The sequence below is a fragment of the Juglans microcarpa x Juglans regia genome, chromosome 1S (assembly GCF_004785595.1).
Source record: "Juglans microcarpa x Juglans regia isolate MS1-56 chromosome 1S, Jm3101_v1.0, whole genome shotgun sequence".
NCBI classification, from domain to species: domain Eukaryota; kingdom Viridiplantae; phylum Streptophyta; class Magnoliopsida; order Fagales; family Juglandaceae; genus Juglans; species Juglans microcarpa x Juglans regia.
In genome coordinates this window covers 5,700,919-5,773,007 of record NC_054595.1, presented here as the reverse complement: position 1 = coordinate 5,773,007, position 72,089 = coordinate 5,700,919, and the positions used below count along the sequence as shown (strand labels likewise).

At 36.5% G+C, this 72,089-nt stretch overlaps 5 protein-coding genes across 14 annotated transcripts; 1 reads left to right on the top strand and 4 right to left on the bottom strand.

The window, feature by feature from the left end:
* Positions 1–5,608: 5,608 nt before the first annotated feature.
* LOC121247624 (NDR1/HIN1-like protein 6) lies at positions 5,609–7,592 on the bottom strand. The gene is made up of 3 exons (XM_041146010.1): positions 7,350–7,592; positions 6,305–7,058; positions 5,609–5,963 (listed from the first exon to the last, which is right to left on the bottom strand). The coding sequence occupies exons 2-3, from the start codon at positions 7,018–7,020 to the stop codon at positions 5,948–5,950; spliced, it is 732 nt and encodes a 243-aa protein (XP_041001944.1). The 5' UTR covers positions 7,021–7,058; positions 7,350–7,592; the 3' UTR covers positions 5,609–5,947.
* Positions 7,593–18,941: 11,349 nt separating this feature from the next.
* On the bottom strand, positions 18,942–24,210 carry LOC121247623 (putative glucose-6-phosphate 1-epimerase). 4 transcript variants are annotated; one of them, XM_041146008.1, is made up of 8 exons: positions 23,017–24,210; positions 22,774–22,843; positions 21,860–21,916; positions 21,617–21,780; positions 20,918–21,052; positions 20,481–20,583; positions 19,692–19,791; positions 18,942–19,417 (listed from the first exon to the last, which is right to left on the bottom strand). In XM_041146008.1, exons 1-8 carry the CDS (start codon positions 23,064–23,066, stop codon positions 19,212–19,214), a joined length of 885 nt encoding a protein of 294 aa, XP_041001942.1. In that variant the 5' UTR covers positions 23,067–24,210; the 3' UTR covers positions 18,942–19,211. The 4 variants fall into 4 exon arrangements, with proteins under 4 accessions (XP_041001942.1, XP_041001939.1, XP_041001941.1 ...); XM_041146005.1 differs by having other exon boundaries at positions 22,774–22,848; positions 23,017–24,209; XM_041146007.1 differs by lacking the exon at positions 21,860–21,916 and having other exon boundaries at positions 22,774–22,848.
* A 2,331-nt stretch (positions 24,211–26,541) lies between these two features.
* On the bottom strand, positions 26,542–39,256 carry LOC121247621 (common plant regulatory factor 1-like). Of its 7 annotated transcripts, none has more exons than XM_041146002.1 (14): positions 39,028–39,256; positions 38,528–38,644; positions 38,323–38,440; positions 30,802–30,883; positions 30,523–30,576; positions 30,285–30,377; positions 30,075–30,155; positions 29,328–29,485; positions 29,122–29,161; positions 28,929–28,983; positions 27,862–28,058; positions 27,591–27,668; positions 27,355–27,480; positions 26,542–27,243 (listed from the first exon to the last, which is right to left on the bottom strand). In XM_041146002.1, the coding sequence occupies exons 4-14, from the start codon at positions 30,862–30,864 to the stop codon at positions 27,001–27,003; spliced, it is 1,188 nt and encodes a 395-aa protein (XP_041001936.1). In that variant the 5' UTR covers positions 30,865–30,883; positions 38,323–38,440; positions 38,528–38,644; positions 39,028–39,256; the 3' UTR covers positions 26,542–27,000. The 7 variants fall into 7 exon arrangements, with proteins under 7 accessions (XP_041001936.1, XP_041001934.1, XP_041001937.1 ...); XM_041146000.1 differs by having other exon boundaries at positions 30,802–30,942; positions 38,326–38,440; XM_041146003.1 differs by lacking the exon at positions 38,528–38,644 and having other exon boundaries at positions 30,523–30,615.
* Positions 39,257–58,409: 19,153 nt separating this feature from the next.
* On the bottom strand, positions 58,410–59,203 carry LOC121247254. The gene is made up of 2 exons (XM_041145630.1): positions 58,987–59,203; positions 58,410–58,732 (listed from the first exon to the last, which is right to left on the bottom strand). The coding sequence occupies exons 1-2, from the start codon at positions 59,201–59,203 to the stop codon at positions 58,410–58,412; spliced, it is 540 nt and encodes a 179-aa protein (XP_041001564.1).
* Positions 59,204–69,013: 9,810 nt separating this feature from the next.
* On the top strand, positions 69,014–71,582 carry LOC121247620 (protein CURVATURE THYLAKOID 1A, chloroplastic-like). Its single transcript, XM_041145997.1, has 5 exons — positions 69,014–69,283; positions 70,109–70,203; positions 70,348–70,455; positions 70,630–70,701; positions 71,364–71,582. Exons 1-5 carry the CDS (start codon positions 69,124–69,126, stop codon positions 71,427–71,429), a joined length of 501 nt encoding a protein of 166 aa, XP_041001931.1. The 5' UTR covers positions 69,014–69,123; the 3' UTR covers positions 71,430–71,582.
* Positions 71,583–72,089: the final 507 nt, after the last annotated feature.

Here is a 72,089-nt window from a genome sequence, read left to right as displayed (position 1 = left end):
AAGTAGTGGCAAAAACACGAGGAAAATGAGCTAGTCTTGACATGACATGATTTGCAACATATAAAGGTCATCATATTTCTTAACCATGCCAATCGCTTTCTAGCAAATTAGGTCTTGAAAATCCAATGATTGGAATAAACTAAAGAAAAGCATAAGAAAGATTAGATGTAATTTTACTCACAAAAATTATATTAAAGCTGAAGTCTAGAATGCAAAGAACATTATTGCAGACAATCTAATTAATAAGATGTATGATCCCTATGTGTGAAACAGAAGAAATCATGTCATTAGGCAAATGAACGTAAGTATTTGTGATTGAAATTATGGATGAAAAAATAAAAAGTAGATGAAAAATATGATTTGTGGCCTCAGTATCAAAAATCCAAGAACCAAATGATACAGATTGTGATCAAGAAATAATAAGTTAAAATGAGTTTTACCTAAAAGAGTTTGAGAAATGTCAGGATTTAGCAGTGATTGAAGTGTCAGGACATGCAACGCTGGGTTACATGCCCCTCGGTTTAGAAATTTAACATGCATTACACCTAGCATGTTTCTAGCAGTATGAATAAATCGCAACAAAAAAAATAACAAGGTCTTGAGCAATACAACATAGTACCAAAATATAATCTATTAATCTCAAAATAGCATGTTTTAACATCCTTACAAAAGTAGGATCCCAAAACATTAACCCTTCATGATCACCAAAATATTGTCTTGAGATACATAGTTAAAAACATTATCTATCATCTTCTTCCTCTAGGATCTCCTTAAGGTCCTCTAATACCCACATAATGATTTCCATATAGAAACCAATCTCCTCAAAATGAGCTTGGATGGTATATTTGTTTTCTATCAAATCAGGTCTGAAATCCATTATGCTTGCTTTCTTCTAAAGTTGTCACAACTTCTACCATTCTGGAGTGAATGATAGTGAAACTATTATGGTGAGATTTCTTGAAATCTTAACAAGTTATACCATAATATACACAGAGATAATATAAACATATATAAAGTAAACATGAACTTGGATGCATGAATATGAACGTGCAATTCTTCTAAATTGTATTTTTCAATCATTCAGACCTCTTTTTAAAAACATTTGAATTTGTAACAATATAACCATTTGCACAAACTTACCATTTGTTATTTAAATCACATGTTCTTATTCAATATGAAGAATTATGGATACCTTACCATTTCCTCAAGAACCGTGTGCACCAGCTAGTTACTGCACCACATCACAGGCCTTTTGACCAATTATGAATATGTCATAAGAGAGATATTCAAGCAAATTGACACGCCTTCTTATAAACTCTTGGCAGATTGACATGTCTTGACCAAAATTTCACTATTAATACAACATTTCGTAACATCTTCATCATATTTACCACATTTTGCACCCACTAGTGTTAGACGCTACGACTTTGCTCCGAAAACCTTATGGTCTCATTTGAAACTTGTCGACTGTACTTCATCAATCAAGGAGTTATAACTCAATCTTTAGTCACTCCAGAGTAGACATGAGAGTTTCATTAGAATATTCCCACATCCTAGTCTTAGGGCCGTATCAAAACATATTTTAATGCACAACCCATGAAACCTTGCATGAACATGAGATAATGACATGTGATCATATTATGGCATGTGAAATGCATGTAACATCGCAACATAACGATGAGAACGTAGCATATAAGCATGTCTGTTACATATGGGCATACGATATAGGCACAACTTATAATGATCCAACATATTACTTGAACATGATTTGCAATAATCAAACATGTAACATAAGTATGATTCCAAATATTCCCAAGGTTCGAACATAGCATGACAAACCGAGTACACACATGATTCAACATGACAAACATATGAGAATGTGATATAGCATAATAAGAATTCAAATATTTATAGATAAACTCAATAGGTACATATGCAACGTTTACACGAAAACATGAACACATTATCTAAGAGTAAGTTAGGGGCTAATTTACAAATTTTTTGCTAGAGTACTGAATGAGTGAGCTGGAAAATAAAATTCTAAGTGTTAGCATCATCTCATAAAACTCTCAAATTGATCCAACTAATCTGTATATGTGGACTTAGTGGTTCTTGGAAATAATTCCCCTAACTAGTTCAAGACCTACTCGGCCAACACAAGCCTCCAGATCACAATTTCATACTTGGTTACTCAAATGCAAGCAAAAAAAAAAAAAAAAACCCTAGTGATGGTCGACCAACAACTTGCTCAACCAAGGTGGTTTTCCTTGGTCACTTTTCCTCCTAAAACCCTATTTTGAAAACTCTAAAGACATGTATGACACCTAAACCCAATTTAAACAAGGTTTATATCCTTAATGCCGAGACTCACAAAATACATGGACATGCTTTTTTTCTTTTCCTTCTTGCTTCTTAGGTCCATATCACAATTACACAGAAACACTCTTTATATATGTGAACCAAAAATCTTAGATTTACCCTTTCCCTTGGTGTTTTCATGACAAGAACTAGAAAAGAAAATGAGTAGGGTTAGGGATTTCTCACCGAGCTAAAGTCTCTTTGAGTGCTATCCGAATCCTTCACTGGGTTGTGCGTGAATAGTGTTTGGATTGAAGGAAAATGACTGGAGTTTTCTTGGAGGTGTGAATGAAAGGGAGGAGGAGCAGAGAAAATCAAAAAAATGAACATTGACCCTTCAGTTCCCCCTTTGAGGTATGTACTTCTCGTGGCCATTAATGCAAGCCCTTAAATACCTCATTCAATTTCCTTCTTTTTCTCTCTCCCATCATTATTCTACATTAGGAATTCAATAGATTGCTCATGCATGGGCATCATGTGGCGACCTAGGGTTGCTATTCCTGAGCATGGACGCCAAGTGGCACTTCTTGAGCTCCTCTATCTATCCTTCAGTGTTGGCTTTTCCAAAAATCAAAACGACTCTTCACACATAGATGCCAAGTGGCTTATTCTTGCCAAGGTCAAGAATGTCTTTCTCTCCCTCATCATTGTCTCTCTAGAAAATTTAAGAGTCTCTTCACGCATAGATGCCAAGTGGCCTCTTCTTGCCAAGGCCAAGCACCCCTTCTCTCCCTTATCATTGTCTTTCTCTCTTGGGAGCTTAAGGGACACATATTCTCAAGGCATGCGTGCCAAGTGGCCATGCAGAGCTCCTTTTTCTTTCCCACTCCCCATCATTGTCTCCCTTGGAAATCTAAGGGGCATACAGATTCCCATTGCATGTGTGCTAAGTAGCTAAGCCAAGTGAGTGGAGTGTTCTTCTTAGAGTGATTGACATGTCTCTTCCCTTTCCCAATTGTTGGTTTCAAATGGACCAATTGGAAGGATTCTGTCACGAATGATTACACTAACCAAATCTTGAATCTGATTAGCTTCTAGATGCACACAAATTCTTTGCTTGGCCTTACAGTTTCCTAATGGGTCTCTTAATGGCTTCTTACTTAAGCACTAAGCATGTGCACCATGGATAATGGGCGGCAACCACAAGTGGTTTTCGCTCCACCTTTTTTCAATTTCCTACAAAAGAATCACAAGTGATCCCATCCTCTAGCCGATCAACCTTTACCAACTGAAATAAGAAATAAAATAAAATAAATAATCAAAGAAACCCTAATAGCTTGGGTGACTACCTCTTCTAGATTCCATGGAACACAATTGGAAAGATTCTAAAAGTAATTATTTCACTTGCCACGTGTCAAAATGCTTGCTACAAAAATGGAGACTCCTATTTTAGAGCAACTAATAACCTTGGTTCATACAACCCTAATCGATCAACAATAATGGATCAAACGACCTCTGCCTCAAATTGAGTTGTTAAATGGGCTAACTCGTGCTACCTTAGGCCTAGGGTCTATTATTTTGCAAAAAAACAAATTGAGTCCAAAGTTTGCGACTGTGACCTCAACCCTTGTTTTTATTTGGGTGTCACAAAGGGTTAGAAATTACAATGACGATTTGAGGTGTAGAGAAAGGTAGATCAGAAATAGTTTTGGAATTAAGGAGAGCCAAGAGTTTATTGCATTAGTCATAGGAGTGTGGCAAGTCAAGTAAGGCATCATATCATGAAGACAGATTAGCAGTTGGAAATGACACATGGGTTGAAACTGCAACCTTGTGCTTGGTACAAAAAGCTTGGAGGTAAACCATGCAATTTGTAGCACCTGTCAACATCTCTGAGAATAGCACAATGAGAACAAAGAGGGCAATCCTTTTAAGCATAATCTTGGGTGGAACGAGTAGTATCAACCTTGCTAGGAGAACAAGAGAAAAAAAATATTGTTTTATGGAAGGCAGTGGATCCATTAGAAGGATTTGACCAAGGGCATGATCATATAAATGTCATTAAATCCCATGAGGAATTGAAGAACACACTACTATTGTTGGTAAGATATTAAAGTGCCTAAAGTATCACAAGTGCAATTTTGGAATAGACAATAATTCTTAAGTTCATCCCTCAAAATTTTTCAAACGAGTGTGGTAAGCACTCAAAGAGAGCTGATCTTGAAACAAGGAAAAAATTGCATTTTGCAAATGAAAGATTCAAGAACATTATGTTTGCTAAAGCACTCTTTCAAATCATGCCACGTTTCATGTGCAGAGCTAGTGTAGACCACACTAGAAGCAATTTATTTAGAACTGGAGTTCAAGATCTAAGAAATAATCATACTATCACAGCGATTCTAGGTAGGGAACATATATAGGATTCTTGATGCTAAAAGGCTGCAGAATAGTGCCATTGATGAAGCCAAATTTGTTCTTGGTAGTGAGTGCCATGAGCATTGAGCAACTCTAGGTGTGGTACTTTGTCACTAATTAAAGCCTGAGTGATAGGATCAATCTAGGATTGTCGCCATGATGAAGGTAATAAGAACTAGAGAGGTTCTCGATCACAATAGCGCCACCAAGGATGGTGGTTTAAGGAGGAGAAGTATTGGAGGGTGGTGGCAGCCATGAGAGGTTAACCTAATAACATTTGAAAGGAGAATTGTACTGAATTCAAATTAATTAATTAAGTTACAAGAAGCTTTGTTTTTATATAGAGAAGTAGAGCGCAAAACAAATAGAGAGAAATTGCATTTGTCTAATAAACTATGCCAAGTCAGATGATGATAAATTACTCATCAAAAGAGAGGATCTCACTTCACTAAAATTATGAATAGAATCTTTTATAAAACATTCATAAAAGGTCGTTTGAGTAAGACGCAAATCCCTCCTCCAAATCACAACCCTTGCACAATACTCAAAAGAAAATAGAACTTCTCAAATGTAAGCCGTGTTGAGATATCATACAGCAGATATCACATTCATCGGTCACGACCCGAGTCTCGACAAGCTGATTTCAATTTTCGACATTGAGATGGCTCACCAAAAACCAAAGGATCGAATGATATGTTGCATGCACCTTATTCTCCATAAAAGATAGACTAACCATGCAAACAAAAAGGATGTTATAAGAGTATACCTTATTTCGCTTTCACGTTTAATTTTATGCATCCGTTTTTTGCAAAGAAATGGCGCCAACCTGACAGTTCCATCAGGAAGCCAAGACCCGAAGCTAGTTTCAACCCCACAACAGCCAAAATATCTCTAATTTATTCACGAAAGAACAAATTACTATAAATGAATCTAATATTATGTGCATCCCAAAATACGTACATTCACGCGGATCCAAAGGTTGGGCAGGCGCATGCTGCATTCACGAGGATCCAATCACTCTTTTTCTTTTTCCCAAGTAAAGAATATATATCGTATATATCGTATATATTAGATTATACTTTTTAGAATATAGATTGAAAAAGAAAAAGAAAAAGAACAACAATGATCAAACTTGCTTCAACCCTTTGAACGTAGGTTGCAGTCAAAATGACATATCGCGTCATGATCTTCTACCATCAACAAATAACAATCTTCAAACACGACAACCCTAGTATCAATGTACGTTTATCCTGCGTTCAAAACAACAATCTCAATGATCAGAAATGATTTATCACTTCTTTTGTCAAAGCATGCATGTTTATAATCAAAGCTCATGTCAAATGGCTATGATCTGATTGACATAAACTCTCAATCTCTAAAATGAAGATTTTGGATTCGAAACCCATCTCCAAATGTATATAAAATAAATAAATAATCAAATAACATGATTTTAACATGGAATCAAATATTTAATAAATAAATAAAAACAATAATAAATAATTTTCTAATCATTTAGCATGTCATATAAAAAAAAAAAAAAAAAAACAAATAATGATTAAGTTCGGATGCATATATATATTCAATTGCTCACCATTTGAGAGTGTCAAGGGTACATTTGTGAATGGCACCAGCCTCAAGCGCCATCAAGCTCACACCATCGCACAAAACCTTCATCTCCAGGGGCCCTATCCGCAGCGCATCCAGTAGAAATCCCACCGCAATCCGTACCTCTATCTTCACCATCAATTCCTTGCTCTGGAACCCAGCCTTTAGCCTATTTCCTTCCTCACCATCCACCCGCTGGTTCGTTACCCCGGTCTTCACCTTCAATCTCGCCGTACTGCTCTTCTTCTGAGTGAACTCCGGCAACTCCTCCGACCCAACCTTCGTTTCGTCCTCCCCCAATGTCACCGCGACGTTGCTCTGCTCATAGAACAGCGAGAGCTTCCGGTTGGGGTTATTCACCACGAAAGTCGAGACCGTTTGCGCGTCTAGGTACGTGCCATCGGTCTTGGCTTCGACGTCGAGCAGTGGGATCTGGAATGACTGCAGGTGGAAAACTGGGACGCTAGGCTGAAACCAGAGGTAGAAGACGGTGAGGGCGAGCGCGACGAGGAGGAGGAGGAGAACGAGGAAGCAGCAGATTACACGACAACAGCTCCTGCGCCTCCTCTGCGGCTTGAAACTAGGCGGGAGGACGGGCATGCGTGGCGGCGGTCTCCTGCCTGGTTGTTGAACCGGGTGACCCGGGTCCCGGTATCCTGGCGGTTTCTGGAGCAGTACCGGATGGTGTGGTCGTCCGGCCATTTCGGAACTCCGAATTCGCTGTTATGGTTTTCAGAGAGCTGAAAAGAAAATGTATATTTCAAATATAAAAATGGCACCTTCAGAAGAGAATCAAACCAAAACTGAAATTGCATGAATTATTTTTTAAAACAATTTAAAAATGGGATGGAAGTTAATAAAATTTGTGGATGAGAAGCGATCAAGACGATGCAGGCAGATTTTACGTTGTTTCTTCAAATTCCAGGAAACTCCATTTATTTAAAAGAATGAACGAACAATTCTCAAGTATATATGTAATTTGTGAGATGAAAAAAAACCAATGAGAATTCAGGATCGATATAAGACCGAACCTGTGTGAGAGAGAGAGAGGGAGAAATGCTGATCAGGGTGCATTAATGGGAGAAAATCAAATTACAGGTAGCTGTTGGGTTGGAAATTAATTACTTTAAACGAAGAGAGGGAAGAGATCTAAATTCTGAAATTACGAGGAGGAAAGAAACCAAAATAGTGCGAATCAGATCCAAAGGTCAAAGTCTCGCTGATCAGGTATATATATAAATAGAGAGAGAGAGAGAGAGAGAGAGAGGTCGGAGCTACCTGTCATGGAAGGCTTTGGGAGGCAGTGGTTGAAAACTTGAATCAGAAATTTGATTCACGTGATTATCCGTCTATATATCTTTTCTATATATATATCCTTTCATTAAAAAAAATATTTTCGTGGAATGAGTATGCATTGCATAATTTTTTTAAAAAAGTAAATAAATATAAAGTTCAGATCACAAAAAATAATTTTTTAATAATAAATTTTATATTTTTTAAAATAATTATACGATACTTATACATTTTATAACTGTAACTAACATTATTGATCTATATATAACAGCGCCTTTCATCATGTGTATAGTATATTTTGTTTGACGCAGAGAATTACGTTTTGGGCCTTTATCCTTTGGTTGTAGGGCAGCGTTAGGATTTTTTTACGGTTTTTGTTTGGTCTCTTTCCAGTCGGCCTCCTTTATTTTTACAATTTTTTTTAATTAATTTCATTTCATATCATATTATCTAATTATTATAATTATTTTAAATTTTCACACAAAATAAAATAAACAATTCAATTTTTTTAAATCTCAAAATAAAAATAATATTAAAAAAATATATTCTAATAATATTTTATTTAACTTTTAATTTTAATATCAATTCATCTCATCTCATTTCATCTCATCTCATCTGTAAAAACAAACGAGCCTTATTAGACTTACACGACTTGATGTAGAGGATCTCTTTTAAATATTGAAGTAGTGATACAATTATGATCAGTTGTCGATATATTATGAAGTTGATATATATTAAATGCTTTTTGGCATGTCTCGTATTTGGGGGTTGAAATCCACAAAATATAAAACTTTAATACTATAATCCTCTAAAATCAAATATTTCAAAAATTGTTTCAAAAAAATTTAACTCAACATTATTAAATATTCTCTAAAATCTCACCAATCCATTTATTAGGGGTGAAAATCAACGCTATATCTACTCTGGCGATTCTCGATCCCCTTAGCGGTGAGGTTCGTCTATGAGAATAGAGAGATAGAGTGTTGCAGAGGAGAGAGAGAATGAGAGAAACTGAAAATCAGAGAAGAAAAAGGGAGGGGAAGAAGATTATCTCAAATCAAAACGACGCCGTTTGGTTTAAAATCAAATGACGTCGTTTCACTCATATTTTTTATTTAATATGTTATGTATAAAACGATACCGTTTCACTTAAATTTAAGTGGAACAACTTTGTTTTAACTACGGCATATGATATAGTGCATAAGAGTATACTCTTAATGCTACTTTTTCCTTGTCTATGTACTATTACATAAGTATAATTGGGACATTAACTTTTTAATGATATTTTTCTAATTTGAGTACTAGTTTACAAAGTGTCCAATCCTAATTGATTTTTTTAATGATTTTATTGTAGAAATGAAGCTAAAAATAATAAAGGACAAGGCCTAGAAGATAGAACTCAACTCTAGTTGGCTTGAAGCAAACCAGTTGAAAGCATTGTGGGTTTAACGTAATCCTAAATTGGAAGCATCTCTGCACAGTCTAACTATTCTCACTATATCTCTCGTCCGACATCATATTGAGCTGATTCAAGAGGCGTTGAAAAGCTAACTCAACGAGCTACAATTGTTCCTGAAATAGAATTATTGTAATTCTCATGTTCTCCAAGCAAAAAATGGCCAATAATCTTTTTAATTTGGTTGACTACTAGGAATGTCATTACATGATTTGTGGTATGTTGGTTTGATTATACTTAGGAAATGATAAAAGTCAATTTAGGATGCACTTTGAGTCTTTCAAGCCGACCCATGTTTTATCCAATTGAAGCCACTTTGAGCTAAAATCTCAGCCATTCCTTTGTTAATCCATTTAATTCCTCACTCACTCCACATTGGAAGTTGAGCCTATGTTGAACATCTCCTTTACCTTCAAATCTCAAGTGAAATACGGTATGGGGAATACGTTGTTGATAATGAAAAGGAATGAAAAACCTCTTAAATGAATGAAGAAAAGGTACAAGAAATCATTTGAAGCGAGGTGTGTTATTGTAAACTTCAAAAACTAAAAAAAGAGAGAGGAGAAGAAGAAAACAAAAAGGAAAAAGAAAAGAAGTGTTTTGAACTGATGAGAAGTACGAAAAGAATAACGTAAAGTTGTGGGAATTAAGCCATGTTAAGAGTGTGTTTGAATGTTGAAGTGAGTTGAGTTGAGTTGATAAAATATTGTTGGAATATTATTTTTTAATATTATTTTATTTTGGAATTTAAAAAAATTGAATTGTTTATTATATTTTGTATTGGAATTTGAAAAAGTTGTAATGATGAGTTGAGATGAGTTGAGAGTACTTAAGGAACCAAACGAAGCCTGTGTACAATCTGGTGATGACCTTATATACTTGAGAGTTGAGATTCTTTTTCAATCCTATGTCCCGTTTGGATTTAGAGATAAGTTGAAATGAGTTGAGATGATTTTAGATAAATTAAATAAAATATTATTATAATATTATTTTTAATATTATTATTTTTTTGAATTTGAAAAAATTGAATTATTTATAATATTTTGTATGAAAATTTAAAAAAATTGTAATAATAAGATGAAATAAATTGACGTGAGTTTCGAATCTAAACGGGGCCTTATCGTTCCTTTCAATTTGACCTCAACCCCATTTATTGACCTTGAAGGTTGTACGACATTACTTAGTGACGGGGGTACAAGTAGTGGTGAACTTGGAGGCTACGCTGAGGGCATCAAGGGCAAGCCAAGCATTTGGGGCAAGACGTAAGGACGTGCCTATTGCTCTTAACCCTTGTGATTTCTCTAACACCAACGCTCGAACCCGTACTCTCTTCAAGGCTACCGTTGTTGCCAAACCTGCTATACCTCCTCCCACTATCGCCACGTCTTGTTCTCTCATCTCTTTCTCTCTATCTCTCTCTGAAGTATGCATGTGGACTTGGATGTCTGGATGCTGGTCTATATATAGATATATGTATTCAATACCAACCCAAAAGTATAATCTAGGCTTTCTTTCTCTATTGCTCATCAATATAGGGAAGGAAATATGGTAGCTGATTTTTTGGCTAGGCGTGGTGAGGAAGGTTGTAATGGTTTGGTTGATAATTATGAGTTGCTTCAGAAAGAATTGAAAGGCCTGTTGCACTTGGAGAAATTGGGTTTGCCTTATATTCGTTGGTAATTTGTGGAGGGCTATTTTTTTTTCCTTTTATTTTGTTGAGTTTGGCGGTTTTTTCTATTTTTTGGTTTTTTGATTGTTTTGTTTTTCTACGATATTTCTTCGTCATAAGTGAGAGTTTTATTTTAATAAAGTTTGGAGGTATCGTCCTTTGGCCTTCACTGATAACCAAAAAAAAAAAAAACCCTAAAGTGTAAGAAGATCATGCAAAAAATATGGTTTTGTTTTTCGTGAAAACTTGTGAACAAATTTCATTTTTATCTGATTCTTGTTATTGACTTCTGATCTCGGTCTAAATATTTTGACTAGTACATCGTACTATATAGTGAAAAATTTAAAAAAAAAAAAAAAAAAAACGTACGGAAATCGGAAATGCATTCTAAATATTTTGAATTCGTAGTAATTATTTAAATTGAAACATTTTTTTTTTATCTGTTTGAATAATCCATTGAATTAAGAGAAAGTTAAAAAATAAACGCTGATTTAATAAAACTTGAACGATATAAATATTATTCGAGTTAGCTTTGGGTCCAAAGAATTTTAAGAAATATTAATCCACAAATACCAGCTTATATAAAAATGAAAATTCATGATTGAATGCACCAAATCGAGTGCAGAAGCAAATTAAGCAATTATACATATATTTTGATACACCGTGCCTTTACAATTAATATTTCCATCTAAATATGAATTTTTGTGGTAATCCTCGTTACGTACATGAAGCAAGTCTTTTCTCCTTGAAATTTTATAAAATTAAAATTTACCATAGCTAGGATGGTCTTCATCATGTAGATCAGCCATGCAGTTCATGATGATCTCAGCCACCACTGAGCCGTCGATCGGGAGGTGGGAGGGGCCGGAGACGTCACCACGACTAGGGATGATGTCGATCGCACAACCAGTACCTTTGTGTTAATTTCTTTTCTTATTTTTGGCTTCTTACTTTCTAATTTTAACCATATATAGTTTGTCTTTATGGTTAATTCTCAGTTTTATATTTTTTATGTTAAAACATTATAAATTTTTCGTTGATTGGATTTTTAAGTTTTTGCATTTTTTTTTTGTATTATATATTTTTTTCTAGTTTTTGTCTCTTTCTAAAACTCTACATTTTTTCTAAAATAGAAAAAAATAAAAGTGATTTGTCAACCCCCGACATTAGGGTTCATGTGGCGTTGTTTCTAATGGTTTACTGATGAAAGTTTGGCGGATGGACTAATTGGCTCCCTCTAAAAAACATGATAGGGTGTAAAAGGGTTAATTAAAAAGCACAATAACAAATTAACTTTGAACAAACCACAGTAACTAGTTTTGTATTTGACTCTTATTTTCACAAGATGATAAAGCGCATATTGAATTCACAGATTGAAGCTTTTGATCTCTTCGTTGACCTTTTGGTGCTCATCCTAGAGATCTCACAAGTTATGATTATCAACAGCACACTCCTTGGGTGGGTGGTGTTGGGGTTTAATTTCAACAGTTGCCTTACAAAGTGGACTTTGCTTGTTTGTAGTGCACGATTTATTTTAGCCTGTTTCTTTCTACCCAATGGATAGATATACAAGAGCATTTATGTCTACATAGAACCCTATGCAGCAATAATGCAGGTTATATTCTCAGCTGCTTCTATTAAAGTGAAGTTTCCAGGGCGTATTCTACGTCTTCTGCAACTTCTTTTATCTACAGCTATGGTCTCCTCGAAGGTGACTATGAGATGCAACACTAGGACTACTCATTCCTTCTAGGAAATAGATGGATGAAGTTTCATGTATTACTAATTTACTCATAAACAAGGAAAAAATGAAGTATGAGAATACGATGTTTCTATGTTAATTTGTAAGCTTGATCGATCTCTTGCTTATAGCCAAAAGTGTGGTTGCACCAACGAACTGATCATCACTTAAAATAATATGCTCGTTCATTTTTATGTTATTAGGGTGATGGCCAGTTCTAGGGCTGGTCTTCGACTCCGAGAGACTTAAAACCCAAACTCTGAACTTTGACTATCAATACCATCAGAGCCCAAATCTAACTCGACTCTTACATTTCTCAATAGAATGGTTGTGCAGAAAATCAACATCGCTATATTTTAGACATAGTTCATTCTCTTCTCTTCTCTGCTCTCTCCTTGAACATTTTTGGGGTGAAGCAGCTCTTACTGCTGTCTATACCATCAATCGGATTCCTTCATCCACCATTCACAACAAAACGAACCAAATTTGGTTGTGGATGCTTTGTTATTCTTCCTAACATTAACAAACCAAATTAGAGCCTTGTTCTCGATTATGTTACTTTATTAGTTATGACATTGAACAAAAGGGATATAGATGCTATGATCCCATTACCAAAAATCTTGACTCCCTCGTTATGTGGTCTTTTGGGAATACAAGTCCTTTGCTAGTCTTTCACCTTTTTTTCTCTACCACTTCCCAACATTTTTTGTCTTTACTAACCATTCTATTGATTTGGGTCATGAGTCATTGGACACTATTGCATGTAATACAAACTCTACAAATGATCCATCTTCAATTACTTCCAGGCTTGTTATACATCTGTTAATCATCCTGCTCCATCACTTATCCCTTAGTCCCCTTCGATTTTTTTATCTTTATCATTCTAGTCAAGTAAGGGCACCTTCCACCCACTTATCTTCAAGATTATCACTCTTCATGAACCTCACATTTATTGTGAGGCTAGTACTGATCCTCTTTGGTAAAAAGCCATGTTTGAATAATTATATGCTCTTACAAAAACCCATATTTGGGATATGGTGGATTTACCTCCTCATAAGCCTATTGTTGGAGCAAGTGGGTATGCAAATTAAGACTCAGGCATATAGATCAGTGGAACAATATAAAGCACGTCTAGTTGTAAATAGCTTCACCTAGGAATATAGTATTGATTATGAATAGACTTCTGCTTTAATTGCCAGACTTAGCTCAACTTGTTAATGGACTTTGGTTCAGATAGATGTGAAGAATGCATTTTTTAATGGTGATCTTATAGATGAAGTGTATATGTAACCTCTTCTAGGTTATGTGCACCCTCCACATAAAGTTTGTTGGCTTCATTGAGCCTTATATGGTTTTAAACAAGCTCCTAGAACTTGGTTCTCCAAATTCAGCTCTGTGTTCTCTCAACAAGGTTTTGTAACTAGATCTTACGATTCTGCATTATTTGTTCCCAAAACTATTATAAGTACCATTCTTGTTGTACCAATTATGTGGATGATATGATCATCATTGATTATGATGAATCCAAGCTCTACAATGTTTTCTTAGCCAAAATTTTGAGACAAAGGACTTCGGCAGGCTCAAACTCTTTTTTTGGCAGCCTTGAATTTAGTTTTGGTTCATATGGTTATTATCCCTCTCAGGCAAGCATTTAAGCTTCTATCCAAGACTGGTTTGATTGATAGTAAGATCATCACTACTCTTGAGACCAATATCAAGCTCCTTGCTATGGATGGTACAGAGCCGCTGCTAAGCGGTCCATTTGTTTTTCAAAGAATAACAGCCCTCCACTAAGAGGGCGCCACATTAGAAATTACACCATAATGAGGCTAGACTCGTGCACACAAGATTAAATTGTAGAACACTGAAAAATCGAGAACTTCATCTACGCACGACTTAAAGGAAATCGACAACTAAATCGACAACTAAATCGGCAAGTAAATTTGCTGAGTGCCAAAAAACAATTGCATCGCTAGGCCAGCAGTTGAAGTCTCTTGCGACACTGGAAGACTTCCTGACTGACTCTGAGAAGCCACTGGAACTCATTGGTGAGGGAACTCAGGGTCCCAAAAATGGTAGGGAACCATTGAAATTGCAATTCAGCGAAAGGGGTGATGGTACAAGACTTTTAAAGAGTGGTAGTGAAAGGGAATCATCATTCTCACTTAACCCAACCATTGCTTTCGAAAAGACCCGAAATGGGTTTGGGAAGTTTTTCCCTAGAAGAGAGAGTGTGAGTCGGAATGAAAATCAGTGAGAAAGATACAGGAAATTGTAAGAAAACTAATTACAGGCTTCAATTTTTCATTGTAAAGCGCCCTTTATTTGTTGTTATTACCAACACTTTAGCAAAATGCTTGGGAATCAACTGATTTATTCACTCAGATGGTGCATCTTGGGGAACATAAATTTTTGAAGGAGATATAATAATACATAAGTTCGATATATACACGCAACAAATTAAAGGAGATTAAAGATTAATCTAACTGCAAGAAGCCAGTTCTGGTAGCTTCGACCAGGGAAATATCTTGGATGGGAGAGGAAATATCTTGGATGGGAGAGGTAGACATCCAGATAGTGGAATTCTAGCGGCGAATTTCAAAGCCATTGCCAACATGAATCACGTCATAACTGGGGCACTCGTTGCGGCTACACGATGGTGGAGATATCCCTACGCTTTCACGATTACTAGCACCAGACCAGAGACCCAGATGGTGTGAATTCGATAGGAGGCTCAAGAGAAGTGAAAGCTTGAAGATGCTGAAAATCGATTTCCCTCCATGCCACCGTCTGGGTCGAGCTCCGTCGGGGGCCGAGTTGCCGACAAGATGAGTGTGGGGTCGAGTTCCATCATGGGGTCGAGTTATCTCCGGGATGAGTGGTCGAGATCTTTTGGGAATGGGATGGAGGGGATGGAGGGGAAGACGAAGAAGTGAGGGGCTGTATGGGGTCTCATCGGGTGTAGGCGAACTTAAACTAAGTAAAATAAAATGTATACGTGGCACTCTATTATTGGAGGGCTGTTTATTAAGGAATAACAGCTTGACCGGTCTGCAGGTTTTCCCTTGATGGTAAACCTTTATCCAATTCCACTCTTTAGAAAGATGGTTGGCAGTCTTATCTATCTCACAATATCACAACTGGATATCTACAATGTTGTTCACTTGGTCAACCAATTGATGAACACCCCCTACTCATTATGTTGTTGTTCTTCATATCTTGCGTTATGTTAAGGAAAATTTGTTTCGCATTCTTCAGTTCTCTTCTCAGTCATCCCTTGAATTATATACTTACTCTTACACAGATTGGGCTGGTGATCTCACTGATCGACTGTGATACCCCATAAGATAAGAGGATGAGATAAGAGATCTATGGGATCCCACATTGTTTGGGAATGAGAAGTTCTTGCTCTTTATAATGTTCCAATGAGGTTCCAATTGTAACACTGACTAGTTCTTTTAGTGTATAGGTGTAACGACACGACCCAATAATTCTAAGGTCGAGATATTAATAATTTTTATTGGGCCTAAATTATATTTAATGAGCCATATTAGATAAGTTCACAATGAGGTTGATTAGGAGTTTTAATTAGACTCAATAACTAGATTAAATCTCATTTATTATTTATTGAGAGTCTGACTCCTTTTAGAATTTAAATAACGGCCATTAAAAATTTATTTAACTATAAAATCATCACTGATTGAAGTCCCCTACACAATCTCATTCACTGCTAATCCTACATTAAATGAACTACTATATCATATTTTAAATTCAAACTCTCTTCTTGAATGATCGTGACCAAGTCCAACTCGAACTCAAACTCATTAGCATCCTATTCCAATAGGGGTACAACTCTATAAGTCATCTTCACATTAAAACTCTTTAACCGAGTCCAATTCAAATTGGTCATCACCCTCTCCAAAATGTCTCTATAAATATCTTCATTCCGTGTGTTATTTGAAAAAAAAAATCATAAACCTCCCAATCAAGCACCGTGATCGATTTTGTGTCAGAAATTTTAGAAAGTAATACTACAAGGTAAGTAGCTGCTACTCTTCAAATCTTGAATCTAGAATTGGGGGAAGTTGCACAAGGGACATTGAGTAGCACAAGGGACATACCAGCATCCTCCAGCAACCTAATGACAGGAAACATGACAAATAATTACCAGTATGCAGATATATTAATAGGACATATGTTTTGGTAGCTTGACAAAACTATTAAAACCCTCAGCAACAAGCTAGATACATATACTGCTCATTAAACATAAATACAACAACAAACATAAAGAACATAGTAGCAAATTTCTTGTTGAAAGCAGTTTTTGTTGGTTTTTTGTGTTTCTACTATTACCTTGGTTTGGTGGCGAGTCGCTCACCAAATTCCAAACAAATTTTTGCCTAGAAAATAGGCAATATTAGAGAGACTTTCAAAAAAGAAAAAAAAAAAGAAAGTGACCCATCCCCATTTTTTTTCCTTTTTTTGTTTTCATCTCATTTTTCACAACAAATACAAAGAGAAAGTGTCTTTCATTATGCAGCTGCCATTTCAGCCTTAGAACATGGGCTAACTTTTAATTAAAAGATTAGGTAAAAGATAACACAACAGGAAATGTTATGAAAACCCTTTCAAATTTTATCAATAACGAAGCATCATATTGATATTTTAGACATTGACAAACTTGGGTTAGTTGGTTTTTCTCTTCAACCTTTTGTCAAACATGTTGTGAGCAACTCTGTTTAACTGCAACAACAACATACCTTACATTGTTTTTGGCTCAAATTTAACACACAAACAACCCCACAACATAGAGAGATAAAACAAATGATAGCAACTTCAGAAATTCTTGATGAACGCTTATTTGGGATATGAAGGCAAACAGAAACTTAAAAAAGAAAACAAAAACCCATTTTTGGTTAAATGTCTTCCTTCATTTCCCACAACCAAACAATGAAAAACGAAAATGAGAATCCATCCAGCACTCATCCAAAATAACATCCTGATATTTAATTTTTCTGCTCATCAAGCAAACAATAAAAGAGAGATGACCATACCGATCGAATCTTGCGACATTTAAGAGAGACCGATAGTGTTGCAAACTTGTAGATATACAAACATAAGTTTTTGCTGGAAGATTTAAAAAAAAAAAAAAACCAAAAAACAAATCTTTAAACATAGAAAGTTAGGTCTACAAGCACAAAAACTCAGATCTACAAACACATAAACTTAGATCTAGCCAAAGTGGGAAACATAGGAAATACCCATTAAATCTAACGGCACAAACGAAACCTAGACAATAAATTAGAGGCTCGAGATAAAGAAATAAAATAAGATGGGGAAAAGAAAGGGGAGAAGACAGACTCTTTCTTGTTGTGCTCTAGGACGGCGAAGCATGCAAGGCTGTTGATCTTGGCGCTATTCTGAGAACCCTTGCAGTCGTGAACCCCTCCAAGCTTCATCTTTATGAGTTGGTCGTCGACCATGATGGGTCTGGCTTAGGGTTTTGGTCAGAGAGAGTAAGGGAGAGAGTGAGGATATCACCTGGAGGCTAGGAGTTTGCTCAGTCTGGGACGTTTCAGCTTGACCTAATCATAATTTTGTTTAAATAGTGCGGTCACGGGTAACCGCATGGCCAAACCGGATCCATGTCCGGATCTGGGTGGTTACAAATTTATTTTAACCACATAGTAATAATCCGGGCGGTTAACCACCCAAATCTACCGGATATCCGATTTTTAGACTGGGCCGGATAAAAATCCAGTACGAATGCACAGCCTTAGATTGATCTACCCTTCCACCGTCCAATTTCGTGAAATGTACTTAACGAGGTCCTCATTAGATCAAATCATTGCATTGAAATATTAGTATTGGAGTAATCTAAGATAATGTAATTTATTATTTATTAAAATCTCTTCTAGACAAGCTTCTCTATTCTTGGTTTGGACTTTTTTTTTTTTTTTTTTCCCGCGCTTTTAATTTTGTTCATTTTAATCATTTCTTCACTCTACTATTAGTCTCATTGACGGAGCTCAAGTCAAATCCACACAAATACCACATGAAAACTAATGAATCAAAGATCAACCACTTGAATTAAACTCCCCATACAATGTAAAAACATATGAGTAATGATACACGGACTTTTTTTTACGACCCTTCATATAACCTTGTTTTAAATAGATGATATTTCTCTAAAAAGATATTACTTTTATAAATTACTTTACAAAAATGCCTCTCATTTAAAATAAGATTGTGTAAAGGATTATGAAAATGGCCGTATGTATGCATATAATTTTTCAAAACATAAGTTCGTGAAATTGTAGATGATAAAATTTTAGATGAAAGAACAAAATTCTTGTATTAATTGATACAGTGTATCAGATTTATAAGAGGCCCAACTCCAACATATGGTTGGAAGAGATTCATTAATCAATGATCATTATGCTAACCGGAAATAAACATGCAAGGAAGGAAACCTAGCTCTGCTCAAATCCCTATTTTGGCAATGGGGTTTGAGCAGACACTTAATCATATTATTAGGAAAATGTTACTGATTATGCTGCAATTCTTATCCAAAGTTCCTTTGGCAGCCATTCAATTAAAACATAACTTTTCCTATGAGCATACTCTGAGAAATCACAGTTTTTCTATATTTCCTCTCCTTCAACGTGGAACTTGAGATATTATATTAAACATTAAAGTAACATCCTCGTGCTCTTGAGATTTTGTACCATTCATCAAAACCACTCCTGAAGATTGAGTTGGTCACTACAGAAACTTGATGGCACAACTGAGAGCTGCACTCGCCCTGTCCATTCCTCCCCTGGCTTCAAAATGACAGGTTTATCTATTGTTGCCCCGTCAACACAAAGCATCTGTTTGTATTCCTCGTCGCCAAAATCTACCATTGATCTTGATTTTCTCTCCCAAGGGTTCCACACCACTGTAATAGGAAAAGAAAAGGGTACAAAGAAGGCCAAAAACCATAAAAATCCAGTATCATAATGAGGACCATTAGCCATTCTAGCCATTTACTAGTGGTTTCCCTGGCATGTGAAAATCTATAGACGTAACTCAAGTGTGGTTATGACCACTTCAAGTTAGTCCACTCATATAAAGTACAAGTGTAAATAAAGCAAAACTAATCCTTTTCCTTATAATTACTATGAGGAATTTGTATGTGATGGTTGTTCTTGTTCAAATGTATGGCAGCTTACCAGCATCTGGTAGTCCGTCCTTTCTTATAACATACGTTCTCTTCTTTTCATGATCAAGGACTGCTATTACATTAGGAGAACTAAGATAAACTCGATCCACCTGCCAGGAAAGAATGTGCTTAGTGATTAAATGTAAAATTAATAGGCACAAGAATTGAAGGCACATTGACATGATAAATTACTCTGTTTCCATTTTATGCTTTACAATTTGAACAAGAGGGATCAAGCAATCTACAATTTAAAATAAGATTTCTAGGGAGTTATAACCCATGAATATTTCGATATCAACGCATGTTGGTCCTGAGAAAGAAGCCATCACCCTGTTGTCGGTTGCTGACATCTGACCCTAACGAAACCTTTATTGCTCGCTCAAAGTTTCAATTGAACAAGCTGGATCTAAGCAATCTACAATTTAAAATCAGATTTCCAGGTAGTTTACCCATGAATATTTCAATATCAACAAATGATTTTTCTCATTGCGTTGGTCCTGACAAAAGAAGCCACCCTGTTGTCATTTGCTGACATCTGTCACAAATGAAACCTTTATTGCTCACTCAAAGTTTCAGGGGATAAAAGCATGCGCACATACACACACATTGAGTTGGACTTTGGATAAGAGAAGTCCTGCTTCCATTTAAAACCTTGTGGAAGAAATTAACAACCTCAGATTATCTAGAAAAAAATATCAAACATCTGATTTAGAAATTTCACAACATTCTTTAGGTCAAGAATCTCCAAGCTAAACAACTTATTTAAGTATTAGATTACAAATAAAACTCGAGAGGTTACCTCAGATTCAAAAGTTATGGCATCTCCTTGTTCAGTAAAACGTTCTCTTTGGCAAAGATTGTCTAGGTAGTCAAGTGTCTCCAGCCCTTCTATTCTTACTTCACTGTGGACATAATTTATGTTCATATGAGTGCATATTAAACACCCAGCACAAACAGGTTCGTATTTAATAGAAGAAGAAAACCATATTTGTATTTCTTTATTTGTACATAGGCACTATCCGACCAAAAAGAAAAGAAAAGAACGGAAAAGGAAAAAGATGGACACAATCTTGAAGCACCAAGTTATTCTTTCTAATTGTGATGTACAGGATACATATAGAACAGAAAACATGCTTTTCATTCTTTTAATTTTAAATCTATGCATTTCTGCCTTCGTAATATCTGACTTTTGATTTTTTTAAAAATATTTAAGGTTCAAAAGGTCATACTCCATACCTTATGTCAGAAACTGACAAGTACGTGTGATAGGCAAATGAGAAACTAAATGGCTTGCCATTTACATTCCTAACCCGTGATATCAGCATCAAATCTCCATTTGTTGCAAGAGACACCCTAAGACAAAACTCAAAGCTGGAAAAGAAGGGAAATTAGCATTAAATGATCCCTTGATAAACACATTAAGATATGTCAGCATAGTCTTTCATATGCTCTGCAACAGATCCAATGCAAGTTTTTCAACATATTACCACCACTCAGCTAGACATAAAGGCCTCTAGGAATCAACCATGCAATCCAAAGAGGATTGAGGTTCAAAATAAGAAACTCTACTTCTATTATATTACATGTTCATCTCAACCACTTAGAATTTGCGAACTTTCTATGTACACGGTCCCATAATTTTGACAACAGTAAAAAATCAATGTTCAAAAATCTCAACTCAATTTTTGCTACTATGTTATCTAGTACATTTTGGGATACCAGTAGTGCCTCTTAATTTCAGCAATATTTAAGACCATAGACACCAAAAAAGACCTCATATTTCACCTGCTCTATTTTCTATCTGCAACAAAATTGATGGCGTAAAACATAGTTAATGGAAACATAAGATTTACTACCAACTCTAAAGTGATATACATCATATGTCAATGCCACCACTAGTGGTTCCCATTAATAAAACAGGACTCAAGCATATACCTATAGGGCCAGAACTTTAGGTCTTCTTCCGATTGTTTAAGTAGTAGGTCAACGAAAGATTTCCCATGGGAATCATTAGGGCGCAGAGGAGGAGGGTTATCATCAATTATCCAAATCTTGTTTCTCGCAAATCCATGCTGTTCTAGAGATCCGCCGTTTCCAAACTTCACAAATGATTAAATTAAGAAGCATCAACAACAAAATTTTAAAGTCAAGCATGTACACCAGAATAATTACAAGTACCTGTGGGAAACAAATGGGTATTCCTCCCCGCACTGGTTTTTGGGGCTTGAAAATGGCCTACATTTTGAGGGTATACAAATAAATGAATCATCTTTGTGTCTCTAGTAGGTAAAGTTTGTTTCAATCACTTTTTTCTGGATATGGCAACCAAGTACCGGACACTAACTATAGGCCACTCTTAGTTTACTCGTTTATAGAATAAAATCTTTTGCACTGATTAAAAACAAATTTTGTAAATGTGGATACCTGTCCATGATATCTCTGTGTAGCAGTAAATGCAATTCAATGTCCAAACCAAAAGGGCAGAGTCTTACAACTTTAATTCATCAACCACTGCCTACCAAAGTGAACTATCCTGGGTTCAGATTGTTAATACAACCAAACTGCTTGGTCAATCCATTGTTGGCACAATTGCACCACTTGACAATGCAAACGTTGAAATATATAAACCTGACTATTGTGTTCCATTTAAGCATTTCGAATAGATAACTAAAGTTTCTAGAATAGATGGGGGAGGGGAGGGCAGGGGGGCTGGTTGTTTAAGCTTTTCAACTTTGTTTAACTGTGAGAATTTCAACCTGGAAGCTCCATCGAATAATGGGAATAATGCATGAAAGATCCTGTTCTACGTACTTTCTTAGCAAGTTACATGAATTAACAAAATTATTACCAACATTAATTATGTGTCCAACTTATATTTTCTTCAGTAGCATCTATCTTGACAGAAATCTAGAATATTATGAATCATACTAAATTAGCACATTATATGAATTTTAATTGAAACCCAACACTACTTCCTTTATAGCTCCAAGAATAAGTAAAGACACGAAGCAACCAAAAAGCATGGGTTAAAGAAAAGACTCGAGAATTGAAACAGATGACCACAGAAGTCTGATAGAATTAGGTAATCACACCTTATTACTAGTGAAAAGGAGTTCTTCCCCATGCTCATTTCTCCAAGAAGTTACCTGTCCTCCATGCAAGCTAACCTATATGACCATAAGAAATATCATTCCAAATCTCTAAGCCATAACTTCTACAAAATTATACACAAGCTAATATGTTAAACGGTATATCCAGCTACATATGGGTTTGTAATTAGTTCACTTAATTCCTTGCTAAAACAGAAGCATACAAGAGGCGTAAGGAAATCTTACCCGTGCCGAAGCCCCTTGTGGGTTCCGAAGCACAACCTGATCGATCCCATTCGAGTCCTTTGTGATTTCGACTGCTGCCCTGTAATCCGAGATCGCTGCAGAATGCTCCATTTTGTGCAACTGGAAAAAAAATGCTAATTCTTCCCTCTCCAACAATGATTTGAACGCTCCTAAAGACTTCTAAGCTAAATCTGAAACTCTCTGAACACAAAGAATGCTGGACTATCGAAGAAAAGGAAACGCAAAGTCACACTAGCAGTTCAGCATCTGAACTTACCCAACAGCTATCTTGTGACAAATTTGTAATGTCATGAATTGAAGCATAACCAAAAAAATGGAAGCTCCTTCAGAGATGCTCATTCTAAGAAAATGCCGGTGAAATCTAAAATCCACGAACGGGAACTCTAAAACTGGAACATCTGGCATCTGAATATAAAACTATTTTCATCCAAAAACATAACGGAAACTGTTTAACACCTAAATTTCATAAAGAAGTCCCTCAAAGCTTGTCATAGTTACTCAAAGAAGACAACTTTCATGAATATATTTTCACCTGACAACCGAGTTATTCTACTAAAACAAAACCCAATTCCAAAGAATAGTATTTCGATAGCAAAAACCAATAGTGAGAGAGAAAAAAAAATAGGAACACTAAAAATCTATGAAGAAGTATATTTGTAATGACTCTAACCACCAAACAAGTCTTAAGAGAGAAGAAAACCCCCCAATAGACTCCAAAACTCAAGCAGGCCACTAAAGTTCAGAAACTTTCCAAGACAGACCTCTGCACAACCATCCCTTTGCATTAAAACTCTCAAAAACTGGTATTTGATATATACAATAATCAAATCTGATGGAAAAGTATTGCCCATTCAATAATTAGAAGAAACCCACACAAAAAAAAAAAAAAAAAAAAAAAGTTTAACTACACGGATGGCCAAGCGTTTTGACAAGTTCAAGAAACAAATTCTGCAGAAATATTTGAAAATCTGTGTTCGGTAACTGAAACTAAAACTGAACCCAAACAACAAATTAAAGGGTTAGGACTAGGAGGCAAGATCATTGAAGAATGAGAAGCCACTGAATGAAAAAGAAAGGAAAAATCAAGAGAAGCAACTGAATAGAAAAGCATGGAGATACGAGAGGTGCATGAAAGCTGTACAAACGGTCAATATTTGAAGAAAAATTTTTCAAATCATCATCGCACTGTATGTCACACATAATTTATATATACATAATATATAAATTAAAATTAGAACAAATTAAAAATTAAAATTAAAAATAAATATGAAGTGTGATTTATAGAAATAATAAAATATTTGTATTTGAAATAAAATTTTAGGACAATTCTGTATTTTTGTTTTGAAAAAGAATAGGATATATGTCTCGAAAAGTATATTTTATTTTTTTATTTTTCTATTTTTATTATTATTTTTTTAATTATTATAAATATTTTTAAAAAATAAAAAATTCATAATATCATTAAAAAATATTTTTTAATCACTGATTTAAAAAAAAATTTGGGGTCACACTTTCGGTGCCTTGAGCATTTCTGTCTGTTGAATGGAAATAATGTTGTGAAGAGCCATCCATTTGATTTGACTCACCAACTTCCCCATGCAGACTGTAGGGGAGTGAGAAAATGATGTCAGATGATAAAAGATAAAAAAATAAAATAAAAGGGAAAAACAACATTCACGCCTCACGGTTCACCTCCCAAGACTATTTATAACTACATAATTTTTTATTTTTTGGATTACATATAAGCCTTTTTAAACTAAAAAAAAAAAAAAAAAATAGTATTGGTCTGTCACCCGATAAATTGAAATGCTTAGATTATTTTCCTTATTCACAGGAAAAAGAAAAAGATTATAGGATGCTTGATTTTCAAGGTTTGGATTTTAAAATTGTAATTTTAAGATATGCTATCCAAAGTCGAAGAAAATGTTATAATATAAATTAAATGATTAAACTGATTTTTGTATCAATTTAAGTTTCTGTTTAATTAATAATTTAACATTGTAATTTGTATCAAAAGATTCAAAATAGTAAACTGTATCCTATTTTAAATAGAGTTTAACTCATAAAAAGGGTGTTAAAACATACGTTAAATGATTAGATATTTCAGCATTTTTAGAACTTTTTTTTGGCATTTTTTGTTTAATTGATGTTGAACCATGAGATTTGTACTTTCCAGGCCAACCGCGGCGGGTTGATAGCCTTTTTGTTTGAATCCATATGCCAACAGTTTTGTTTTGCTTTTTGGTTTCTTTTTTAGTAATATTAGGTGACATCTTCTTATCATCATTTTATTATTAAATAATTAAAAATTATTTATTATATTTTATTTAACATATCATATGTATCTTTGTAAATCTATGTATCAAATTATTGCATCTCGGCACCTTTGCATTGATATTGCCGTATTGGATTAGCCAAATGCCAGTATTCGTAAATATTTACACCATTTGACTAAAAAATGTCTGTATTGAATCAACCAAATGCATAATTTTATGATTTTTTAGCGAGATTGATATCCTCTCATATTTTCATGCACATTCTCCGTCTATATGTGAGGCCCAGGCGCCAATATTTTCATGCACATTCAACGTTCTGGTGTACTTGTTCTCAATCAATATAGAAATAGTGGTAGCAAACTCTTTCATTCAAAAGCGTCAAAATAGTCAACTACATCATGCAAATCGTCAAAATAGTCAAGTCTGCATGTCCCTCGCCACCACCTAATAGTCTATCAGTAATGATATTTCCAATGATAAAATACATAAATGCCGCCTACTCTTTTTAAAAAAATTAATAAATATAAGATCTCTATAAAAGAAAATTTATTTTTCAATGATAGATCATATTTTTTTTTTTAAAAAAAAATACGTACTTACACAACTCATAATTATATCTAATCTTGAATGTTTTAAATTTACACATTTTCACCATTGCATAAACCCCATGTGCCAGTACAAAATAGATGAAAATTTTCATGCACCTTCAACAGTCTATCTAGTCTGCCTAAGTCTAGGCTTCTAGCTATCTAAATGTAAACAAGGAGGAGGTAGGATTGGAAGAGGAACTCTCTCATAGAATCATGATCACGATAGTCGACTGATTAAGTGTACTACACTCTCCAACGGTGCATCCAAATGCTGGCCCTCACCACCTACCTACAACTTCAAGCTACAATCCCCAAACAGAAACTCCTTGCCTGGGGGCTAAGGAACATGGATTTATATCTTTTATCTCTTACCATTTTTTCCCCCTACCTTTTTCTCTCATATTATGCTGACTATAATGGGAACAAAATCAGGATCAAAATCTTTGCATATCACCTCAATCCAATAAGAGATAAGAATGTGGTATATAGCATACTTAATCAAAATCAAAAAATTTTAAGAATAAATGTAATGTAGCTTTATAATCTCAGTACTTTAAAACAAAAAGTGCAGGTTTTTGCATTCCTGCCCATGAGCTCAGGATCTTGTTTGGATGCAAGTGAAAAGTGCAAGAAAAATAGCATAAATTATGACATAGTATGAGCTGACACGGAAAATTCACATCAATATAGTTATTCTCTGGGTGGATTTTTGGGTCATTCTCCACCTACATGCAATAAGTACAAGCTTTGAAATCCTCTCATCACATACCACGAGGGGTCCAAATCACTGGTTATTAACAATTTGAACAAGCAGATCATATGAAAGGTTCATATTCCTTCCCCGACTCTATCTCTTAACTCTTCAGTGTACATTACCTTCAGTTGCTTTCCACGCATTTTGACTGCTGATAAAATAACATCAGCTCTGACCTGAAACCGCAACTTACAGGTAAAAATTTGTGTCTGCATTTTCACGGGCACCAATCGCATTTGGCTGTTCGTTTTCATTCTTCTGCTTACTGTTAGCAGTAATTCTGGACTTGTAATATTGCCAAAACCACAAGTTTAAGAAGCGTGGTAATGCTGGTTCTTTTGTGTTAGCCAGCAGCCATGGCATCAACCCTGGGACTCGCATCTAAGAGTTGATGTAGCTTGGCACCTGATTTGGAGCTGTTCTCATACATGTCACTCTTTTCCTCAGTGCTCTGAACAATGGAACCCGAATTATTAACTCTTGACAACAGGTTCTCTGTACTAACAGGTAGGGGCCTCCTCTTGTTGTCAATGCTGTTCAAAATTATCTCTTCTGTCTGTCCTAGTTGAGCATTTTTCAGTTTCTCCTGTACATCAAAACCAATTTACAAGTTGGAGCAAGAGTACGAGACTCTGAGGGGAAAAAAAAAGAATTCATGAAAGCAAGTAGGAATTATAGAGATGGCACATGGATTTACCATTAATGTAACATTTTCTAGCCTCAGTTTCCTGGAGTGTTCTGTCACTCGATCTATCTCAGATCTTATTGATGCATTCTCAGCAGTCAAGGATTCGACTTTTCGTGCAAGTTCTTCTGCCTCAGCCTGGAGAAAGGGTTGCACAGCATTAGCTCAATTAATGAGAACATGCTAAAAGGTGGTTCCAACCCGACAATATGAGACTTCTAAGCATTAAAAAGCTCAGTTTCCCATACCAGCTTCCTCAACCTGGACCTTCTAGCAGATTCTCGATTAGACTGCTTCCTCCTCTCTCGTTTCAGCTCCCTATCATTCTGTACAATATAAAACAACCCATTACCAATTTAGGTAACGAAAGATTTTAGAGGGACGGACTTCCCAAAAATAAAGCACCAATTTTTTTGAAACAATAAAAAGATTCAAATTTTTGAATGGTAAGTATATCCTGGAAAGATATGGGAGGGAAGAAGCTGACAACTTAAAGAACCATGTTCCAGAAGGCAATACCGTGCAGGACAGCAGGACACCAGTAGTTATTGTCATCGAATTCATATTAGTAGTGTTCCTGGGCTCCAATGATGTGGCCATGCCAGGGGAAACAACACTACTAGGAGTGACAATTGCGCACAAGGCCTTGTCTGGAGCTGCATTTACATCCTTAGCAGAAACTGGACTGGCCTGCGTCTCAATCTTGCCATCACAGTCTGTTCATATAGAGATAGAGGAAACCAAAACATCAAAATATGAATTCAGGTGGATTGCTCAATTACTTCTTTACCACAGAAGTTTGCCAACAAGCAGTCATTTAAAACATGTGACAATGTATCACACCGCTACTTAATCAATATGTTCACAAACTAGTAATTCAGTGCCAAATTCTTTTTTAGATTGTAGAATTTACCGTTTCTAACCATATTTAAGCAAGAACAAATTACCATCCACTATGCACAAAGACCAATAAGATATTTCATATGTTTCCTTCAAGAAACTAGAGCCTAGAAATCGAAACAATAAGGTATTGCGAATCACAGTTTCTTCAAATTGAACAATCAGCTACTTGTTATATGGTTTAATTTGAACTTCAAATCCTGAATCTCTACAGATGGGTATGACTAGCTAAGGTGACCAGCTTTTGTGCAGGGGGAACATACTTGTTACCTTCTCCTTGCTTGCCCGAATCAAATCCAATTCAACACAACACTGTATACTTTCTCGTGTGTATATATATATATATATAATATATATATATCATCATGAAGAGCAGATGCTTAAGACACCCAATAGGGCATACTACAACTCTAATGCAGTGTAAGAGGCCAGTTCAGCCATCGCATTAACTGATACACTGTCACCAAGTGCCTTGTAGCCTAGTGTCCTCTCTTCCTAGGGAGAAAGTCTTGTGGGCACAGGATTTTGGGGAATAAGAGATCCTTTAAGGGTGAAACTTTAAAGAAGAAAAAGGAGAGAAATGGTTCATGCCATGTATGCAGTGATGGGTAATTCTACGCTGCTGAATACTAGGCCAACTCTATTATTTCTCAAGATTTGATATTTCGTGAAGATCAGAATGATACCAGTGGTGGGTGTTCCCTCACGGCTTCTTTTCCTCCTGGCTTGATTTGCCTCAACCTAAAGACGGGTGAAGACCACAATCAAAATTTGCAATTGTGTCCATCAATATGTATCTAAATATAAGAACCAGATCAAAAGATACAAGTGCAAAGGGATAGTAAGAAAATGCTTATAAGAAAAGTACGAAATCATCACCACAGTAGCATTCCCATCACTGGAACCTTCGGTCTCCAAACTGTTCATGTGGCCAAAGAAACAAATTAGCCTAGCCATGCGAGCTGAGAAAGTGACATCTAAACAGTACAGGATGGAGGAGAGGAGTGCTAGTCTACCATAGCAAATTGAATTGCACAAATATAAAGATTATCACAAGGCAGAAGCAAGAAAAAGGTTCAACAAACCTCTGTGACCGTCTATGTTCAGCCCCACCCTCAGAGCTCTCAGCAGTACTATTGCCTATTGACATTGCAAGCCCATCAAACTCTTTCAACTTCTTCATTAAACCTCGATCTGTATTTCCAGACTTTGTAGGCATTTCTATGCTCAAAGGAGATACAGCCTGCTCCATCACACCATAATGTTCTTAAATTAATTAACAGCCACCTAACATGCCTCTTTTTGTCCTCAATCACTGATATATCAGTAATCATATATTGCTTCATTAACAGTAGCAAGCAATAGAACTACAAGAATTCAAAAGAAAATTGAGCCATAGCTTCAATTATAGTGAGCGACAATGGAACCCCTAGACCATGTGAATTTGATCTGTAAATTAAAATAAATAAATACATAATTACATGAGAAAACATTGCTCGCTTCTTTGCAATACCTTCTAGGTTGTATTATACAGGAACAATGGTAGTGTGGCCAGGACAAACCAGGATGTCTACCAAATAAAAGTTATTATTTTCATTACACTGAGATTACCAGGAAGGATAGATAACCAGCCAGTGAGTTTTTTCAAATAGAAGCTTCTTATTGCAAGCCACCCCCAAGGAAGACTATAACAGTCTACAAACCAAGATCTTGGACACAAGAATCAAAAACAAAAACAAAAGAAGTTATTCTAAGATGCAAAGGCAAACAGAATCCATACTGATTATTAAGATAGTAGGCTCCAAGCAAAAATAGTTAGAACATAGACTTACAAGAGGAACAGCAGGATGTGCATAAACCCCTCCATGTGGGTAGATTGCTGCATAAGATGCCCCATAAGGTGGCATCACTGGCTGGAAGAATTAATAAGTTAATAAACCATGCTTGAAGAATGTTTATAATTTGTTCCTCGCTACACAATATTTAGGAATGATTATTGAAAACCGCAAAGAAACTTCAACTGCCTTGATGCCGGTCAATACCTGAGGTGTGCCCCACATATATGGGTGAGCATGCCCCGAAGTCACAGTGGGGTTGTAATATGGTGGAAGAGTGACTCGGGGGCCATAATATGCCTGAATATGTAATGAATTAGTTTGAATTACTATTCATATTCCTATTTCTTAGGATAAATAACATAGCAATCATTCTATTAAATAAACATGCTCCAACAATTGTTTTGCAAAACAAGAGATTAAGTGCAGGCATATAATAGATAACCTGCATGGCTGCCCAATCAGGATGGCCGTGAATATTAATCTGATTAGTGTTATCCTGTCAGTGCAGAAGGATTGAGGATCACTCAACAAAGACCTTCGAAAGTTAGATCCAAAGAACTAATAAGATTACACGTATCCACATAAATAACTAGCCTGATTTTCCTCTCTATCAAGAAGGTTGAGAAAAATAAAACTTGAAAATAGATTAAAAGATGTTCTTTGACAGCATCTCAGGCATTCCAGTTTGGACCACAAAAGAATTGTCGCTTTCTCTGCTTACCGCTGTTGCTGGTGAAGATGATTTCTCAGACTTTGAACACTTTCCCTCTTGATGTTTTCCCATGGAGACGCCCTTCCAAAATCTTGATTTGAATTAAGTCAAAAAATCCTCGTTTGTCAGATTAACAAGTCATCAGGCTGCATTAATGGTTATCAAGTCAATCTATGATGCAAAGGAAAATTCCAAAGGAAGCCGACTAAGAGTCTAAAATATTAGGATTTATACTTTTATATAGAACTGAAATATTGGTGTAAACCATTCCTGCTGAACTTTCACGATGTGGCATTACAATATAATGTCTCGTTACTGCAATAATATTGTCACTGAAGTTTGAGCATAAGTGCTGCAACAAACTAATGCAATTCAATTGTAACCTTAAGCTACTGCTCCCAATTGAAAGTAGAAATAGCTGAAACCCAGAACGAATTGTGACTTAAGAGGACGCCAACACATTTGACAGCGTGTATTGGCCAGACAAAGAAGGGTCCTCCGAAGAAACCTGTCATAGGTAGGCCCCAATTTTCTGTTGGGGAAATCAACACAGCGGAAGGGATAAAAGCGGTAATAAAAGAGTACACTCTACGCACTCAGTGACACCAAGAATTTAACGTGGTTCGGCAACTGCCTACATCTACAGAAAAGAGCTTCACTATTAAATAGTGGTACACAAGAAAATATTACAGAGGTGGAGGATCACACTCCACTCAACTCAACTCTCTTCTTTTCTCTCAGAGCTCTCCAGGCTCTCTCTCTTTTCTCTTCTCTTCCTTGGATGTCTGAAGCTCTCGCATGAAGCTTCAATTTATAGATGCCTCGCTTCACGTATGAATGCATTTATTTGCATTCAATGGACAGTTGAGCGCTGGATGTTACGTGCTGGAGGTTGAGTAGCAAGCAGCCATTGTTGACTGCTTGCTTGGGCAGGGATTTCAACAATTCTCCTCCTCCATGCCCATTTACCTAGATGCTCTCCATCCCAGCTATGTTTCTGCATAGCTCAAGCTTCTCACTTGTAACTACCTTCGTCAGCATGTCCGCTAGATTCTCTTTTGTATGGATCTTCACAAGCTTCAATAGCTGTTGTTCCATCACTTCGCGTATCCAATGATAGCGGATATCAATATGCTTGGTGCGGGAGTGGTACATTGAATTCTTGCTCAAATCTAGAGCACTTTGACTATCACAATGTACCGTGTAGTCTTCTTGACTAACCCTTAGTTCTTGGAGAAAACACTTCATCCACAACATTTCTTTCCCAGCTTCTACTGCGGCAATGTACTCTGCCTCAGTTGTAGATAAAGCAACACACTTCTGCAATTTGGACTGCCAAGAGACAGCTCCTCCTGCAAAAGTGAAGAGAAATCTCGAAGTAGATTTCCTGCTATCCAGATCTCCTGCCATATCTAAATTTGTATAGCCTTCCAAAACTGGTTTAGCTCCCCCAAAACACAAGCACATCTTCGATGTACCTTTTAAGTACCTGAGAATCTACTTGACTGCTTCTCAATGATCCTTTCCTGGATTTGAAAGGAATCTGCTCACCATGCCTACAGCATGAGCAATATTTGGTCTGGTACAAACCATTGCATACATCAGGCTTCTTACTGCTGAAGAGTAGGGAATTACTTCCATTTCTTCAATCTCTTTCTTTGAAGAAGGACACGAGCTCTTGCTCAACTTGAAGTGGTTAGCAAGTGGAGTATTGACTGGCTTAGCATCTCCCATGTTGAAACGTCTGATGACCCGTTCAACATATTTTTGTTGTGATAACCACACCCTTTTAACTTTCCTATCACGAACAATCTTCATGCCCAAAAGTTGCTGTGCTGGGCCTAAGTCCTTCATGTCAAAGGACTTGGATAGTTCATTCTTTAGTTTGTTAATCTTGGACCTATCCTCACCAACGATTAACATATCATCAACATAAAGAAGGAGTATGACAAACTTGTCATCCTGGAACCTTCGAACATAGACACTGATCTACAACAAGTCTCTTGTAACCATGACTCATCATGAATGAGTCGAACTTCTTATACCATTGCCTCGGCGCTTGCTTGAGGCCATAGAGACTCTTCTTTAGCTTGCAGACTAAGTGATCTTTCCCTGGAGCTTCAAACCCTTCTAGTTGCTCCATATAGATCTCCTCCTCCAAATCTCTATAAAGAAAGGCTGTCTTCACATCCATCTGTTCGAGTTCCAAATTCAAGCTGGCTACCAATTCAAGCTGGAGCTTCAAACCCTTCATCCTGAAACCTTCGGATTGACATCATTTTCACCACCGGGAAAAATATCTCGTCAAAGTCGATTCTCTTCTTCTGTTGGAATCCTTTGACAACCAATCTGGCCTTGTGCTTTATCAGCTTTTCTTGGCCATCTTTTTTCAGCTTGAACACCCATTTGCTCTTTAGGGCTTTCTTTCCTTCAGGAAGTTTCACCAACTCATAGGTCTGATTTTTCAGCAAAGAACTCATCTCTTCTTGCATTGCTTGCACCCATAGGCTTTTATCAGCATGAGTTTGAACTTCCTGAAAATTCTCCGGCTCCCCCTCATCAGTGAGCAGAATATAGTCTGATTTTGGATATCTCATCGACGGAATCAGTAGGCGGCCTCTTGCCGATCTTCTTGGTTGAGCTTCATCAACCAAAGGAGGTTCATCACCATTTAACCCTTGTGGTGGTACACCAGCTGCTGGTGGAGAGGATTCTTGCTCCCCCTGCTCAACACCCTAAGCTTCTTTTTCTGCTTCTGGATCTCGATTCTGCATATCCTCATTATCTGTGGCGAACTGTAATGGTCCAGGATGTGTATAGGAACTAAGCTCTACTGACATCGAGGAAGCTTCAGTTCCTATATGCTGGTTTTCATGGAACACAACGTCCCTACTTATGACAATTCTCTTTGTCACTGGATCCCATAATTTGTATCCGAATTCTTCATCTCCATATCCAACAAAGATATATGGAGTTGACTTGACATCGAGCTTCTGTCTCAGCTCCTTGGATACGTGTGCAAAGGCTTTGCACCCAAACACTCTCAGGTGAGAGTAAGAGACATCTTTTCCAAACCAAACCTTTTCAGGAACTTCAAATTCCAGTGGTGCGGTAGGTGATCTGTTGATCAGGCAACAGGCAGCATGAACAGCTTCACCGCAGAATGGCTTTGGTAACTTAGCCATACTGAGCATGCATCTTGTTCTTTTAATGATGGTCTGATTCATTCTTTCGGCTACACCATTGTGCTGAGGGGTATATGGGACCGTCTTCTCATGTCGAATACCGCGATCAGCGCAATATGCAGCGAACCTTTTGGAAACATATTCTCCTCCATTGTCCATTCGCAGGCACTTCAACTTCTTTCCCTTCTCTCTTTCCACTAGGGTGTGGAAATTCTTGAAGTGCTCGAAGACTTGATCCTTTCACTTCAAAACATATACCCAGACCTTTCGTGAAGCATCATCAATGAATGTCACGAAATATCTGTTACCTCCCAATGACTCTTCTTCCATGGGACCACATACATCAGAGTGTACCAGACTCAACAACTTTGATCTTCTCTTCGTAGAGGAATTGAACGAGATTCTGCGTTGTTTGCCAAACAAACAGTACTCACAAGGGTTTAACGCTATTCCTTTGGCAACCTTGATGAGTGCCTTCTTCGCAAGCGTATCCAACCCTTTCTCACCCATGTGTCCAAGTCTCTTGTGCCACAGATTCGGTGAGTCTTCCGCTGCATTGAGGCTATCAAAACCAATCTTCACATGAGTTTTGTACAACGTACCGCAAATATGTCCTCGGGCGACAACCATGGCACCTTGTGACAGCTTCCAAGTGCCATTGCTGAAGTAGCTGTCATAGCCCTGTTGATCAAGGGCTGTTCCCAAAATCAGGTTGAGTCGAAGGTCAGGAATGTGTCGAACATCTTTCAACACCATGGTACAACCAACGTTGATTTTTATCTGCACTTCGCCAACTCCCACGATCTTCGAGGAACTGGCGTTCCCCATCCTTACCGTACCAAAGTCTCCTGCTTTGTACGTAGTGAAAAATTCACTATGAGAAGTGGCATGGTATGATGCTGCTGTGTCTACCACCCACTCAACATCATGGCTTGCAACGTGCAGACACGTCTCGTCACTGGTGGAGAGTATTGTCACATCTCCCGAAAGAGTGACAAGGGTTTCACCATCTTCTTTCTTCAGCTTACTGCTTTGACCTTGCTCTCTTAAAAACTTGCGGCAGTTTTTCCTTATGTGGCCTTCTTTGCCACAATGGTAACACTTCATGTTACCCGTCTGCTAGTTCCTGCTACTGCTGGACCTTCCACGCGGTTGAAACTTTCCTCTGTTTCTGCCTCCACTTCTCCCCCTATCATCACCTCGAGGCCTTTCTCTACTCTCGGTGACAAGGACATGAGTTTGATTCATGCTTGTCTCTTTTCGTCTGGCCTCCTCATTAAACAGGGCATCCTTAACCATCGTCATGGTAAGTTTGTCATCTGGAGTAGAGTTACTGAGGGGTAGAGTTACTGAGGGAGACCACCAGCGTCTCCCAACTATCTAGTAACGAACTGAGGAGTAGCAGGGCTTGTTCTTCATCGCCAAGATTCAGGTTGACGGATCCGAGCTGGTTAACTAGGTTTTGAAACTCGCTGGTGTGCTCGGCAACAGAGGTGTCGCTCTTCAACTTCAAGTTAACAAGCCGTCTCATCAAGAGGGCCTTGTTTTGAGCAGTCTTAGCTTGATACATATCCTCCAACTTTTTTCAGAGGCTATATGCATCTGTCTCTTGGGCTACGTGGTGAAAAACACTATAGTCAATCCATTGTCTGATCTGACCGATACTCTTCTTGTGCATCTTTCTCCACACTTGATCCGTAACTTCATCTGGCTTCTTCCCTTCATCTTCTAAAGGGTCAGACAGATCTTTACAGTTCAATAGATCCTCCATCCGAGGCCTCCAAAGACTGTAGTTTGAGGCAGTCAGCTTTATCATGGCGCCTGATGCTGAATCCTCCATGGATTTAGACTAATTCTAAATACAAAATGTAAGTACAGGATCTTCAAGATGGAATATCGTAAAACGAACAGCACCGTTGTGTCCGGAACGCTTGATTTTGTTGGAAACGAGTCTTGTTTCGTCAAAATCGGACTCAGATAGCATAAGGAATGAGCAAAAGAACCACAACAGGAACTCTGTCGCGCGTGCAGCACGTGGCGCGACTAACAGCACGTAGGCGCGTGTATTTCACGCGCCTTCAAGAGTCAATTGCGCGTGGGATTCACGCACAAGACTCTCTCTGGAGCGCGTGCGGTGCGTGTCGAGAGTGGGCTCACTCTCCGATCTTCAGGTGGCGCGTGGAGGAGCATTCGGTGTCCTTCCGGCCTCTGGTTTTCACCGCTTTTCTTGTCTCGATGAGACGAACACGGTGGTAGGCTCAAATTTGAAAAATGAGCTACGCACTAAAACTAAGTTTTCTGTAAAAAAACTCTTCCCAACAATCGCTCTGATACCACTTGTTGGGGAAATCAACACAGCGGAAGGGATAAAAGCGATAATAAAAGAGTACACTCTACGCACTCAGTGACACCAAGAATTTAACGTGGTTCGGCAACTGCCTACATCCACGGAAAAGAGCTTCACTATTAAATAGTGGTACACAAGAAAATATTACAGAGGAGGAGGATCACACTCCACTCAACTCAACTCAACTCTCTTCTTTTCTCTCAGAGCTCTTCAGGCTCTCTCTCTTTTCTCCTCTTCCTTGGATGTCTGAAGCTCTCGCATGAAGCTTCAATTTATAGATGCCTCGCTTCACGTATGAATGCATTTATTTGCATTCAATAGACAGTTGAGCGCTGGATGTTGCGCGCTGGAGGTTGAGCAGCAAGCAGCCATTGTTGACTGCTTGCTTGGGCAGGGATTTCAACATTTTCATCGTTTCTCTGAGTAGCCACTTTGCACTGGACATACCAAAATTTTAGCTACAGCACCGAGCAGTGGCCACCATAAATTAAGTTACTTTTCAGGCTTGGCAGTGAAGCATATGGCCATATCCACCTATTGAAGTCAAGTTACTGAGGTTTATGCTTCACCTATTGAAGCATATGGCCATATCCACCTATTGAAGTCGTCAATATGACTTAAGTACTGGAAGAAGAATGCTATAAATGACAATTGCTACATCTGCACAGCCTCGCTATATCCGCCGTCTTTTCTTTCTCTAATAGTTCTTTCCGACCTCTCTCTAAGAAAACCCCAGCCTAATCTCTACACTGGAGGCTCCTCCTCTTCCTCCTGTACACAGTACGCCTTTCCGTTTTAAATTCCGCTTTTCTTATTAGTATTTTTATTTTTTCCACTACATTGGAAAATGCCTGATTTACCACCTTCAGGCCATCGGACCACCACACGCCCCATAGTTGCACTCTCCAGTCACCAATCTTCAAAACCCAGGTGGAAGTCCAGCCAAACACAGATGCATTGGCTACACGTGCCGCCTAAGCTATACATTGTTTTCAACTGCCAATACATATTCCAGCCACCGACCACCACATGCACGGCATAGCTGGGATCCTCACCTCAGGATCTATCAAATCTGTCACCTCAAGCCCCGACACCGCCGCGCATTCCTCCGATGAGTCACTACTGATCTGGGCTGTCCGGTTCTGGATATCCAACTATATTTTATCATTTCCTAACCGAGAATCTAAAGGAAAAGGATGGGGAGATCTTCCTCAACAACTCTAGAATACATGATTGCAATATTCCTAATCCAAACGCAGATCACAGCCACATCCAACAAATGGACCAAATTACCAATTGGATTACGAACCGGCTATTTTAGCGGTTCCCAAGCCAAGGAACAAGGTTTCAGGTCCAAATTATTGGATCCAGTGCCCATTTATTTTTATTTGGTTCGTTAGTATACACCGCAATTTCAATAATGAGGTTTTTGTTGAGGTCACTCTCACCTCTTGTATTTCCCCTATTTAATTTTCATGCAAGTTTGCTTAGGAAAAAAGCTATAAATGACAAATTCCTCATATCAAATGCTACAACTTCAGTAATACAATCAATCAGCGCCCCTGTTTAGCAGCTAGCGAACCCGCACAATTTAATGCATATTGCATATTTAGTCCACTGCTACCCTAGCAAGTAGACAAAGGATGTAGATTTCACATTTTTTGCCAAGCTTTTGCCAGTAATCATATAGCCATAATTATAATTTTCATCAATAAAAAAATCATCCTTTTCTATATGCTTAAAAAAAAAAAAAAATCATCCTTAAAGGGTCAACAGAAAGCGGGTGGTGGCAATTAGATTTCATGAATGACGATGGCAATTAGATATCATGAATGACGATGGATTTTGTGATTTCGACATCGTATATAATATGAGTGTAATAAATGATCATTATGCCCACAAGTTGCATTCATCAGCAAGCAGACTCAAAATGATCATCTACTAAAAAATAAATTTAAAAAATAGAAGCGAGGAAAAAGGAGGGAGAAAAATGATCACCTATAAAAGTTCGCCGCAGAAAAAGACTGTGAGGTGGAGGGTCATTATTGTCTTCTCCACAACTCTACTTGATAACAAGAAACTGACGGGCAGTAGTTGGACATATCGCCAGATCAATCTAAGGAAAATGATTTAGGAGATAAGTAAAAGGCAATGGTACCCGATACAGGAAAAATTTTTGAGATAAATACCTGAAAATTTCTACTTAAGACTACGACAACATGTGATCGCACGACTTCGTTTTGTATTCCATTATTTTTCCTTCCTATTTCTCCTCCAGTTGCTATACTCTCTCTCTCTCTCTCTCTCTCTCTCCTTATGGCTAGTACACAGAGCATGAGAAGAAAAATATGTATTCAAAAGTAAATTAAAACTTCTAAAGTAAATAATAGAGATCCATCTAAGTTTCAACTGCAACCCTTTGTTTGGATGCCCAGAAAATGAACGAAAAGAAAATATATAGAGCATCAGAGTCCGTTTCCGGGAAACGAAAATCTCAACTCGACTAAAGAAGATAATCCTATATCTCTTAGTGCCCCGAAGTTTCCGGTCACCGAAGAATTCCAAAAGTTCATATTTATTTTCAATTTCGCCAATCAGAGCTTAAATTGAAGGAATTCAAAATCAAATATATATATATATATGTACATATCATTTTTCTCTGAGTCCATAGCTCAACAACTCAAAACGCAAAATTCAACATACCTTGAGCTCTCAATACCCAAATCTCCACCTTTCCACGTAAAAAAACAGAAGAAATGGTGGTGAAGAATAATAAGCAGAAGAAGAAAATAACTGAGATGGCGAGAACGTAAATATTAAGAAAGCAATTCACTCTAGCTTCTCAACGCCTGCATTTTTCACTCCACTCTCTGTCTCTCTCTAAAACCAGAGAAAAAGAGAGTTTGGATTTAATGGAAGACAAAATACAGAGAAACGGTGGTGAAGAAGGAGGGAGGTAGGGAGGGCCGAGGTAACGTCGACGTCACGATATACGTGTCGTATAATAGGGAGGTATACGTCACCATACACGTTTTTTTTTTTTTTTTTTTAATAGATGTGTGATATAAAGTTGTTGAGTAAAAAAACAGTAAATATTTACATTTTAAGAAAATATGTACCATACACGTGGAAATAATTTTCTGCACTTATTGCTCCTTCTCACGCACTCATCTCATACACTAGAGGAGTTCTTACAACAACATTCCGAATATCAAACCCTCCACAGATTCTATCAAAACACTAGTTTATGCTACTACACCTTCTTTATCAAATGGATATGAATTCATTGATTCTTCAGATAAAAGCTTTGTTATGGAATGATCTCAATATTCAATCCGCTTTAGACACACCACAAGCTACATCAGATAAAATCATGATAGGAAAGTTAGTTGCAGAAAGACATCTAAACAAATATACAATCTATTCTAGTATTAAAGCCTCTTAGAACTTCATCCAAAATTTTCTTATTGAAGAGCTAGATATAAACAAGTTTATATTCACCTTTAGAACATCACAAGATAAGCTAAGAGTGCTTAATCAAGCCCCATGGAATATTAAAGGGCATTTGCTTATTCTGAAGCCATGGTCTCCAGGAGCTACTCTCCATTGAATCAGTTTAAATCATGCAACTTTTAATGTACAAGTTCATGGTCTACCCCTTGATCATATCACTCTCAACAATGTCACTGAAATAGCAAAAGCTCTCGGTAATTTAATCAAAGTGGAGAAAGATCCTCTTTATGGTCTAGCTTTCAAAAAATTTATTAGAATTAAAATTGAGCTAGATATTACCAAACCACTTCAGCAAGGATTCATGATGCCAAGGCCAGGTAACCATGAAATATGGATTGCTATAAAATATGAGAAATTGTCAAACTTTTGTTATGCATGCGGGAGGCTTGGTCACTCACAAATCTTCTGTGGATTCTTAAGTTCACCTCTTACAAGACTTGTGTACGACCCATGGATAAGAGCATAATTTCAAACCACTCTTGATAACAGTTAGGCATTTCATCAAACGGGTGGTGGGTAGTATGAAGAAACAGAGCCTTTTAATAATTTCTCATCTTCGGTTTCAACAGTCGGCAAGTACAACAAAGGAAAAAAAATCCTCAATGCAAGCAAACAACAGGGGATTACTCTCAAAGATCAAGATACACTTACCAGTGATCAAATCGAAGAAATTTTAGCTAGTAAATCGAATTTGCAACATTTGATTTCTTCTTCATCGAAATCTCTGCAACTGGGTGGAATACCGATGGAAAAAGACACAGCTATTCCTTACAGCTATAGTGAACCACACTCATTAATTTTCTCACCAAGAAACATTAATTTCTTCACTATTCAGCCACCTACAGAATCCAGTAACCTTACCTCAAATCAGAGCAAAATATTCCTTTTGTCTTCATGCTCAGAGGCGCAGGTGGTAGAGGAAAAGAGTCCTCGGGTACAAGAGTCAACTTCAGCTTCATTTATCACAGCCATAGGGTCAACACAGTATCGCCCGCCATGGAGATCACAATGGCAGCAGATATACACGGCTTTGAAGCACTATAACAAACTGAAGGAACACGCTGGACTTCGGCTCGGGCTAGGAATGTGGCTTGGGATTAAATCTGATCCACAAAAGGAATCAAGGCCTTTATTCATGGGTCCGCATGGTATTCACTTTAATAGGCCTCAACACTTTTTCTACGGAAGCAAGCCCGAACTTCTCTTCAATTCATCATCAGATATTAGCCCAGTGCATAGCTCTTCAACTCCAAGTGATCCAGACGTTTTCTCCACTCACAATCCTTCTCGCCTAGATTTCGAAAAGGTCTTGAAATTGCCTCCTAATCAGATGAATTTCCAATTGTTAGAAGATTTAAGTGTTCACTGTGAAAATAGGCTCATGCAGTTTGAATTGGCAACAAACTTATCTATTGAGCCTAAAAATAGAGAAATTGTCCTCAGTGAAAATTCAGATGTATGTGTTACAAAAATCCAGCGTCATTCCCGAGTCAATCTTCCTTCCAAAAGGCAGTAGCAAATTGAGTCTTTTGAAGCTCCAAAAAGAAAGTCTCAGCATCTTATCAAAGTAGAGCACATAGATCCAACTGAAAGTTATCCTCCAAAGCAACACTCGGATGAAACTTCAATGGCACTTGCTCTTTTGGAAATGCATTCAGGTTCTCTAGGCAAGAAAAAAAAATCTAAAGAAAAAGCAAAAGGCAGTCCATATAGTAGACCACCAGCTCACTCGAAAGGAAAGTCCAAGTTAGCTAGCGAGGTAGGCTTAAAAATGCCTCTACCAACTAAGTGAGGACAATGGCATGGAATTCCAGGGGATTAGCCCGACCCAAAGCAATCAGAAACTTAAGGGCTAATGAAATATAACCCGGATGTAGTTTTTTTGTCAGAAATCTTGGTGTCGAATGATCGCACCATATCTATTGTAAATAGTTTAAGTTTCCATCTTTTTGTTCACTATCCTGCAGTGTGTAAAAAAGGAGGATTGCTTCTTTTGTGGAGACCAGGTGTAGAAATAGAACCTGTAAATATAAATACTAATGCAATTTCAGTTTTAGTTTACTCTGATCCTACACATCAACTTTGGATGATTACTTATGTTTATGCACCGGCTCAATCGAATAACAAAGCTAGCTTTTGGAGCCACTTAGACTGATTATATCAAGCTTTTCTAGGGCTTTGGATTTGTCTAGGAAACTTTAATGACCTCATTGATCAAACTGAAAAATCTGGTGGAAGACCTATCTCTTATAATCCTAATAAGGGCCTAAAAGCTCTTATGGATAGGATTGGCCTTATAGACATTGGCTATATGAGACCAAAGTTTACATAGACTGATAATAGACAGAGTCAAGCACTCATAAGAGAGAGATTAGACCGACTATTGCAAATAAAAAATGGAGACTACTTTTTTCAGATGCTACTTTGCAACATCTTGCATCATCAGCATCAGATCATTATCCCATCTTGTTATATACTACAACCAATATTCGTCAAGCACATTCTTTCAAGTTTGAAGAATTTTGGACTCGTGAGCCATTAAGCCATCAAATAATCAGTGAAGCATGGAATAAACCTCACTTGGGCAATCTGTCTTATATTCTATGCAAGAAAATCAAGTCAACCAAAGAAACTCTTAAAGTCTGGAATAAAGATCACTTCGGGAAAATCAACCACAATATACATCAGATTGAAAGTGAACTTCTCAAAGTACAAGAAGACAATATGACTCCTTGCAATCAAGAAAAAGAAAGATTCTTGCAACATAGATTTCACAAGCAAAGAGAATATGAAGAAATCTTATGGAAGCAAAAATCTAGACTCACATGGCTTACATCGACAGATCTAAATACCAAATTTTATCATCTGACAACTACCATCCGGAGAAGAATGAATGTTATCGACTCGATCAAACTGGTGCCAGGTAATTGGTCAATGGACTCTACTGTTATAGAGACTTCTTTTATTAATCATTTTAGAACTATATATTCCACTTCAATCCAAATGTTCCGGATCAACTGGATAATCTTTTCGAAAAGCAAGTTTCGAATATAGAGAATGAATCTCTAATTGCAATACCAGTAGAAGAGGAAATATTAAAGGCTCTAAAACAGATTCCAAGCAATAAAGCTCCAGGACCAGATGGAATGACAGCTTTATTCTATAAGCACTATTGGAGTATTGTTAAACAGATGTCATACTGGTAGTTCAGAATTCTTTATCAGTGGGAAGCTTTTAAAGCAGATCAATCATACCAACATTGCTCTTATCCTAAAGACGACTTGTCCAAATAGTCCAAGCCAATATCGCTCAACCAGTCTCACAAATGTCAGCTATAAGATCATAACCAAAATCATGGTCAATCGTCTTAAAATTCTTCTCCCAAAAATCATCTCTTCACTTCAAACAACCTTTGTCCCAGGCAGAAACATTAAGGAAAATACCATCATAGCTCATGAACTTTTCCATCATCTCAAAAAAAAAAAAAAAAAGTCAGGTTTGATGGCTATTAAACTTTACATGGAGAATGGAGTGGGATTTTCTTTTTACAGTGATGCAAAATCTGAGTTTCAATCACAAATGGATAAATCTGATAAATGAGTGTACAACAACAATGTCATTATCTATTCTCATCAATGGATCACCAAAAGGTTTCTTCAAATCTCAGAGAGGCATTAGACAAGGTGACCCAATTTCGCATTTTCTCTTTATACTGGTCATAAAAGCTCTTTCTAGGATATTATTAAAGACTGAAGCTCAACAGAAGCTGGAAGGGGTTCGAATTAGTAGAAACAATCCAATGGTATCACACTTATTATTTGCAGACGGCACAATCATTTTTGCCAAGGCCACAGAAAAAAATGCTCGAATTATTTCAGAATGTCTTACAAAATATCAAAGCTGGTCAGGACAGAAAGTCAATTTGAGCAAATCTTCAATGTTTATCACCAGAAACACAAATCAGGCAACAAAAGCTTCTATTTTCCTGTGGCTACCTTTCAAAGCATCCTCAACCAAAATGAAACACCTAGGATTACCCACTTCTTTGAGCAGAAGCAAAAAAGAAAACTACAGTTAAATGTTGAGCAAAGTGGGAAAACAATTGGAAGGCTGGAAGTCAAAATTACTAGCTCAGTCAGGCAAAACCATGCTAATCAAGTCTGTAGTAAGTACGATACCAACGTATCATATGAATACGTTTCTGCTACTCAAGTCAGTTTGTAAAACTTTCAAAAATTTTTTGTAGGGATTCTCGAAAGACAAAACTCACAATTTGACATTGAAGTCCTGGAAATCTATTTGTCAGCCGAAGAAAGTAGGTGGTCTTCGTATCAGATTAATGGAAGAGATGAATCAAGCTATGCTAGCAAAAACAGGATGGGAACTAAGCGAACCGAGAAATAGTTTGTGGAATTCAATTCTAATTGCTAAATACCTTAAGAACACAACATTTTGGGAAGTTTCGCAGAAAGCATCAGATTCATCCATGTGGAAGGGACTACTCAAAACTAAAGATCTACTTACAAAAGGCTGATGCTTCCGAATTTACAATGGAGAATCAGTAAATATCTGGTTGGATCCATGGATTCCCACACTGGTCAATTTCAAACTACAACCAATCCAAGGTATGGATTTAAAATATCAAACTCTTACAGTTTCAGATCTTATTATAAATAACCCTCGGATTTGGGATGTTTCAAAAATGCAAGCTCTTTTTGATCACCAAAGCATATAAGAAATTCAAAAAATCCCAATACCAACACGAGCATATGAGCATGAAAAAGTGGTTTGGGCTTTAAATCATAATAGGAATATTCAGTCAAAACAACATATCAAGCTACAATACAAGATCAAGTTCTATTTCAGCAAAATGCTTCAATGATACTCTTCAAGCCTATGTGGAGTCTTAAAATCCATGATCGTCATAAGTTACTGATTTGGAAACTTCTTTGAAATATTCTTCCTACCAGAACAAGAAATGGTGAAGTCATTCCCCGTAAAGAAACTGAAGAATGTGTATTTTGTAGCCATGAGAAAGAAACTCTGATGCATCTTTTTGTCGAATGTCCTTTCAACAGAATTCTATAGCAACAAAGCAGTTGGCCTCTAAATTTTACAAATTTGCCTATTGATTCTATATTAGACTGGATCAAAATGATTATCTATCCGGAAAGAGAATTGGGGCTTTGAAAAGAGGAAATGCATCACTTCCAACTATTTGCAGTCATAATGATAGATTTCATTTGGAGAAAGAGAAACGACATAATTCATAATCACACTTCTCTATCAATTGAAGAAGCAAGCATTCAGATCAAGTGCATCTATGAAGACTATAAAGCAGTGTGGAAGGAAAAAGTTGATCAACAAAGCAAAGAAGAAAATTGGTATGCTCCTCCTCAAAACTATCAAAGCTTATCTTTTGATGCAGCAGTACGTGATCAATTTTCAGTAGTCTCAGTAATTCGAAGAAATCACAATGGAGATATTCTGGGAATAATAACGGAAAATGTACAAACCACTATCCCTTTAATTGCATAAGCAAAAGCAGCACTGCTAGCAGCCAATATGGCATCAACTCAATGCTTAGAGATAATCGAAGGGGATTCCCAATCAGTAATTTCATCCATTGAAAGTCCAGACACTTCTGCATTTTGGAACATATCTACTATTATCAAGGACATTCAGCACATATCCAATCTTCATCGAGACCGGAAATTTGCTAAGATATATCAATCCCAAAATCGATGTGCGCACTCTGTTGCGCAGTGAGCAGCTACCAATCATGTTTTTGGAAGCCTATCCTTAAATAATATTCCAAGTTAGTTTTTGTATATTGATAGTGGAAAGGATCCTCCTTAAACTCTGTAGCTCTCTTTAATCTATAATATGCTTGATAAGAAAAAAAAAACCTTGACTACACTTTCTCAAAAAAAAAAAAAAAAAAAAAATTTAAAAACTCAAAGATTGATAGTTTTATGAGAGTTTTTTTCTCAAATTTTTATCGAGAAATTTAAATATAAAAAAATAGACACATAAAATGAGTCATATAGTATTTATTACTTATTTAAATCTGCCAAAAGTATTATATGAATAATAATAAATAGAGAAATGCTAGGGAACCCGTTTTGGGGTTCTCGTTTAAGTTGTATGTTTGATGTGTAAAGGCCACTTGACCTTTCTTTTCTTTTTTTTTTCCCTCTTCTCTCACAGCTCACCTTGCCCCCGTGCTATCCCTCCTCTTGCTCTCTCTCACTTTGCACTGCTTGAGACTCATTTCCTCCCCTCCCCAGTTCGTTCTCCATCTCCCCTCACCCAGTTCTTCTCCATCTCCATCTCCATCTTACAGCTTACTTTGTGCCACAACAATGAGTCTTAGCCACAAACAAAATCCAAAAAAATTCCAAAACAAAGAAAGCCACTTTTGACCTACTTAGCCAAAGTTTAGTTAGACATTGGTATTTGGCTAGGATAATGCCATCAAGAGGGACAATGAGAGATATGACAAAAATGAGAGGTGATGGAACATAAATGAAAGGGGCAGAAGATAAAAGGGGGAAACCAGACGACTTCAAGGACTTTTGGTCAAGCTTCTCCAAGGGGACTTCGACTTCTTCTGGAAGGCTTCTTCAACCTCATGACAGGAGCTCCAGCAACTATATCTCTATAAGAAGATAACCCTCTTATATCTATTGTACAATGAAGATGAGAGACTGTAAAACAAGCATATTATAATGGACTCTTCCCTCCCCAAACCCCCGTGAACGTAGACCCAGTATCAAATCATGAAAATCTGTGTGTCTCCATCTCTTTATTTTTTCTGTACTTATTTTCCTTTCACTGTTACGGATGTACACACCGACACCGTACAACAGCACCAGACCACCTCCGCGGGCTCCACACCAAACCAATTGAGGCCTAGATTGCCATAGATAGTGTCATCTGTGGGATCGATTACTTTTCTACATCGGAGGTGGGAGAAGAATGATTTTTCGGCATGTTAAATTACTGAACGAGCATATGAAGTTTTTCCAGATAAGTATTATCAACCTTTTGAATTTTATTTTTATGAATAATACTCATGCGAGAATGGGCGAGCAAACCTTTCCTCGCCCATTTGGAAACCCAATTTACTTGCCACTTAAGGTGCGAATGCTGTGTACTTTGAGTGCACCGTGCAGAAAGAGGGGGAGTACATGGGTTAGTGTTGTACACTAAGGTACACAATGCGTAACAAACACTCAACGGGCATTGTGCACATACATTGCACGTACCCAGCATGGCACTGTGTCTTCTCATATATGCTTCGTTTATCATATAAGTTGAAGAAATTGAAATTGCACATTCATTTTATTGCCTCTTCTGAGGAACGTGACAAACTTAGAAATCTGGAGAATGAATATGATCTAGTATTGTTGCAAGTAGAAATTTTCTTTAAGCAATAATCAAGAGTTTCTTGGCTTCATTAGGAGGGTGATAGGAACTCAAAATTTTTTTCATTAGATGATGTTACATAAATGGAGAAAGTTTGTGGTCGATTCTCTTAACTGATGATATGGTTCTAATACTTTTGACTAGAACAAAATTCATCAAGCAGTGGTAGCTTTTTTTCAATAGAATCTTACAAAAGAATCTACCATGGATGCACATGAGATTTCCCAAGCGATTCCTTTATTCATTACAAATGAAGATAACCTGTATATGCTGAAAACTAATCATTGGAAGAAGTTCAAAAAGTTGTTTTCTCCATCCCTGTAGATTCAACCCCAAAGCCTGAGAAGCTTTCTTCAACATTCTTTATTGCCTGTTGGGATGTGCTGGTTTCATATTTGCATAATGTCGTGATCACTTTTTTCAAGGTGATCTTTGGCGTCCTCCCTTTTAAGCATTTTTTCATTACTTGAGTGCTAAAAGTTGACAGCTCCCAAAGTTTTGTTGATTTTAGACCTATTGACCTATATCAAGTTGCTTACAATATTATGTCTAAAATCTTAACAACCTAACTTGTATCTCTCATGCCAAAGCTCATATCTCCACAATAAGGTGCATTTGTTAAAGGAACACTAATTTAAGAAAGTATTGCTCTAGTTCAAGAGCTCACTAACAACTTGTCCAAGAAGATCATAAGGGGAATGTCATTTTGAAGGTTGATATGGTAAAGGCTTTTGATAGAGTGGACTAAGATTATCTCACATGCATGATACATAAGTTTGGATTTAACTTTTCCATTGTATCTCTTCTACAACAATGCTTTATGTGGCTTAATTTTTCAGTTGTGTTGAATGGAACTCAAGCAAACTATTTTGCTTCCAGAGGACTTGGGCAAGGGGATCATTTGTACCCTCTTTTATTCATACATAGTGAAGAAACTCTAAATAGAGGATTAAGTAAGTTGGTTCAACAATCTGTCCTCACTCCTTATTTTATACCAAGGGGTATTTTGTTTTCTCACATCCTTTTTGTTGATGATTTGCTCATCTTTGCTAATAGTTCTAAGACAAATTTGTAGGATTTGATATTTTTCATTTCTTTGTATGAGTAGGCCTCGAAATAGAAAGTAAATCCAAGCAAGTGTGTTTCCTTTTTTTGGTCGATTAAAAAGGGTGTTATATGAACCTCTCTTGGTGAAAATAAAAAAGAAAGTAGGCTCTAGGCCTACCTAGGCCGAAGACATCAAGCCACGAAGGCTCTAGGCCCTTCGGGCAAAAGCCTAAAGTAGGCCATAAGCCCAGGCCAGGAAATTGCATACTGAGCCCACGACCATGTGCCCATCTAGAAAGGTTTTAGTACCGAGCTCGACCATGCCAAGCACTCCGCCTTGGGATCGTGATTGCCTCGGGGCTCGGTGACTTATCGAGCCCTGTCATAAGATGCATTGCAAACTATCGCAGTTGGGCGCAGACGGCTGGGTGTGTTCGATCGTGGGCACGCCAGGCTTGAGACACGTTACATTTAATGCGTGTCAGGGAACCCAGCACCCAACGACATGCTGCCAGAGGTACCGAAGGACGGCTCGACCATGACCTGACACCCTGCCACGGCATGATGGTGGCAGCAAGTCTGGCCTAAGAACGCCCTGAAACGCCACGATCTCCCCTGATAGTTTGAGCACGACCTAACACACTATCATGAAGGGGGCGGTAGCAGGCCTGACCCAAGTACCACCTGACACACCACGATCTTCCTTGGCAGTTGGGCCCACCAAGTATAATTAACAGCATCCCTCCCACGAGAAGGCTCTCTTGACCCTTTTACCATTTTCTCTAGTTTTTTAAGCTTTTCCCATCACATGAGGATTCTTCACTGACTTTGGCATTGGAGTGACCCAGACGTCACCAGAGCCTCTTCTCCCTTTCAGTTGCAAGTGGTGTGAGCTTGGCTGTCGTGACACTACTCAGGCTGCAAAACACGACATCAACAAGGAGCTAAAAGAGTTTATGCATCAAGCTTTGGGTGGGGGGGAATATAAGGTATGTTGGAAACAAAAAATGGGCATCTTGGTCCAAAATTTGCAAGCCAACACATGAGGGTGGTCTTGGGATTTGAAATCTTTTTGATGTGGTCAAAGATTTACAATGCAAATTTCAATATCCAAATTGTTCCCAATTATTCAAGCTAAAAGCCAATGTCTGGTTGAAGATGGCTCTATAAATGTTTGGTTTGGTAATTGGATAGGAAATGATACTCTAGCATCTAAAGGTTATGTTATAGTCTCACCCAATTTTAAGCTGAAAGATTTATGTTCAGAGGTAGGATGGAAGATGGATAAGTTACGCATGTTGAATAATCCATTTTTAATGCAGGAAGTAGTAAGTTACAATATAAAGCTCAGGAAAGGTTTGGATGTTAGGGTTTAGAAACATTCAAATGATGGAAATCTCAACTCCAGATTTGCTTGGGATTTATTAAGGCCTCATTCAAGTTTATTCATCTTCTCAAAAAACTTATGGAACCCTATCTTGAAACACCTAAAATTTTTGTGTTTATATGGAAACTATGGAATGGTGTTGTTCCTTTTGTATAACAACATACAAGCTTGTGGTATCCCTCTAGTTTTCAAATGCAATTTGTGTTTTATAACTGAGAAGTCGGATATTCATGTACTTAATGAAGAAATTCATGGGCCTAACTTATTTCATAAAACCTGTTCTATAAGAGATGACTGTTCATTCCTTATAAACATGCCTAAGACCTTGTCTACAGACAATGTGAGATTATTCCTCAACACTCTCCCTCACATATAGGCTAGTATTTTTCCTGGTCCTTGTCACATAATAAGTAGTGTGGCCGAGGATTCGTCCTGTGGTAAGTTCTGATACCATGAAGAAATTTATAATTCTAGCTCTTCTCATAAAACTGATTCTACAAGAGAGGATTGCTCATTCCTTATAAATATGCCCAAGACCTTGTCCATAGACAACGTGAGATTATTCATCAACACTTAGTTCTTTCTCTTTTACATAATTCATTTGTGCTTATTTTGCATAGATCTTTTGAAAGTTGTATAACTATGAGATGAAGAGATAAACTTGGTACATCCATGGTGGTCTTTTTTCAATAATGGCAGTCAAATCTCTTTCCTTGCGCATATGGCTCCATGTTTTCTTCTATGGGGATTGTGGTGGTTGGCCTGAAATTAATTTTACACGGCATGATGATATTGTTAAGCTAACCTCTGTCATTATTTGGAAAGTTACAAAATGACTGTGAGATAATTTCTTCATTAAACCTAAAAAAATGATACCAAACAAGATGCTTCCTATCTTGCATCAGTACACATCGCAAAGGTTGAAATAAAAGTAAGGAGACCATTGCTGGTTCATTGGATGTTTTCTCATTCTGATAAAAGAAAATTGAACATAGATAGTGCCTCAAAAGCCAATCCGGAGCTTTAATTGTTGTATGTAACTTAGTTCCTTAATGGTGGTAACTTAGTTCCAGCAAGGAAAACATGAACTAATATGGTAGTTTTATACAATTTTATATCCTTTAAGATATATATGTCACGTTTTTAGAGATGGCAATGGTGTAGCGAACGGATGTGCAAATATAGGGGACGCTGGATCATTTAATGCATATTTTTCTTCAACTCTACAACTTCCAAGACAAATCTATCATATTTTTTTGGTTTGTTTTCGATTTAGGTAATTTGTTGTTTTTAGATCTATTTCAATTCTATGTCGTACAAACATATTTGTTTTTTACTTAGTTTGAATAATTGTACAGACTTTCTTTTTGTAAAAGATGTTCATTTACCAAAAATAAGGACAATCAATAACATTTTGGGGTACCATTCATCTTCTTAAAAAAATGTATTTTCTTGTGCATAATTACACCCAAATTTGAGTTAAAAAGAACAACTAAATGGATTTAATTAATTTCAACCAATTTCGTCCCATATTGCATTAGGTATAAGGTTGGCTAATTTATTCTTTTATTATTTTTTCAACCCACATTGAAGATGACCATTGGGGAAAATAGAGAAAATAACGATTAAAAATGTTTGGCCTAAAGGTATAATTCCTTACATATTCCTTGAACAAATGTAGCAAATGTCCATTTTGAATGATTTATGGCAAAGCTAATGTAGAACATTTTTTTAGACAACTTAGCTAACTTTTGCATTGCACTGATTTGTAGGATTCAAGTTTTAAAATTTATCTTCAAAATCAAATATATCATGTAAGCATTTTACTAGGTGTGGTTTACACACATGCTTGAAAATAGAATTTTTCTATTAATATTAGTATTTAACTACTTAATTATTTTATGAAAATATTAATTTTCTTATGTATTATTGGTTTTGATATTGATCATAAAATATTTGATCAATTGTAATTGCAAATGATTTATTCATGTCTAATATATAAAATTATATTAAATGGGTTAAAATAAATATACTGATCAATTTAACCCATTTATATGAAACCGACTAAACGTGTTGAAACGGATTGAAACGGGTTAAATGAGTCGTGCTCAAGTTAACCAAATAAAAGTTTATTATTAAACGGGTTATGCGGGTCGTGTTGTGTTACTAGTTATTTATATGAGTCGTGTTACGATTTTAAGGTCTAACCCATTAAGTTAAACAGGTTGTATTTAGATTGAGAAATATAATCTAATGCTCATAACTTGATATGAAAGGAATAGTACTTTAAATCATGATTAATTTCACGCATAATCTTTTCCTTCTGAAGTCGCAAATCCGAGCTCAATGGATGGTAAACAAGTGGAGTTGATCGCAACGATGAGAGAGAAAAAGAGATGAGTGATTCAGATTTTTCATATCTAAGATTATTTTTACTTAGGGAATTGGTAGTTTGAATGCCGATATTCCAATAAGTTAGTCTTGTTTTAAATTTGGATTCCATATGCAACTCGTTTTGAAAATTTATAAGAGTTTGACATGTCAATCCTATGCACCAGATACTTTATCTTATATTTAACTAATATTATATTTGTAATGATATATTCATTGTAGCAATATTTTAATTGGCTTAAATTAAGTAGCTAGATTTTCTAAATTTTATTTTGAAAAAAAAGGGTGGCTACCAAGGCAAATAATTATCATAAAATTATTTTTAAGATATTTTAATATTTTATAAAAACTTAGAGGTCCAACTCCTTCGAAGTAGTCATTCTCTTTTCATATCTTCAATCTATTCATGAGGTGGTTGGGCCCAACCTTCAACTCCGACTCCGAGATGTACAGAATCCGCTCCGCCTTCGACTCCGACTTGTCAGAGCGGAGTCGGATTTTTGGACTTTTTTTTTTTTGTCTTTTTTAACTTCATATTTGACCCACTTTTTAAAAAAAAAAAAATTTGAGCTTTCAAATTTCAATTTTCTCAAAGTTACAATCTAAACTTGTTAAACTTTTGATTATAATAAAAAATACAACTAAATAAAACAAGTAACATACTAACATGCATTCAGGAATTAAAAATAAAAAGAAAGTCATATTTTTACATATACTCCCATCATCCACGATTACATATTCACATCCAACTAATCACTACAATAAACAAAGGCACCGTATACGAAATGAAGATTCAAAAAATAGTATTACTATTTTATATATAATATAGTATTACTATAATATACTATTAGTCTATTACTATATCTTATAGTATAATTACTAATACTATAGTATCATACTATTAGTATGTTAGTGATTTAATATACTAATGTATATTAGTATTACTAATATATTTATCAAAATGAATATGTTGAGAATTTATTAAGTCAATAAATATAATTAATACAAGATATTGTTATATAAAATTTATATGAATAATACTTTAGTTATTATACGTTAGTATTATATGTTATTATAAATTTATAGATTAGTGTTTTTCCATTAGTATTACATGTTGATGTTATTATGCATCTTAGTGTTTATAGTATATTATATATACATTAGTATTACATATTATTATATTTCTACATTAGTAATTTAGTGATATTGTAATATTGTAAATTTGTAATAGTATGATATTTACTAATATTGTAAATTAGTAATATTTTAAGTTTGTAATAGTATGATATTTACACATATTCATATACTAAACTATTATTATTTATTAGTCAATTTAGTCTATATATTATAGTATAAATATATTATTTAATTAGTATATTATTGAGTTTAACTAACTATATAAGGTATAGTTGTATAAAATTTAAATGATTAATATATAGAAAGACACATATCTTTTTATAAAATATGTATAAAATTGGAGGCGGAGTCGGAGGGCCAAGTCGGAGGAGGATCGGAGCAGAGCCGAAGTCGGTTCGTCAATGACTCCGACTCCGACTCCGATTTCCAATAGGAAAAAAACTCCGACTCTGACTCCGACTTGTCGGAGTCGGAGTGGACCAGGAGCGGAGTCGGATTCGGAGTCGGATTGTCGGATTTTTTCTCAGCCCTAAGAAGTGGTATAAAAGCTTGGGCAATAACAATGCAATGAGATTTCCACTTTTTGTCTACCAACGCTCATTCCAACATTGAGCATGCATGAGGAATCCTTTATTGGTTCCAACACAACTAGAAATAGCACTAATAATCGGAGCCCAACACAATTGTTTTTCTCACGGAAATGGAGAGGAAAGATTCTACAAAGTTGGGTGTGCAACGCAATTATTAAAGACCCAACTATTGATCCAAAATTCTTAAAACTGTTGGATACTAATTTGGTTAAGTCTTTAACCTTCGAGATCTTAACAAAAGCCAATTTGCATGTTAAAACAGATGGAATGAAAATGATAGTGGAATTAGAGAAAAAACAAATTAAGTTTGGCTCCATTTTAATAGATTTTGACTAACTACATACTATTTTTCAATGGCATGACAATCTAGTTTAGTAGGTTTGACTCAAAATGGAACAAAAAATTCATTTGCAGATGTGCAAGACACGATCTCGCTATGAACTAAAGTTAGATAATAAATAATATAAGTTTTATGGACGAAATGAGGATTGTAATAATCTTAGAGATATTAACTCAGGCCACCCAAATCATCCTGCTCAAGACATAGAAGAAATAGTCTCAATGGCACTCCTGCAATCACGGCCTCAACACACTTGCCAGATATGGGAAGCACCAAAAGGCTACCTATACAATATTTTCAAGATTAAAAAATCATTAAATATAGTATCTTATTTTGTATAATGTATAACGGTAAAGTATAGCTTGTATTTTATATTGGGAGGCTCAAACATAGTCTATAAATAATAGAAGAAACACTCTTAGTAGTCTCACAGTGACTGAGTATTTTTCTCAAACACCTTGTGCTGATTGTCTTCAGGGTACCAAAGCCTATGTGAAAGTAAGAGAGTCTTCCTCCCATAGCTAGCATCTCCCTCAATGTTGGAAATTTTGTTACCTTGCGCCTCACTAACTCCAATTACCTACTGTGGCATGAGCAAATCTTGGCCTTGGCCGAGAGCTAAGACCTGGTTGATCATCTTCTCAGTAAGAGCTCTACACCTCCAAAATATGGTGCTCTTGATGCAACTTCTGGCATTGATCAGAGCTCCTTCAGTGATGAGTTTCTTCGGTGGCGTAAATCTAATCGCTTACTTCATGGGTGAATTATACACACTCTTTTAGAAGAGGCATTGAGTTTGGTTGTTGGTCTGGAATCTGCATCTCAAGTCTGGTCCTCTCTGAAAGAAGTCTATGCTTAAGATTCACAAGAACGTGAATTCCATCTTACTCAGCAGCTCACTTATCTGCAAAAGGAACCGAACACCTCCCTCACTGAGCATTTACGAACCTTCAAAGGCCTCTGAGACAGCCTTGCTACTATTGGCCACCTTGTGCTAGATAAAATGAAGGTTTTTTCTCTCTTGAATAGCCTTGGGGCCAAGTATGAGCCCTTCATGACGTCTGTGTTGAAGCTATCCATGCCCACTTAAACTAAATTGATCCCTCCGCTTCAAGGCTTTGGGATATGCTCTTCACTACTTGAGGATTCCCTTGGCTTTACTTTTGCTTTCTATGGACAGAAATTTAATCACTCTAGTGTTAAAGACCACCACAACAATGGGCAAAACCAGTCTCGCATGTTTTCTTCTAGGGTTGTGGATTCACATGAACCACAAACACCACACACACCAACTCTATTTCTCACACTTCAAATATTACTAGTGCGACAACTGATCGAGTTAATTCCTCTACCTTAGGACGTGAATCTACTCGGGTGGACATTTGTCAAATATGTGGAAAAAAAGGACATGTGGCTCTTAAATGTCGAAACAGATTTAATCATGCATACCAATGATGCTTTGTCTCACATGACAGGTAATGCAGGTATACTTGACAACCTTCATCGTTATTTTGGTCATGATGTTGTTATTGTTGGAGATGGTAGTTCACACGTTATTACGCATATTGGTGACACATATATTGGTAATGTCACATCTCGAATTAAATTAAAAGATGTCCTCTTAGTTCCTGATTTAGCCAAAAATTTGTTATCAATAGGCCAACTTACTTATCCTTATAATTGTGAATTTTATAGAATTGATTTTGCTGTTAAGGAACAGGAGACCAACCGCGTCCTTTTGATTGATTAATGGAAGGGTAACCTCTATACATTGTCAGTTTTCTATGAAGCTCACTTCTCCACCCGGTTCCAGTCGGTCTCTAAAGAAGTATGGCATCAATGTTTAGGACATCTCCAGGCCTTCACTCTTCAAGTCCTCAAGTCTAATGGTCTTATTCAAACTGTTGGTTCTAATAGAATGTCATCTATTTGTGAAAGTTGCCAGTTTGGCAAACTTAGTAAACTACCTTTCTTAACATCTTCTAGTGTTACACATGATGTTTTTGAAAAAATATATTGTGATATATGGGAACCTGCTCCTGCTATTTCTGTTGGCAAATCTCATTATTATGCATGTCTTGTGGATGCTCATTCTAAATACATGTGGCTTATTCCTTTGCGAAAAAAATCCAATTTTTTTAATACATTTCTCTTATTTGAAAAATATGAGCCAATTTAATAAAAAAAAAATCAATATGATGGGGGTGGTGAATTTTCTAACCATCAATTTATGTCTCATCTTCAACGACAAGGTATTCTCAACCATTTTTCTTGTCCTTATACCCCCGAACAAAATGGCGTTGTTGAGCATCGTCATCGCACCATTCACGAACTCGGAATGACTATGCTCTTTCATAGTGGTGTCCCAAAGCACATCTGGGTTGAAGCCTTTTCTACCGCAACTTTCTTCATTAATCACTTAACATCATCTTCTCTTGACTTACAATCTCCATTTTCTATCTTATTTGGAACTCACCCTGACTATAGCTCATTACGTGTTTTTGGGTCTAAATGCTATCCTTATACTTGGGATGCCAAAAAAAAAGTTTGACCCAAATACCTTGTTGTATTTTTTTCAGGTATAGTGATCGACACCAAGGATACAAATGATATTACCCATCTTTTTGCTGCACTCTCATTTCTCGACATGTGGTTTTTGACGAATGTACGTTCCCTTTTAAAAATCTAGGTAATTTACATCTACCAACTCCCATAGAACAAGTTCTATCTACTTTTGATATGTGGAGTCTTCCTCCACCACCTATTTCTAGTACTCCTTCTCCCACTACGCCGGATATACCTAGTCCCCTTGACCCCTTACTCACTTTACTTCCTTGCTCTGATCCTTCACCACCCTTAGTCACTTCTTCACCCACCATCATTCCACAATCTCAACCCAACATGTTTCCCTCATATGCTTCCCTCACCCCACCTATTTCTTTCATCTCTACTTCTTCTTTACCTATGATCTCTGGGCACCCAATGATCACTCGCTCTAAGCATGGGATTTACAAACCCAATCCCAAGTCTACTAATATTCATAATACTTCTCAAATACCCAAAAGGCCCAAAACCATTCGTTTCGCTCTCACCCACTCGGGTTGGTCTCAAGCTATGAATGATGAACTCAAAGCTTTGCATGACAACAACATGTGGACTCTTGTACCTCGTGACCCTCACATGTCGGTCATTGGTTGCAAATGAGTTTGTAAAACTAAACTCAATGCCAATTGCACACTTGATCGCCTTAAAGCACGCTTAGGCCTCGTTTGTTTTCAGAGATGAGATGAGATTTTTTGGAATATATGTGAATAGTATTGAGATATATTGAGTATAGATGAGATAAGATAAGATAAGATAAGATAAAATTGTGTTTGTTTATAGAAATGAGATAAGATTAGTTTGACTTTTTTTTTAAGTATTGATTGTTGTGGGAGCCACAACTAATAATATTATTTTTAAAGACAAGTTAGCTGTTGAATAGGAATTGAAGCCCGCGCATGAACAGTGAACAACGGCTTCAAGAGATTGAACGGCGTTTTCCTGGGCCTACCTAGCGTTTTCGGATAATTTTTTAAATTCCTGTTTTTGTTTCATGCTTCCATTATTTTTCTTTCATGTGCAATTATTTTTTATTTTTATTATATATTTTGCTGAATCATTAGAAATATTTATAAACTAGAAAAAAACACCACAACCTCATTTTAAAAATATTATGCTAAAATCTTTTCTATCTATAATCTTTTTATCAAATATTTGTTTGAGTCATTCATAATATTTTGAAAATGATTTTTGCTATTTATTATTACTACAGCAGACACTCGTTAAAAAAAAGAGAAAAAAATATTAAAATAAATGTGATGCATGGATGACGAATAAGTTTTTTTTTTTTATATTTAAAATTATTCGCGTGAGATTTGCTATACATAAATTAATGTGTTAATAAACCCATTATCGTCAAACCTATAACAATTTGAAAAAAATTAAAAATACCAACCATTAAACCCAACAAGTAAAAATAAATAAATAAGTAAATAACCAAATCCAATAACGTAATTCATCTACCATTTGTCATTAAATAAATAATCTGTCTAGCATGATGAAAGATTGAGCAATCCACATCAACAATCGTATCATGTTTAAATTCATTGCTCGCATAAAATACATCAGTTGTCGAAAATAAAGGTAATTTCAATGCCAACAATAAAATATCAATATTAAATACACGCGTAATTCTTAAATAACACCATCAATGGCCACCCCTTGCTTCCCACATAGAAATGGCAATCTCATCTCTAATCGCAGCCATATTGTTTTGGGCTTCAGTTGACAAGTCTACATGAGCAGATGAGGATGCCCCGTCACCAACCGCAGGCTCAATAACTGGTAAATGCATCGTACTCCATATTTGAAATATCCAGTCATCGGGAGTGACCGATCTAATAAAGTTGTGCAGTGCACAACACGCTGTAATAATCAGTCCTTGCCACCCAACCGAATATGGAGACATGTTGGAGAGAATGGTGAATCGTTCTTTTATAACACCAAATGTTCGTTTTACAATATTACAAACTGTTGAGTGACAGTAATTAAAATAATCTTTATACCATGAAAACCCCTCTGATTGTGACGATCACTCTGGTGATAACGTTCTCTTGGATAGGGGGCAGCAATCCCATAGTGCATGGATAAGCTGAATCCATAAGATAATACTGACCTGAGAGTCCATTTATTTTCAAAACACAAACTTCAATTAATATAAAGGCAAAAAAAATGAAAGTTACAAGTTAAAAATATTTGACAAAGTTAATAAAAAAGAAAATTACCCTCTGGTGGCCATGGAAAACGGGCTTCTGGATCACTTGCAGCATGGTGGAACACACGTGCATCATGCGCGGATCCCTCCCATCCAGTGTGAACAAATATAAATTTCATATCGAAATCAACTATTGCCAACACATTTTGGGCAACTCGGCCCAACCTATTTCGATATGCCTCGCGCAACTCAGTTGGGACGACAGCTGGTATCATCGTACTGTCCATCGCGCCAATGCATCCCTATCAACTCAATAAATAAATCCCGACTGGCGTACACAACCAACTAATGCATGATGTGATTGTTACATTGTATGTTGTACAAGAAAGTTTCAATTCAAATTGTTACCTGAAACCAAGGATAATTACGATGGTTGCTTGAAATAAAAGGGTGCACGTTGTCCCTTGGAGTTGGCACAATCAAATGTCTCCCAACCTCACATAATGCATTAATCACTTTTCTAACATTTTTATTGATTGTTTGTGTCGAATATTGAAACATATCCCCAACAATTCGATGGCCTTCTGCGTGGCCCACAAGAAGGCAAAACATACCCACAACTTCCTCCACCGTCACTTCTCTTCTAGAATCACGTACCAAGTGATTGTTACGTAACAATGTGCATAAATAGTAGAATGTACGTACCTCCATACGAAACATAATCTTGCAATTATCTGGATGGCCATTTAAAATTCCTAAAATATATTGATGCCCTCGGAGGCCTATATTATGTTATGGCCTTGGGTGATTCCTTCTGTGTCCGTGGGACAGTATCCTAATAACGTTGATGATATCTATGGGCTCCATCGGATCATCACTATCACTCCCGTCAGTCCAAGAATTGTTATGCTCCATTCTCTACTATATGATGTGGAATTACGTTAAAAACTCAAGACAAGTTGGGGAATAGACCAACAGGACTGACCTATAGCATTGGGAAGTAGTTTACATGAGTGTATGTTTCCATTCTAGACAAGAATAAGCAATCTCAATATATGCAAAGAATCATGCAAACCTTTGGGATTCTTGACCATATCCCGTATCTTTCATTTCCAAGCAAATGGAAATTACACTTATTTCAGCAAAAATTATTTCATATATCACTTAAAATATACTTATAAATTCTTATGAATATATATATTTTATATATTTATATATATATATATATTATATATATATATTTATCAGTGCAGCAAAGACATGTGTGAATATTAGTTCGTCTCTACTATTCAGATTAACATCATGGTCAATTTTCTTGTACCGCTGGCATGCATCTAACCCCATGACTAAATTATATATGATCATTCTGATATGACATCTTCACCATATTAAATTACATAGAGCAGATTGATCAATGAGCAGTGTTTCACACAAAATATGCAATCATTTTTTAGAGATAACATTCGTTGGACCAAACCACTACCCAAATCTAGATCAAGATAGAAGGAATCATCTTGTGTGAGCTTTAAAAAGGTAGCACAATCCTTGTTGTGCCAGTTTTAAAAGAGAAAAAATGAAAAAAAAAATAATTACACGGAATCCAAAGTATAAAGTATTCAGAAAGTCCCAAGTATTGGGAGGTCCTCATCAGTCCAAATAGTAACTGTCATGACAAAACTAGAATAGACGGCAGAGTTATAAACTATTTTAAATTGAAGGCCCAAGTAATTGGGAGGTCCTCTTCAATCCAAATAATTATTTCAATAACTAATGGTTTTTCTTTTCACTATTCTTGTTGATATGGTACTTTCCGTGGTCCTATGCATGGCCATTTAAACCAGATGTCACTACTGTTTTTTAGGTGAACTTTATCAATGTTTCCTGTTTGTATCTTACTATATTCTATCCTGATGTTTAGAGTTGATTTATTCATATCTTGACTCTGCCGAGTGTATGTAGGACTGGACATGGTACATGCTAATAACTACAACAACATTGTGCATAAGTTTGGCACTTAAGGTTCTCCTGAAGTTCATAGTTTTCTAGGTACTAATTCTGTTTATCTTAGATGGATTTGCTGGTGATTCTATTTCGTGCTTCAGTGGTACAAGGTAATGGCTTTTATTTCAAATTTTGCAATTGATATGAAGAACTACCCTCATAATTTATGTACTCCATGGGGCAATATCAGGTCCTATATTTTCACCTGTAAAGTGTATAATATAAGTTCTAAAGATCATTAAAGATACATCTACATTGGAGCTTTAGAATCTCTAAAGTATACTATTACTTTAATACATTTACTTTTACTTTTACTTTAATAAGATACATCTTCATTCTCTTCAATAAAAATATATATATATGTTAGTTATTAACATCAAAACTGTCTGGCTTAACCACGATATTGATGTTTCTCATATTTAACATCAGAACTGTTTGAGGTCTCCTTCCATCCATTCTTTCAAGTGAATATCAAAGGGTTGATACAATAAACAACAGAAACAAAGCATTTTGGAGAAGAACAATAACCTTTTTTGGAAGGCAACCTCTACCCATGATGTAATTTTATGCTTTTGAGAAGTGTTGATGACGTTCAAAACTTACAGCTGCCCGTTGGGCAGAGAACCAGAAAAGTAAGATACCAAAATGTACATATCATCTAAGCCAAGTTCTCACTATGTATTTCAGAAATCAATTCAAGATGCATGAAATAGCAAGATATAAACAAACTCTAATAACATTAACAAATAGATTCAGAATTTTGTGGATCTAACCAACACATAACACAATACTATTAATATAAAAAGATGGTTTCCGAGACATCACAACTGGAATGAAATAATAAAAACCAATCACCTTCCAAAGATGTCCATGAAACCTACAAATGTTAACAACAACGAAGGACACATAGAAAAACATATTACATAACGCCAATGAAAAATTACAACTCAACAAAGCAACTAATCAAGTTCTAATGCACAAGCTAGTGTCCAATCAACTATGCATAGCCCACACTCTAATCAACTATGCATAGCCCACGCTCTAATCAACTATGCATAGCCCACGCTCTTCTATGGACATCATCCATTACCAAAAATCCTCGTTGTGCAAGGGGGTTAATTAACCGATCAAACGCACGGGAGAAAATATCGTCAGGCAGTGGGGGCTGAAGTGCCTGTAACAAGGTCACACAGTGTGAAAAAGAATCGAAACCGTCATCACTATCCATGCAATGTGTGGATCCTCTACTACGTTTTTCTCCTGACGCTTCCCCTCTGCCCTCATAACACTTTCGGCGTGCCTCATAGGAACGCGTGATCGCGTCAACCATATTCGATATCTTCTCGTCGTGCTGGTTCTTTTGCCCTCCCTTCTGACGCCATCGGGAAGAGCAACTCGATGGTGTCCCCATGTCCATGGGAAATTGCGACGGGCCATCAAAGACAAAATCCTGACTGGCTTGGGTGCCAAGTGCCGGGCCCTGACGCCGAGGTGCTCCTCCTCATCCGAAGATGGTGGTGGTTGGGTGGACGCGTGGTGGAGTGTGCCCGTGGCTACAACAACGCCAAAAATGGTACAGAGGTATGCATATTGTGGGCAACCCGAGGTACGAAACTTCTTTACTTGTGGCTTGGCCTAGACAAAGAAATTTAAATTCAATATATTAGGAAGGGATTAAGGCAGGAAAAAGTGATAATCAATAAAGGGACTATTGTATCATATGAAAATATGGCGTCGTTAGAGATTCGTTACCCTAATGGCATTTGCCCAGTGTTCGTTGCTCCCTAGAACTGTTTTGGTATCGGGGTCCCATCCCATACCAGTTTGGTGTATGAGGTCTGTGAAAAGTCGTTGCATCATCTTAAGCCGATGTATTTTCCCCTTAATTTGGCTCACATCGTACGTCTTTACGCCCACAACCGTAAGACGTGCAGCATAGGAAGCATGGTCCCTATAAGTGATCCTCCCAACCCTCAGTGCACCATTAAGGGCATCAGCTAACATCATGTCAATGAAAATGTCCTCCATTCCATCCACCCATATTTCCCGATCAACATGTGAAATGTCGGAATCGGGGTCCATGTGAAAATGCTAATAATATGATATGAAATCCAAAGATGTTTATATCATACGTGGCTAAATAAATGATAAATGAAATCCAAATTCTTTTTATTAGAAGTGGGCCATACCTGCCGAGGGTATGGTACTCGAGAGGAGCGTAGGTAGTAACGCTAACAAATAAAAAATGTTATTAAAAACAGTTTGTTGGCAACATGAAATCCAAATAAATCTGTGTTGTAAAATTTTTCACGTGATCACATACCAACGTAAGATTAATTACCCACATCATCAATGAAGATGTTGTATAATATTATTTTTCTGGACAGAGACTTAGTAATTATTAGCAAGCATGAATGGCACAAACTACATATATGCAGGACATGCAATTAATTTGTAAAAGTGTCATGTGGGGGGCTAAAATTGCAAGGAAGTGAAAAGAAAAGAATTAGTCTGAAAATTAACTGACCAATCACTGTCCACTGCTTCGTAAATCATACCACAGATCATAAATGTTTGAAAAAAGAAACCAACCATTTCGCTTGGTGAGATATATACATATATATATATATATATGTATATATATGGTGGGCTGTGAGATGTCTGGGATGGATTGGGTTTTCCCCGTACACATCTTTATGTAAGGGCTCAGCAGCCCAATTCCAATTGAAGGGAACACGAGGGGTTATTTGGATAAAAAATAACATCTCAACTCATTTCATTTAATTATTACAAAATTTTCAAACTTTTACACAAAATATAACAAGTACAAGATAGGCATGAATGCACTGAAGGACGAATTAGAGAAGCTAGATTTGGGATATATGTAAGTTATTTTTATTATTTTATTTATTTATTTCATTGCCTAATAATCTAAGATATGGGATTGTTCAAGTCTTTGAATTTATCATTTGCATAGAACGAGGGAACCGAAGCAAATAAATGAAAAAAAGAAGCTCATTCAATTGGTGATGTTAACTTTTATGGTATCCAAACACTTTCCTAGAGCAGTAACCTCTGGAATTTTTTTTCCTTTAGTTCCTACTCCTATATATATCTCTCTAATCTTATAGGTGGATGCTGGGAAAGGAGCTGGAAACTTGATTGACCTCCAGGACGTAGAGGACCAGTTGAGTGAAGGGGTATTATCAGTGAAGGACAAGAAGGTGCTAAATTTTAGACTTTACATTTTATACTTTACTGGATCACATCTTTGTTTGTGCTTATTTGAGAAATCAGTCTTTCACATTGTATAATTCCATTGTAATTTTGTACTCTTAACCGCAATACCATAGGTTTTTTACTCAAAGATGATCAGATTTGGATAATATAATACACACTTAGATGTGATATTCTTTCAGCCTTTTTTTTTATGCTTTCCGAAATGGGTATGTACAAGGATTGATTCCAGGCATATATGCACTCATTTAAGTCCCAATCAATCATTCACAATGATTAAATGACAGCCAAACTTTCAATTAAAAGCTGGGTTCATACGTAGTTTGTTACAAATTTCCAGCTCTTCAATTTCCTTTCTCCACTAGAAATTTTTGTCAATGTGAATTTCATCTAGAAACTAGTTGATGCAAGTTACCTTCACTTTTTGCATCTAATATGAATATCTTAAGAAAACAGCAAATCCACCGAAAATTCTTCTCAAATAAACCAGATGGAGAAAAACTAAACTACAAAACCTTATGAATTTCAGCTATTCAGCTCTCAATGATACAAATATGATCAATCCGCTTACATGTTGCCCCATAATTTTGATGACCTATGAATGATTATACTTCTTAAAAAATCAAAACCAAATAATCTTTCACAACTATACTTCCACCAAATTGTCATCAAAACAGACACATGAAAGCAGAATCTAGAGGATTGCAATTAACTTCACACCTCCCTCCGCTCCAATCCCACCAACCAATAATATTTTTTCCCAATTCCTGGTCCTTTAATCTGTTGCTAAATTATTTTGGTATTTGGTGGTCATCAAGTTTTTTAATGCAAATATTAAAGACAAGCCGATTGGTAATAGGGTTTTTATCTGCCCATCAGTTGGTCGGTGATATGTGTTAGACCCTTTTAAATTCAAACACACAACAGAGTCCATTTAAACCCAAAACATCCAACAACTACTAATCGATCCACAACCACAGGCAAATCAGTCCAATGCATTAATCACCAACAATAAACAAGATATTTGCAAAAATTATTCATATAAAAAAATAAATATTAGAGGGTTCCTAAAACAATACATAGTATGACCTCGTTGTCGGACCCATACTGCCCTTGGAGAGGATGGTGAGGGAGCGTTTATGGCAGTTGTTTTTTAGAGATAAACCCAGGTTGCAGCACCTAACCGTGGTGGATGAGTGGGGAGTTTTGGCAGCTTTCGGCATTTTCGTATATGTAGGCTGCTTTGAGAAATTTCAAGGGGAGAAGAAGACTTCGCAGCAATCAATTCAATGATGGGTAGGGGAAAAGGGGAGATTCGCACGGCAAGAACCACAGAGGTTTTGGACAAAGTTCGATACTCCTTGGAGATGAGCTTTTCTCGGGATGTCGTTTGGAAGGAAATCTGAATAGCGAGGTGTAAGATGGCAGCGGAGGGATGCACCAAAATCAGATCTTCTCGAGAGAGATGGAATCGAAATCTTGTGAGATGGGATGGCCTGGTGAAAGAAGATTCGCACTGCTTGCCAATTCGAAATGGGACTTACGGGAGAGAGGAGACAAACTGCGAGATTCGCACGGTGGAAAGTAGTGAACAGTGTTGAGTGAAGGGAGAGAACTACTGAGATGAAAACTTGGGATAAATTGTGTTTGTTTTCGGAAACTATCTAACCGTACGAAAACTGGTTTTAAGGTTTTCAAAGTTTTGGGTGTATCTTCGAAAACAAATGGGGCCTTAATTGCTAAAGGTTTTCTTCAATAAGATGGTGTTAATTATAATTAAAATTTTTCTCCAATTATCAAACTAAGCACAATTCAGATTGTCATTACACTTGCTTTGATCAATCGGTGGTCCATTCGTCAACTAGATGTCAAGAATGCATTCTTGCTGGAGATCTTCAAGAATTAGTCTACATGGAACAACCTTCAGGTTTTGTACATCCCACTCTCTCGTCTTATGTTTGTAAATTAAATAAAGTTCTTTATGGATTAAAACAAGTACCGTTGTTTGATAAGTTTAGTAGTTTCTTGCTTGGTTATGGATTTATTTGTAGCACAGCTGACTCTTCCCTATTTGTCTGTCATTTTCATTATGTCACTCTTATTTTATTGCTTTATGTCCATGATATTCTCTTAATCGGATCTAACATTGTATCTCTTAATGATTTTATCTCTATTTTGAGTCAACAGTTTGATATGAAAGATCTTGATCCTTTGCACTATTTCCTTGGTATTCAAGTCACTCCCACTAGCACAAGTCTTGTTTTGTCCCAGACTAAATATGCTCTAGACATTTTAGAGCATCCTCAAATGAATGATTGCAAACCCATGGGGACCCCATGATGCCCAAGTCTAAAGGTCTTACCTTGAACACTCTATTCTCAGACCCTGGTCATGATCGTAGCATGGTTGGTACTCTTCAATATCTTACTCTTACTCACCCTGATTTATCTTATAGTGTTAATTATATTTCTCAATTTATGCACTAGTCAATAGAAGCTCATTATAAAATGGTCAAACGTATATTATGATATTTACAAGGTATAGTTGATCTTGGATTACATTTTAGTTCAAATTCTACACTTGATCTATATGTCTTTTCAGATGCAGATTGGACAGGTTGTTCGCTCACTAGGCGCTCCACCATTGGGTACTGTGTTTTTCTTGGAAGCAATTGCATTTCCTGGTCTGCCAAGAAGCAACATATAGTTTCACGTTCTAGCTCTGAAGCTGAATATCGCGTTATGGCCTAGACTACTGCTGAGCTCACTTAGATTTCATTTCTCTTACATGACCTTGGTGTTGCTCTTTCCTCTCCACCACTCCTTCTTTGTGACAATTTAAGTGGTCTCTAGAGGATGGTCAATCCTATCTTCCATGCTCGAAGCAAACACATCAAGATTGACTCAATGTTTTGAATACCGTACCGGTCAAGACACTGGAACGAAATATTTTGATACCGGTACCGTTTTAGAATAGCGTTTCGGGATAGTCGATCTATAAATAAATTATATATATATATATAAATTATATTCTAAAATAATAGTCTATATATAAATACATATATATATAAATTATAAATAGTCTAGTCTGAATTGAGGGTTAAAAAATAAACTTGTAGTTTGAAAAAACGAAAAAAAAAAAACATAGGCCGAAATATAGGCCAGTACAGGCCGAAATTGAGGCCGGTACGACCGGTACTGGCCGGTACGACCGGTATTTTGGCCGGTACGGAACAGGTATAGTACCTGTACCGGCTGGACAGCCGAAACGAAAAATTTTGACCGTACCGGCCAGTACGGTACGAAATTTAAAACTTTGGATTGACTACCATTATGTACGTGATATAAGTTGCACTAGGACTTCTCCATATGCGGCATGTTTTCACTTATCTCCAACTTGCTGATCTTCTTACCAAACCACTCGAATGACTTGCACTTTCTTCTCTTTGAGCCAAACCTGTCCTTGTACCTTAGCCTAGTTTGAGGGGGAGTATTAACCCAGATCACCCAAATCATCCAGTTCAAGAAATAGAAGAAATAGCCTCAACAACACTCCTACAATCACGGTCCAAACACACTCGCCAAATATGGGAAGCACCAAATGGCTACCTACACAATATTCCCAACATTAAAACATCATTAAATATAGTATCTTATTTTGTATAATGTATAACGGTAAAATAAAGCTTGTATTTTATATTGGGAGGCTCAAACATACTCTAAAAATAATAGAAAAAACACTCTCAATACTCTCACGGTAATTGAGTATTTTTCTCAAACACCTTGTGTTGATTGTCTTTAGGAACCGAGTGTTTTAAGCAGGAATAAATAGTTCAATTGGACTTTTTTAGGAACACCACTAATAAAATAATAATAAAAGAATGTGATTAAAGAGTAAGATGTAAAAAATAAATTCAAAACTTAAAAGAAAATAGATAATTCACAAAAATCATAACAACAAATACGTTTATATAATGTTTTAATCAAAAAGTGTATACATAAAGTTTAAGCAAAGATAGAAGTTAAAATTATGATTTAAAATCTTTACAAATGTTTTAGAGAATATTAATGATGACTACAAATAAAAATCTTTATTTATCTTCTCTTATGTTTTAAATGTGTTTAAAAATATTTATTATTTTTCTAATAAACATCCCTAAGAATTGAAATTTTCTCAAGCAAAATATTATATGAAATAAAATTACATGAAAAATAATATATATCATTATATTAGTTTGCTTGAAATAAAACAAAAAAGTTTGCTTGAAATATGAAGTCTGCTCAGAGTCTTGGTGGCCACCCCTCCATGAATATAACCTCTCCATATCTTGTAAGCTATTTATGATAGCAATAGTTTAATTAATTTACATTAAAAAGCAAGATTTTCTACTACATTAAGTAATTTCTTTCTGAATAAAAGTGTGACTACCAAGGCAAGTAATTTCCATATCTTGTAAGGGGTTTCTCTGTATAAGAGTCTTTAATAAAATAGTGAGAAAAATTATTTTCGAAATATTTTTATAAACTTATAGCTAAACCTCACTTGAGAGTATTGGTAATGGCCAAGTTCAAGTCTATATTTTATTTATTTATTTTTTTTTTTTTTTGAGTTAAAACTCTTGTATTGGACTAACTAAATGAATATTTATAAAACTTTAAATTACAATAATTTAAGATCTCTAGTCATATTTAGAGAGTAACTGTAAAAATATCAAAATAATATTTTATAATTTTATCATCCAACTATCCCTCTTTTAGGGGATATCAGATAGGGGAAGCAACCAATCAGAAAGCTGAGCTTGTCCACGTGTCGCACTCTGGATAACCAAACCACTGGTGAAGAATATCCCCAAGTAAAGACAGCAATTAGAGTCAGCGACTCAGCACCGCATCGGCATAGCCCAGCAAGTTTTGGGGATAGAGATAGACATATCGTTTGGCTGTCCGAAAATCAATCATCATCATCATCAATGGCAGCAGCGCCGGCATATGCGACTGCCTATTCTAACACCGCCGTCTTAGTCCCTCGCCTCCACACCACCAAACCCACCGTTCGTTGCTCTGCCTTGCCTTACCTCCCGCCTCGCTTTTCCTCCACAGCTTTCACGGCGTCTACTAAGAACTTTTCAGGTATTTCTTTATTATTTTCTTTGTACATAAATGGGTGATTTTTATTTTAATTTTATCCCCCACCCTTTTTTCTTCCTGTTTGAGTTGCTATGTGGTTTGTCGTAGCTTATGATAGAGATATGGGTTTCATTATCGGGCTGGATGAAAATTATGATCCCAAGGCTCCGGCTAACTGCGTGTCATGACAATTAGTTGTCTCCACTGAAGTTCTCAACTTATGCAATCCAAATAATGTGAAAAGATTAGAGGAGTGATATGAAATCTTGTTTTGCTTTTCATTACAAAAAGCAGGGTTAAAGACATGGAAGTCATAAGTTCTGGGATGACGAAGTGGTTCACAAAGTAACACAGCTTTTTGAATGTGTGCTTAGTTTAGAGATAGCGAAAATGTTTATAGAAGATAGAAATTTGAAGTAAATGTGATGGGAGATAATTTGGTCGATGGAACGGGCATTGGTGGGTTACAAGATGGGACAGATCTAAAAAGCCAATCCAAGTTAACTATCTATGGTAGGTGTCTAGATGATGGGGGAGTAGAACCAAAATGCCCATGTTGCAATATGTAAATAAAGGTGGAAAATGAATTAGAGCATCACAATGCTACTCTTTTTTGGAAAGCATTTATAAAATTGTGGGCAAGACTTGTAAAGTAGTCATTGTTAATGGGGTTTTGAAGGGTGAGTTGCTTTTGCGCTTTCTGTGTCTAGCTTTTAAGAATTAATAGTTGGTATTGTAAAATTAACTTTCCAAGTATCTAGAATTGAAAAAGATTGTTTAAAGATGTCTAAATTGTATTCTTGACTTTCTTGTTCCATTTTCGAACAGAGTCCCGTAGGTCTTCTCTGCTTCAGGTCAGAGCCTCTTCTTCAGAAGACACATCCCTCAACACTAGTGAGCTTTTCACAGACTTGAAGGAGAAGGTGAGAAAGAAGCAAAGCTGGCATTTGTACTACTGAAGAAACTTGACCTCTTTTCTTACCATTTCCTTGTCACTAATAATACTTTTTCTGATTGAGTAAAGAATGCCATGGTGTTAAATGGTTTCCTTCTCTGTTGATAATTAGTGGGATGCAGTTGAAAACAAGTCAACAGTACTTCTCTATGGAGGTGGGGCAATAGTTGCCGTTTGGCTTTCTTCAGTTGTAGTTGGTGCCATAAACTCAGTCCCTTTGGTAGGTCCTTTCTTTTGATACACGTGCTTCCATTTTCTTAAATTGGATTGTATCTAGAGGATTCATGCAATTCAGGTCCTCTCTCTCTCTCTCTCTCCAGAAAAGAAAACAAAAATGTTTTCTCAGTTCAAATTTTATTCAACGACCCTGACACGATTTTCTTCTTTTTTCTAGCTTCCAAAGATTATGGAGTTGGTAGGACTAGGATACACAGGATGGTTTGTCTACCGTTACCTTCTCTTCAAGGTAAAACTGACTACAACATTTTTCTTGCTTTATTTTATTTGCACAGATTGTTCTGGTATCTTTTTGGCACAATTAGATAGGTTCTGTTGCATTTTTTTTAATTCCTTATGCAGCCCATTTTCTATTGCTCAGGATTTGTTTTCCCTTTGAATACTTAGAGCTTTAATCATTTTATTCTTAATTTGGGTGAACTAAATCTCATTCTCAGATCTTAACTAATTTAACAAAGGAGACGAATACAGAGGATGCGAAAACCTGTCTGAGGGTTTAATATGTGGCATCTTATTATCAGCTCATTTTATGTTTTCTTTATGAGAGACAATCACTAGGAATTGGCTCAAGTTGTAAGGGTTTTGGTCTTGGGGTATGTTTTCCCCAAGTTTAAGGTTTGAATCCTTGGGTGCAAACAATTTATTTCTTGGGGACACGTCCTATCGGTAAAAAGCCGATAATTTACTTATTTATGTGAAGTGAGCAGGCTACACGGATCCAAGGTTTAACCGGATAATAGAAATGTTGCATTTACATGGTTCAGGGTGTTCCTCATCATAAAAAATATAAGAGGAACCTGTGATTTTTCATGATCCTGTTGAACAGCTTTATCTTTCATTAGCGCAGAAAATCACCTCTTGCTGACAAATGATATCATTATTTTTCTTCAGTCAAGCAGAAAAGAACTAGCTACAGATATTGAAGCATTGAAGAATAAGATTGCTGGAACTGAATAAATTCATATGATTTGGTGTTTCTTTTGGGTACCATGTAATTCTTGTACAAGAGGCAATTGTATCCTGTTGTAATGTAGAATAGGTTTTCTATCAATCGTAATTACTCTTGTGTTTACCATGTTTTGTTCATCAAGAAAGACTTGGGCAGCTTTATGTTCGGCTCTAGATCAATGTAGTAGTAGCAGCTCTTACATCCGCTATGCTATATAAGCTCTTTACGCATGGTTTACATACTTAACATGGGGCTGATAAAGACATAGGGGATTCTACATTTTCCGTATCATCTGTTCTCTGATTTTTGTTATTCATAATGATTCGAGACAATTTATGATTTAGCATGGTATTATAACAAAAACAGTTCAGTTTGATGTCTGACTTCATTTTAACCCACATGTAAAGAGGAGTATTAGAATATAAATTAAATGATTAATTCATTGATTCTCGTTGGTGCTTCTAAGATGAGCGGGGCTCGTTTGGATATATAAACCATTTCACTTTATTTCATCATCACAATTTTTTTAAATTTTTACATAAAATATAATAAATAATTCAACATTTTCAAATTTAAAAAAAAAATAATAATATTCTAACAATATTTTATTCAACTCATCTAAAATTATCTTATCTCATTTCATATGAATTGAGATGAGATAAGATTAG

What these genes read in the sequence shown, in the direction of transcription:
- LOC121247623 (XM_041146005.1), bottom strand. Translation starts at nt 23,127, where the DNA reads ATGGAGCATTCTGCAGCGATCTCGGATTACAGGGCAGCAGTCGAAATC. An exon ending in CACAAGGGGCTTCGGCACGG is followed by an intron (nt 22,849 to 23,016) that starts GTAAGATTTCCT and finishes ATGGTCATATAG; the next exon opens with GTTAGCTTGCATGGAGGACA. An exon ending in CCATAACTTTTGAATCTGAG is followed by an intron (nt 19,792 to 20,480) that starts GTAACCTCTCGA and finishes CTTTCCTGGCAG; the next exon opens with GTGGATCGAGTTTATCTTAG.
- LOC121247620 (XM_041145997.1), top strand. Translation starts at nt 69,124, where the DNA reads ATGGCAGCAGCGCCGGCATATGCGACTGCCTATTCTAACACCGCCGTC. An exon ending in TCACAGACTTGAAGGAGAAG is followed by an intron (nt 70,204 to 70,347) that starts GTGAGAAAGAAG and finishes GTTGATAATTAG; the next exon opens with TGGGATGCAGTTGAAAACAA. An exon ending in ACCGTTACCTTCTCTTCAAG is followed by an intron (nt 70,702 to 71,363) that starts GTAAAACTGACT and finishes ATTTTTCTTCAG; the next exon opens with TCAAGCAGAAAAGAACTAGC.
- LOC121247624 (XM_041146010.1), bottom strand. Translation starts at nt 7,020, where the DNA reads ATGGCCGGACGACCACACCATCCGGTACTGCTCCAGAAACCGCCAGGA.
- LOC121247254 (XM_041145630.1), bottom strand. Translation starts at nt 59,203, where the DNA reads ATGGACAGTACGATGATACCAGCTGTCGTCCCAACTGAGTTGCGCGAG. An exon ending in TTTTCCATGGCCACCAGAGG is followed by an intron (nt 58,733 to 58,986) that starts GTAATTTTCTTT and finishes GTCACTCAACAG; the next exon opens with TTTGTAATATTGTAAAACGA.
- LOC121247621 (XM_041146002.1), bottom strand. Translation starts at nt 30,864, where the DNA reads ATGGGAAAACATCAAGAGGGAAAGTGTTCAAAGTCTGAGAAATCATCT. An exon ending in GTGATGGGAATGCTACTGTG is followed by an intron (nt 28,984 to 29,121) that starts GTGATGATTTCG and finishes ACCCGTCTTTAG; the next exon opens with GTTGAGGCAAATCAAGCCAG. An exon ending in TGAGGGAACACCCACCACTG is followed by an intron (nt 28,059 to 28,928) that starts GTATCATTCTGA and finishes CTATATGAACAG; the next exon opens with ACTGTGATGGCAAGATTGAG.